Source organism: Diospyros lotus, chromosome 11, assembly GCF_014633365.1.
Source record: "Diospyros lotus cultivar Yz01 chromosome 11, ASM1463336v1, whole genome shotgun sequence".
In the NCBI taxonomy this organism is placed as follows: Eukaryota; Viridiplantae; Streptophyta; class Magnoliopsida; order Ericales; family Ebenaceae; genus Diospyros; species Diospyros lotus.
Genome location: NC_068348.1, coordinates 11,237,232 through 11,309,320, shown reverse-complemented (window position 1 = coordinate 11,309,320; position 72,089 = coordinate 11,237,232). Strand labels below are relative to the sequence as shown.

Sequence of the window (72,089 nt, the reverse complement as noted above, 5' to 3'; positions counted from 1 at the left end):
AAAATGATACCTACTCCACTACTGTTCTCTGATTATTTTGGCAAAGTAACAGTATGCAATTGATCATGTCCATACAATGGTTTTTTTACCGCTATTTATAGAGTGGTGTGTTTACAATTTGAATGACTCTTAAATATGGAAGGACAAAATCATGGGGATAATATGTCCTTATCAATTCCACAATTGGAGTAGGACAGGACAATTTGAAGATTAGATTAGGACAGGTGAATTACAATTGGACTAGAAGTCCGAATTGGACGAGGACTTGGGTGCATATAATTTTAAATTATGAGGATAGTATTAAATGGGATTTAGATTATGTGGAATTTTAGATTTTATGAAATAATAAATGGGAAGATAATTAGAAAAAAATAAGAGGATTTAAAGATAAATCTGTGCGAGAGGATATTAAGAGTTTGAAAAATTGAAATTGATAAAGGATTAGGAGTTTGAAATTGATAAAGGATTAGGAGTTTGAAAGTGTAAAAGGATTAGGACTTGTGAAGTTGTTAAAGGATTAGGAGTTGAAAGGGTAAAAGGATTAGGACTTGTGAAGTTGTAGCACCGTATGTTGAACTGAGCGAGCTCGATGGCCCACTTGAGTAGATGGCCAGAAGAATCGGGCTTTTGTAAGACCTGCTTCAGCGGGTATTTGGTCAACACATCGATCTGATGCGCTTGGAAATAGGGGCACAGCTTCCTCGATGCCACCACTAAGCAATAGGCGAGCTTTTCCATAGGGGTATATCTGGTTTTTGCATCCACTAGTCTATGGCTCACATAATACATCGGGTATTGCGCCATGTTTTCTTCTCACACCTGTATCGCACTGATGGCATATTGATACACCCCCAAGTAGACGATCAACTCCTCTCCTTCCTTCGGTTTTGACATAAGTGGGGCACGTCCCATATACAATTTTAGCTGTTGAAAGGCGACTTCACATTCTTCTATCCACTGGAAGCCTTTTGCCTGCTTCAACACATTAAAGAATGGAATACATTTATCAAAGGCTTTGGAGACAAACCTGCTGAGGGCAGCGATCTGGCCATTCAAGCTTTGCACCTCCTTATTTTCGTTAGCGATCTCATCTCAAGCAGGGGATCTTTTCGGGGTTGGCCTCAATCCCCCTTTCATTCACCATGAAGCCCAAGAATTTTTGAGAAGCTACACCGAACGTGTACGTTAGTGGAGTTAACCTCATTTGATATTTCCTCAAGATCTGGAACATCTCGTCCAGGTCGCAAACATGGTCATCAACCTATTTAGATTTCACCAACATATCATCGATGTATACCTCCATGATTTTCCAGATCAGATCTTCGAACATCATATTAACCAGACGTTGGTAGGTCGCTCCTACGTTCTTCAGCCTGAAAGGCATCACTTTGTAGCAGTATAACCCTCAATCTGTGACAAACGAGGTATGCTCCTCGTCTTTGGGTTTCATAGGGATCTGATTGTAGCCCAAATAAGCATCCATGAAACTAAGGAGATGGTGACCAGCTGTTGCGTCCACGAGCTGGTCTATTTTAGGCAGAAGGAAGCTATCTTTTGGGCATGCCTTATTCAAGTTCATAAAATCAACGCATGTCCTCCACTTCCCATTTTTCTTCTTTACGAGGACTGGATTAGCTACCCAAACCGAATAGTGAGCTTCTCTGATAAACTTGTTCGCCAGAAGCTTATCCACTTCTTCTTTTAGGGTTGCGTAATGCTCTACAGTCACAAGCCTCCTCTTCTGGCGAACTGGCCTGTGATTGGAGTCTATGTTGAGCCAGTGTAGCATCACATTCAGATCTATTCTCACCATATCCTCATGATTCCAGGCATACATATCTAGATTTGCCTTCCGAAATTCAGCCAATTGGGTTTTTACCTCAAGAGCGAGGTCCTTACCCAGCTTAAGACACCTCTCAGCATCTGCGTTGCTGACCATAACGTTTCCAACTCACCAACTGGGCCGGTGGCTCGGTCACAGTCTATCTCGCATGTGTAATACCCGGGAAATTATTAAGAGTATAAATGATATTTAATGAAGGGTATAACTGGAATTATCGAAAGAATAAGGCTATATGACACACTAACGCAGTCTTAGATGATTAAATCAGTCGGAGGGAGTAACCCGGACCTTAGATAGCTAAATAAAATTGTACAGTATCGACAAGTGATTCGAATTATGATTTTTAGTGATGAAAGAAGTGGGATCGGGAACAGTTTTCGGTATAGCTGTCGACCGGGCTGAGAAAACCGAATCGATGTAGGAAACGTCCAGAAGATCAACGGAGCGCTTCAAGGACTAGTATTTAATGTGTAGAACAACCCTTAAGCGATTTTGGGTTGAATCAAATGGATTTAAGGTCAATTTGACCAATCAGGCCTAAGTGCAGTTTTCTAATTTTGCCCGAGGGAGGTCAAAACGGTAATCTTTCAGGAGTCTTGAGGGTCAAATGAGATGTACTAAACTTGTGCGACTTAGAGGTATATTTGGATTTATCAGGGGAGTTGTAAAAAGGGCAGAATTGTCATTTGAAGAAAACGGGGGTCAAAATGCAAAAAATGGAAAATGGCATAGTGTGAACGCGAAGGGATTTCGGTCGCCGCACTGCCACCGCACGTGGAGGCCGTTTCCGGCGATGGGACGGCCGAGGCTTGCTTGGGGAAGGTTGTATACGGCCAGGAGAACACTTGGGGACCAAGCTTGGCCGTTGATTGGCCGGAAAAAGATCGAATTTTTAGTATAAATTGAGGCCGAGGGTTTCGACTTTTGGAGCTCAAATCGAATGCGTTTTCGGAAGTATTTTGGAAAGTGATTAAGGGGTTTATGATCCTTGCAACAAGGAGAAGAAAATGGGAGTGTTTTGAAGTATTTTGGGGTAGTGTAGAGGCCGATCAAAGCTCGGCCGAGGATGGGAGGCGGACTGCCTTCCGCCACCTACAACTGGCCGTTAGGGGCATTTTCCGGTTGCCTTTCAGCCTAAAAATGGTGCCAATGGGATCGACTCATCGAAGGCTTGAAGGGGGTATGCTCAGATCGGCCATCGGAGGGGTCGTCGCCGGCCGGTCTTGAGGAAGAAGACGACGCGCGTGGCTGCACGCGCCAGCTTTCACGCGCAGCCACGCGCTAAGCGCGTGAGAGCGCGTGAGAAGGGATATTTTGGTCATTTTAATTCCAGTATTTTTAATTAATTATTTTAGGATTTATTGTGTTGAAATATTTCGGAAAATAGTTGAAGAAATAATTATTTTGGAATTATCGAGGAGAAAATTGGGAGAAAATAGAGAAAATTATGGAAAATTGAGGAAAATGGATTTTAATGCTTCCTTAATTAAATATGGTGTTTAGGAAGTATTGTGGCTCGAGGTTGAGTATAAGTTCAAGCATTTGGGATTTGGCACGCAAACCGAGGCGTTGCACGAGGATTGAGGCGATCTGAATACATTCTAGGTGAGTGGTTTGATTCCAACTTTTCCTTGTCTTGGAAGTGTTTTTAGGTGCTTGTGGTGAGTTCTAGTGAGCGGTTATACCCTCCTAGACATAAATTGTTTTACAAGGCTTTTGCTTATGATCATTGTGTCGATATTTGCTATATTGCATTAACTGTTTTATTTTAAAATGTTGGTGCATGGCGTGTAAATTTTCATATCATTTGGGGTCAAGTTTAATTGCATCGTTGGGTCCGTATCGGGCGGGATGGGGTCTACTTGAGATTGGGACAATGTTAATCCAGGTGAACGGGTGTCACACTGGGGCACTCGAGGGAATAATGTTAAACCAGGTGAACGAGTGTCACGACGGTGCACTCGAGGGATTAACGTTGGACCAGGTGAACGTGTGCCACAGTGGGGCATTCGAGGGATTAAGTATGTCAAGGTGATATCTCGAGTTAGACGTGTCTTGCATATTTACGTTTGTCTGAGTATGCCATGCTCGTGTGTCTCTCATGCATTGTATGAACTGTTTTATGCCGTCACTTAGATGTTTATCATCTAACTTGGGCTATGCCCCTGGAACGTTTAATGTTCCAGCCAGGAACTGTTGCGAGGGCAAGGATGTGGCCGGTTGAGGGCCAATGGTGCTTAGTTTGTTAAGTCGTTGTAACGTTTGGAGGATTTAACATGCATTTCAGGTTGTAAATGAACAGTTGTATATAGCAATTTTATCATTTGATCTATATTACGTATTTTGCTATGGAAATACAATGTAAGAACTATGGTGTTTTGGTATTAGTGTATCCGCTGCGTTGTATTAAAACTCGTTTAGTTTAAGATTATTGATCTTGATAGTTAAACGGGCAAGACTGGGGTTCGCGGGGTTTTGTTTCTGCATGTGAAGATTGTTCTTGAAATATCGCGCGTGTTGAATTTAAAGAAAAAAAAAAAAGAAATCCCGGGAATACCCTTATAGTGACACGCCTGGCGAGACGGGGTGTTACAGCATGGGTCCAAGTCGTGATTGATTCCTTTCTCACTTACACCTCATGAGCCACCTCCTGAGACAACATTAACTTTCTTTCCTTTCAGCCCCATTCTTACCTCATCTTCATAGCAACGTCTTGATGAATATTGCTCACCTCTTATGCATCCAATCCCATTCGGAGTTGCGAATTTGATTGCCAAAGCTCTAGTCGAGGCCACCATATTTAGATCGCAAGACGACGTTATACACCAAGGGGCAATCGATGATCAAGAAATCCGTCATCACGGTGGACTGCCGATTTGAGTCCCCAACAGTAAGTGGGAGTCTAATGCGCCCCTTAGGATCATCGCGTCCCTAATAAAACCATAAACTGGCTCTGGGGATGCCATCAGCTTATCTAGCCCCAGGCCCATTTGGTCGAAACATCCCCTGTACATTACATTTACCGAGATGCCCGAGTCTACCATAATTCTTCGTACTTTAGTGTTTCCAATTCGAGCTCAGACCATAAGAGCGTTGTTATAAGGCCAATGCACGTCTATGTTGTCTTCTTTAGTGAAGGCAATGTCGTCGGGGGCCGATTTGGCCTTCTTGGATGGTCCCTCTTGTTCCCTGTATCCGATGAGTAGTAGGTGACCAGCCTCCCACACATAACGTCCATGCGACCTGTTAGATATTCCTACGATATGAGGCCTACCATGAATAGTGCAGATAGTTCTTATCGCAGGCGCCCGGTCCTACTCGGGAGCTTGACGAGGCTCTAGTTGAGCCGGCTGTTGGGACTGCTGATCTCCTGGCCGCATCACATAATCACTCAAGCGACCTCTCCTTGTCAATTCTTTAATGGCGTCCTTCAATGCCCAACACTCGGAGATATTGTGCCCCACCTCATTGTGGTGGACACAAAACTTATCCTTATTCCTGAATTTGTTAGGAGTCCTTATGGGATTTAGGCCTCCCAAAATCCTCCATATTCTTCTCAACAGCAAAGATCATATCTTGTGTGTTAGACAGGATACTGTAGTTCTCATAGCGACCACGGCGTGGAGGTCGCTCGCCTCATTGCACGTTCCTTGCTTTCTTAGCGACCTAATCATTAGGATTTTGGCCCTGGCCTCCTTTATCATTATCGCCATTCCCCTGCTTCTTGTTCTAGTTAATGCTTTCACCTCCATCCTTTTGGTTTCGCAGCTTGCTCATAGAACTCACCCAGGTCCCTTACAGGGGACTTATTGATGCTCTCATAGAGCTTCCCATCTTTTCGAAGCCCCGCAGATATCGCAATCAGAATACTCTCGTCTGATGGGTTCTCGACATTATTGACCTCGTGCCTGAACCTCTCTATGTAATCCTTCAATGATTCATTGGATCGCTGGAAAATCATAGCGAGGTGACATGTTGGAGAGAGCTGCCTCCAAAGCGATCTGTACTGGTTGATGAACCTCCTCTGACACTCCTCCCAGGTACAAATACTGCGAGGACGAAGACTTCTTAACCATGTCCGAGGTATGTCTCCTAGGGTCACGAGGAATACTCGGCATTTCACCAACGAGCTAGAGGTCTACAGGTTAATTTGGACGTTAAAAGCATCCAGATGGTCGTACGGGTCGCCATCTCCATTGTACTGAGGGATGTTGGGGACCTTGAATCTACGAGGGAGAGGCTCCAATTCGTTTTCCCTAGAGAACGGGGTCCTCTCATCACAGTCTCCCCTCTGATCATGTGCTCCATGCCATGCCTCCAATTGCCGAACCCTTTGAAGTAACTCTTCTATAGTTGGGTTTTGATCCACAGATCATCCGGTGGAGATGGCCGGCTATCGAACCACTCCAGAATTAGAGATCTATGTTTGCATCTCTTCTCTAGTTTGCAGCAAAGTGCACCCTAGGTCATCTCTCACAAGGAGCCTCACTTTCTTCTACCAACAAAGGAGAACCAACATAACCAACGGTTTGTTTAGGGGGGGTTTTTGACAGAAAACTAATTGGCAAAACAGAAAGATAAACATGGATGAAAAATCAGTAAAAGATATGCAACCGGCTGTGTATTTGTCTCCTATGTGAAATCTTCCTCGTCCAACCTATATACCTTGGCTTGCTAGATGTTTTGATGTCCGGATAACAAACTCAAAGCATCCCCAACAACCGTCCAAGGATTAGACTGATTGGAACAACAAAATGAATACAGAAATCTCTTGTAAACAAAATGCAGCCATTCACTCTCTATTCAACCTATCCGAACCTATGCAAGAACAACCGTTCAAGCACATAATATTCATTTCCTAGATGTTATACCAACCGGCTATAACATTCTGCTCTCTTAAGCATTTAACAGAAAATGAAACCATGCAAATTCACACAAACCTGCCATGAACTCCATGCATTCATAAATCTGCCCAAACTAAACCAAATAGAAATGAATAAGAAACAAACAACAAACCAGATTCTTGTAGCTCATCCGGGACTCAAATTCCACATGGATTCAAGACACACAACCGGTTACAAATGCTCTAGCCTATCATTATAGCAAGGAAAACAAAATGGAACAAAAGATGTAGAAAACAGAAAAATGCTACAACAACAAAAACGGGCAGAATCCTCTCTATTTTCTCCTCTCTTTCTATCTCATGATGATATTCTGAAAATTAATGCTAAGAGGCCTTAAATACATGGCCAAGAAAGGAAAGGCTAGGGAGGCTAGGGTTGGGCCTAGCCCAACAGAAAACAAGTGAGCCCAAAACAGCACAATGAGTAGCCCAAGTCTGCTCCTTGAAAGTAGGCCCAAGCTCCTTTAGTAGAGCCACTTCTCTAGCCCATCCAATATTCCCTAAAGCCTGGATCCATAGAGTAGAGGTAAGATAGAAAATAGTGCAAGGACAATTTGAAGCATAATAAAATAGAAACAATGAAATATCAGCAAAAATTGCTTCAAATGGCCTAATAAGAATGAGGTGAAATGCCAAAATATGGTATAAATATGCATGCTATCAGGAGACCGCCTCTCCCATTTTCTACGTCACTCTAACAAATAGCAATTTTGCGGCATATGTCATCTCCTATTCCCAAGATCTGGCGAGTTGAGGTATGTGGCGCGACCTAGGCTAATCCTAGCCGAGCTCTCCCCTAGACGCGGATCCCCACGTCGTCGAATCCCTTCATGAATCTCTTCACGACAATCTCCATAACGATTTCCTAGCCCTCAAATTTGTGGGATGCCCCTCTAATTCTTTCCTCGAGATCATCCCTCCTCTGATCTCCCGGATCGTGAGTTCAAGGAATGCATAGATCCAACCCGTCGTGATGTTCCGCTACTTTCCCAATCCTCTGGAGTGTGTCTTTCATCCCGAGGCTGTAGGACACCTTCGGGTGGTGCGACTTCCACCTATTTTTGGACGACTTGACCTGTGTTTAGGCCAATGCCCTAACTGCATCTGCAAGTTGCATGACTATGTTCTCCAATGCCTCCTGACGTTGTTCCCAGTCTTGAATCGCCTCTATCCCTGGGACAAGGGTCACAAATTGACAGGGAGCCCATGAGGGGATACTTGAGGCGACTCCAACCAATCGGGGAACAGAAATGGTTGCAGCGGTCATGATTGTGCCCCCGACAACAGAACTTTCGGCAATTGGCTAACATGGTCTTTAGGTTGGTTGACCACCACTTCAGAACTCCTCATGTTTCTTTCTCTTACCATTACTATTGATCAGGGCGGCCCTTTCCTCTAGCGCCAAAATGTCGATGTTTAGAATTGGTAGACCATGATTCATTGGCCTGCACTAATAAAATAAACACGAATGCAAAGTGAAAAAATAAATAAAATAAATAGCAAATGATATGCAAGAGAGTTTTTTACGTGGTTCTATCATAATGATGCCTACTCCATGACTGTTCTCTGATGATTTTCACAAAGTAACAGTATATAATTGATCATGCCCATACAATGGTTTTTTTTACCCCTATTTATAGAGTGGGGTTTACAATTTGAATGACTCCTAAATATGGAAGGATAATATCATGGGGATAATATGTCCTTATGAGTTCCACAAAATCAGGAATAGATTCTTCATTATTAGGGATTTGGTTTGCTTTAGATAAGGCAGGCGGATATTGCCTCCGATTATTACGTGGCCTTTTTGTCCTACAAGCTGATCGGATTGGCTAGCTAGCTAAAAGCCTTGCCGGGAGCCCGTTTACTCTCATTGTTTGAGCTCGAGTTTCAGCAATGTTGTGACCTTGTTGAGATGCCCTCATCCTTAAGCCCATTGGGCTTCAAGAGGTTGGGTCAACCTGCTTGGTTGAGTTCAGTCTATAAGAGGTGGTTCAAAAATTACCCATAACATCTCTCATGCTTATGCCATTAATCAAGAGTCCTAATAATTATATAATCCAATAGTTTGATGAAGGTTATATCTTCTACCTAGCATTGTTATGTGGCATGCAATATATTATGTGCATACATCCTGGTATGATATTATGTGAGCATGGAGCACAACTTTATGTGGAGCACTTCATATTGTGTGCGAGCATGTCTATGTGCATTGCATTGTATGAGGCGGCTTAGTCTGCGGGGCGCAAGGCCTACAGTTTAGTTTCAGATTCAATTTCAATTTCAATTTTGCTTGCTTAGTGTCGGCCAGGGGGTTAGGGGCGCAAGGCCCACAATACAGTTATAGTTCAATTTCAGTTTCAGATTATGTGGGCCTATGGCCCAAAGTTGCTTACTTGCGTTATATAGATTATGTGAATTGATCCTTATCATATATGTGCAACTATACAGTTGATGAATAATCCCTCAGTACAAGATCAGTTAATACTTCATGAGTATCGATGTTCCTTGATTCAGCTACAATTTTATTTCATATTGATGTACCCGGAAAGACGAGGCGGGTAAAGCGAAACCAGGGAAAGAAAAAAGACCCTCTTGGCCCAGCCAAGGGAAAACCACTCGGCATAGCCGAGTGGCCTGCCCCACCCGGCATAGCCGAGTGGCAAGGACCACTCGGCCTGACCGAGTGGCCAAGACCACTCGGCCATGCTGAGTGGCCCACATCTCACTCGGCCTAGCCGAGTGGGGTCCACTCGGCTAGGCCGAATGACCCCCACTCGGGTGGAGACCGAGTGAGGGGTCACCCGATACCCTACCGGGTGACCTATTGTGACGATCCAGCCCATGGCCGCCCTCTTGACTAAGCAAATGGGCCTTGAAAATTTTGAAACGAGCCCCGAGATTCCCGCCGAGAATATCGCGAGATCTCTCTCTCTCCTCCACTATAAATATAAGACCCGACTTTCATCACGAGGTACGCTTTTTTGAGCAATAAAAGTATAATTTCCTCATTTTCTCTCGCGATTCTAACTTAAGCATCTGAGGGTTTGCGCGGGGACCCCACCCGCGTCCTAACGGTGCTCTCGTTTTGTAGGCCACTCGGTCATCAAGGTCACTCGGTCACGGCCACTCGTCGCCCTCAGATCACTCGTTCATCCGAGACCACTCGTCATCCTCAGGTCACTCGGTCAAGGCCACTCGTCACCCTCAGGTCACTCGGTCACCAAGGCCACTCGTCATCCTCAGGTCACTTGGTCAAGGCCACTCGTTACCCTCAGGTCACTCGATCACCAAGGCCACTCGGTCATTTTAGGTCACCGATCATTTTAGGTCACCTGATCATTTTGGGCCACCAGATCATCAGCCCTATCAGACTATCAAATCTGGATCTTTATCAGATCCAATTGCTTGTCCAGATTCTCATCAGCAAAGATACGACTCCCAAGACTCTTGCGTCTCTCCTCAATTAAAAATAGATTGTTGTATTTTGGCAACAACAATTGGCGCCGTCTGTGGGAAACGCAAGACAAAAAGTTAACTTAAGAATGGTAAACACTCGGGGACACCGACGAACTCTCTCTCAAGGCGTAGAGACACGCCTGCCACCGCGAAACTCTCAGCAATAAGGAGCGCCTCCCACTATTCACAATTCTCAGCAACATCATCCTCCCCCTCATAATGCTCAAACGCAAGGAGGTGATCGCTCCATTTCTCCAAACCGACAGATGGGGGATCAATCAATCCCACCTCCACTTAACATGGGCTCAGGATCACTCCCTACTGATCAAGCTGAGACCTCACGACAGCCACCACGTACGGTCCCGTGGGAAGAGTATGAAGCATTGAGATAACAACACGTTGAAGGTATGCAAGCACTACGAGACATGGCTGGTGTACTCCAAAGTATGATACCCGGAGGGACGCTGCCAGATACTCTAAAAAAGTTTATGCCACCTCTTGAACCTCAACCCGAGGCAGGGGCTGATTCCTATCAAGAGGCTACTCCCGATTCACATTCACGATCTACGCCTCCACGCGAGGGTAGACCCAGGTCACCACCTCCAAGAAGGATCCCTCATTCCGTGCCTCAAAAAATGAAAACCCAAGAATGGAAAACAGGACCAGAAGCCCTCAAAGGCGGAGGTATCACGAAACAATGGCCAGTACACCAACAAGACATGACAACCAGACGACAGCTAGTATGCGTGATGACATGAAAAGAGTAATAGAAGAGGTGCTTGAGAAGAAAAAAATAATCCTCGCAACAGAAGAACACCAGCGTAGAAAATATCCTTTTACTGCAGATATATTGGAAAGACCTCTGCCCCGAAAATTCAAGATGCCTCAAATCACCCTCTATTCAGGAAAGGATGACCCATATGATCATGTTCAGAATTACGAGTTGCTGATGATATTGCACGAATGGGACGACGAGGTGATGTGTCGAGCATTTTCCTTGACGTTATCAAGACATGCTCGAACATGGTTCAACAGCCTTCCAGAAGCCTCTATTTCATCATTTGGGCAGCTTAGAACAGAATTTACCAAGGCTTTCGTGATTAACAGTAGAAGAAAAAAGGATGCCACATATTTGCTCAGCATACGACAAGGGAATAAGGAATCCTTACGTTAATTTGTGGATAGATTTCGCAATGCTACTCTTGAAATCCTAGACTTGCCGACTCCAGTGGCAGTATCTGCTATGCTCCAAGGGACATGCCTCTCCTCTCTTCAAGAATCACTTTCTTTAGACCCTCCAACATCCCTGGCCGATTTATTTGTCAGAGCAAACCGATATATCCTTCACACTAAGATTATGAGGAATGTGACGGGGAAAGAAGACAAAGAAAGGAAGAGAAAGGAACGTGAAGGGGAAGAAGAGCCTATTCGACGACAGGAAAGGAATAGAAGACCAGATGTACCAAAACCTCATTTTAATCATTATACTCGGCTCTTACAACCCCGATCAACTATATTAGCTGCAGTAGAGGGAGAAGGACTTCTTAAACTACCCCACAGAGTTGACCGCCCCATGGGAAAAAATTAGGGAGAGTATTGCAGATACCATCGAACCAGAGGGCATTCCACTGACCACTGTAGAGAATTGAAAAATCAGATTGAGATGCTCATTCGTGAGGGACACTTGCAAAGATATGTGAGACACGAAGAAGAAGAAAATAGGGAACCCCAGCAAAGGGGAGATAGGCGTGATGGGCATGAAAGTCCAAATCCGAGACAACAAGAGAGAAGAGGAGATCGTCGACAAGATACTCATGTAGACAATGAACCAACTCAGCAGGCCATTCACGTTATTTCAAATGGGGAAACCCTAGGTGGGGACACATCAGCCTCCCGAAAAGCATACGCCCGTCAAGCCTACCAAGTTAACTCAGTAATGGAGGTAAGAGATGATGAAGAGCCAATCACCTTCGCCCTAACCGATCGGGGTGATGTAATACTCCCACGTGATGATCCCATGGTTATTTCAGCAGTCGTAACCAAGCACCCCATCAGTAGAATTCTGGTAGATAGTGGCAGTTCTGTCAACCTGATCTATTGGAACTGTTTTGAACAAATGCATTTATCTCATGACCGGCTGAAGAAAGTATCCTCACCTCTATATAGCTTCACTGGAGAAGTAGTTCTAGTTGCAGGATCAATTCAGCTGCCTATCACATTAGGTGAGGACCCCAAACTCGTAACTCGACAAGCAAATTTCATGGTGGTTAAAACCTCCTCGGCAGCATATAATATGATCTTGGGACGCCCGTTACTCAATGATCTAAGGGCCGTGGTATCCTCGTGCTATTTATTGATGAAATTCCCCACACCCACCGGAGTAGGACAAGTTCGAGGAGATCAAAAGAAAGCCTGAACTTGCTATGTGTCGTCCACAAAAGGGAAAAAAGCTGAAGAAACCTTATCCATAGCCGAGAAAGCCATACATAAATCCTTGGAGGAAAGAGCCGCACGTAAACCTCAACCTGTTGAGGAATTGGAAACAGTACATCTAAGTGAATCAGATTCAGAGAAAATAGCGTATGTGGGATCCCAGCTTCCAGAGCATACGAAAGAAGAAATTGCAAGATGCCTGCGAGAAAATTCAGACGTATTTGCTTGGAAACCCGAAGATATGCCAGGAATCAGTCCAGAAGTAATATGTCACCACTTGAATGTGGACCCCCAATTCAAGCCGATCCGACAAAAGAAGCGAAACATTGCCCCTGATAGACTACATGCATTAGAAGAAGAAGTTGACAAATTGCTAAAAGCGGGCTTCATTCGAGAGGTATTATATCCAGACTGGTTGGCCAATGTTGTTATGGTCCCAAAACCTAATGGAAAATGGCGTGTCTGTGTGGATTTCACCAATCTAAATAAGGCATGCCCCAAAGACTCATACCCGCTACCACGAATCGACCGTCTTGTGGACGAAACGTCTGGATACCAGTTCCTGAGCTTTCTGGATGCTTTCTTAGGGTACCACCAAATAATGATGTACCCCCCAGACCAGGAGAAGACGTCATTCATCACTGAAAATGGGACATATTGCTACCAAGTCATGCCTTTTGGACTCAAGAACGCCGGAGCCACTTATCAACGCATGGTGAACAAAGTCTTTAAAAAACTGTTGGGCGACACAATGGAAGCATATGTTGACGACATGATTGTGAAAAGTCGAAAGGACGAATCCCATGTAGAAAAACTAGCGCAAGTGTTGGGAGTCTTTAGACAATACAAGATGCGGTTGAATCCAACAAAGTGTGCCTTTGGTGTACAATCTGGAAAATTCTTGGGATACATGATCACGCAAAGAGGAATCGAAGCAAACCCTGAGAAAATACAGGCAATATTGGACATGGAACCACCAGCATCAACTAAGGAAGTTCAGCGATTGACAGGGCGAATGGCAGCTCTTGGACGTTTTCTCTCCAAGTCAGCCGAAAGAGAGTTACCCTTCTTACAAACATTAAGAGCAGGAAAAAAGTTTGACTGGACGGAGCAATACCAAAAGTCGTTTGAAGCGTTAAAGGAGTATTTGAAAGAAGTTCCCCTATTAACACGACCAGAAACTGGAGAGACATTGTACTTATACTTGGGGATAAGTGATGAAGCCATAAGTGCAGTATTAATCAAGAAAGAAGGACAGGTGAATCAACCAATATATTATGTCAGTAAGGTATTGCAAGGCCCCGAGACACGTTATCCAGTGGCATAAAAAATGGCATTAGCACTGGTAAACGCATCCAGAAAGTTGAGGCCATACTTCCAAGCTCATTCGATCATCGTACTTACAGATCAGCCCTTGCGAAGTATTTTACAAAAGCCCGAATGTTCCGGTCGCCTTACCAAATGGTCCATCGAGTTAAGTGAATATGATATCCAGTATCAACCTCGACAAGCTATAAAAGGACAAGCGCTGGCTGACTTTATTGTAGAATGCACACACTCCGGTAAGGCAATAGAAAATAGGCAGGAAGAATGGTTGTTGTTTGTTGATGGGGCATCTGGTTCACAAGGGAGTGGCGCTGGGATAGTACTCGTATCCCCCGAGGGAGAAATGTTTGAGTATTCCCTACGGTTTTCTTTTTCGAGTACCAACAACGTAGCTGAATATGAAGCATTAATCGCTGGAATGAGGATAGCAAGAAAATTGGAAGTAGCACGATTGGTTGCTCATAGTGATTCTCAGTTGATTGTGCAGCAGTTCCAGGGACAATATGTGTAATACCCTAAAACTTGTAATCTATTTCTATTTAATAAATTAAACGATTTCCCGATTTTCTTTAGGTTCTCAAAGACTTGGGAATTTGTGAGATTCAAGGATCTTTAGGGGACTCAAGGGTAATGGACTTCAAAGTTCATTTAAACCTAACTTTGGATTCCAAAACGATATCAAAAGTGGCTGTGGATTTCAAACCCGAATTAAATTCAATTAATGGACACATGTCACCATATGGATGGAGACACATGGGTAGAAATGATTACATGGACACGTGGCGTAATTTGGATGGAAAATTAAAAGTAATAATTAAACACCAATCTCGAGGGACACGTGGCACCGTAGGATGGAAGCAATGATGAAGGCTCACATCTTGAGGGACACATGTCGTAGTAGGAAGAAAGTAATAATGAAAGCTCATATCTCGAGGACACGTGGCGCCGTAGGATGAAAGCAATCATTACGGCTCAAATCTCCATAACATGTGGCGAAAATTCATTCGTTAAAGGGTTAAAAATGTCATGATAAGGCTCATATCTCAAGAGCCACTTGTCACCATGGGAAGAAAGCAATAATTAGGGTGTAAATCTCAAGTGCCAAGCGTCACCATCTTAGAAAGCCAAGTGTCACAATCCTATGGATTTAAGGGCACTATATAAGAATGCCTTGGGTTGGGTTTTTGGCCACCAAATTAAGGGGGGTAAGTTGCTTATAAAGGAGGGGAAACTCTGCTGTAAAGAAGGGAAGGAAACCCTGCCCGAGTAGGAGCCGAAAGCAAGCCGTTGGAAGGCACGAGCCCCTTGAAATCCGTGCAAAACAGTAACCAAAACTGCAAGGTAAGCTCATCTTCTTTCTGTAACCACGTAGAGGGTTGAAAGAAGAGTCCGTAGGTTCAAACGGCACTCGAATCGGAGTTAAAATGAGAGAGTTATGCCCGTTTTAATTTTCAGGGTCGGACGTCCGTCTGGCGCGTGAGCCGCACGCGCCCAACAGAGCTGCGCGTCCAGGCGCGTGGCCGACTTTGTGGGAGCGCGTGTGGGCGCGTTATAGGTCTTCTTGGCTTGAAATTTTTCATGAAAACTCCTAATTTTAGTAGATACTTATATATCTAAACTTATTTTAGGTTTGGATACAAAAAGGTCTCGGTTTTTATAGAACAGTCCACTTGGAGCGACGTTTGGCCGTGAATTTGTGCAACCAAGAAGTGGGAAGCTTCGGTGAGTGGTTTCTAAACTGTATTTCTTACATGTTGTGCATATTATTGAGCATGATGGCGGTGATTGCATGCGCATATCATGTTATTTCATTTGATACGCATGTTTCTTTCCATTTGTTCATGCATCACTACGTGTGGCTTGTGACTAGTTGTGAATATCATGGGTGAAGGGAGTCTTCACTTGGCCATGTTGTTAGGCTGTGTTACATGATAAGGTTGGCAGGGGTGATTGCAACACCCTGGCGTCACATCCACCTGGAGCATGCATCTCTGCATTTTGCATTTGCACGCATGAAGTTATTTTAACCCTCACTTAGATTTAACGATCTAACCCGGGTGTTCATACCCCTGGAATATTCAAATGTTCCAGATCTGTCAGGCTCGGGCTCAAAGGGAGAAGGCCTAGAGGCGGCGCGAGTGTAGTTATCTTGTTTAGGCGTCTCTTATGATGTTGTAGTATGTTACAAGATTTGTACTCTTAACTTTGACAATATTTTGTCTCGTGGAGAATGAAGTCTACTTTCCCTGCTATCTTGATAAATTGTGTGTGTGAATGTTTATTTTATGGAAGTCCCAACATTTCAGGTTACGATCCTTACTGTAGTATATGGGATTTCCTTAACGCCCGTGTAAATATTATAGTACCTTATATACTATCTTGGGGTTGGGGCGTTACAGTTGGTATCAGAGCCCTATAATTTTGATTTGGGTTTAATGAGACTAACTTTGGAGATGTTGCCCTATATCAGGAATGGATCCACGTCAGCAGGGCAGCTTGTTTATATGTACGAACGATAGTAGTAATGAATAAGGATATGTAAGTGTATTTGTTGTTAGATGAAATCTCGTGGCCTACCAATAAACGTGACGAAGAAGTTTAAGCGATTATTGGGGATCTAGATTTTGAAATATTTGGGGAATGAGGAATATGTTCAAATACAAATCCGAGATTTTAAGAATTAGGAATAATGGCTTTTGGAAAATCAGGCGGCCATTTTTGGGGATTTTCAAGGGATTGCAGGATCTAATTGAGGATGAAGGTATTGGATTTCCTTTAGGTATGACTCAATAAATCTTAAGATTAGTAGAATTGAAAGACACTAGAACGACCAGAATGGTTAGTGCCTAGGGAAACTTTTGGGATTAGGGACACCATATGAAACTGGGCAAAGGTTGGGTAGGCGCAACTTAAGTACTGATGATAGCATTTGGGAATTTTCCGGATACATGGTGGTATGCTTAGTTTACTCATTTGTTTTAGATAGATCGTTAGAAGCCACACGTTAACAATGCTAGTCTTACGATTTCTTGTGTGGATGTTTTCAGATGGTGAACACCCGTCGGACCCGGAACTGTAGGCAAGGAAATGAAGTTCGGGAGGAAAGGACAGAGGCACCCCAGGGTAGCCAACCGCATGAGAGGAATCAAGAATATGGAGATCGGATGATCCGAGTCGAGCGGATTCTTGAGAACATGGTTGTCGTCATGCAAGGGACACGACCTACACAGCCAACGGGGCATATCAATCCCCGAAGTCCAGATATCAGCGACCGATTTCAGCGACTGAATCCACCCATTTTTCGAGGGAAAGCAGGAGCCGATCCTTGCGAAAGCGAGTATTGGGTGGAACAAATCGAGAAAATCTTTGACTTCATTGGCTGTGATGAGGAGGATAAGGTTAGTTGTGCCACTTTCCAACTTCGAGACGAGGCAGATCAATGGTGGAAGACGATGCAGAGGGCCTTACGAAGTCCTGAAGGGCAAGGTGAGCCAAATGTTTCATGGGCGCGATTTAAGGAACTTTTCAATGCTAAGTACTTTCCTCTGTGCAAGAAGATGGAGAAAAGCCGAGAGTTCATGAACCTGCGACAGACCGAGGGCATGTCAGTTGCCCAGTATGAAGATAGGTTCACACGTCTCATTAAGTATATGCCTATCTATAATTTGGACGAGGAGGCCAAGGCTCAAAAATTCCTGGGAGGATTGAAAATGGAAATTCAACAAGCCTTGAGTTCTGTCGGGCCACGCACGTATGCAGAAGTAGTCTTTCAAGCCCAGACTGTGGAGAGTAATCATGAGAGGATGAACTCCTTGAGAAATGAATCCCAAAACCCAACAGACAGGAAGTTTGATAGAGGGTCTAACTTAGGACCTCGAGGGAAAAATTTCAAGAAAAAAGAGAATTGCCCTAAATGTCAGAAGTCACATTCAGGGAAGCCATGCAAGATAGAGACCCCAAAGTGCTATAATTGCGGAGCTAATGACCACATGATCCGTGAATGTACGAAGGGACGGGTGTGCTACAATTGTCAACGACCCGGCCATGTTTCCAAGGATTGTCCGCAAGGGAAGGGACCAGGTCAGCAGGGAGCAAATAAAGGGAGCCAAGGATTTCGCCAAGGTCGCGTATTCAACCTGTCAAAGGAAGATGTGACCTTAAATCCAGCAGTAATTCAAGGTACGATGATCTTTCTTAATACCTCGGTACAAGTACTGGTAGATCCTGGATCCACGCATTCATTCATATCTCATGCATTGACACGATGCTTAGAATTGGAGTTGGAAGAACTTAGTTACCCCATGGTGATAGCCACTCCTTTAAATAAAGAGATGGAAACCCGTTTGGGTTATAAGGATGGGAAGATTTCATTTGGAAATGGTGAGTGGGCAATTGAGCTTATATCCCTGGACATACAAGATTTTGATCTAATCTTAGGGATGGATTTCCTATCTAAATACAATGCCAAAGTGGATTGTCGTAGAAAGGTAGTAAGCTTACAAGACGAGTGTGGAACTTGGGTGAAATTTCGAGGTCAGGATAGTATTGGGGAAATCAAGCGAATAACTGTGCTTAAGGCCATTAAAATGATGGAAAATGGTGCTTATGGGTATCTAGCTTGTGTCGAAGGGGTTGAGAATAAGAAATGGGAATTAGGTGACATACCTGTGGTAAAGGAATTTCCTCAAGTTTTTCCAGAGGACCTACCAGGATTACCCCCTCATCGGGAAATTGAATTTGCTATAAAAGTTGTACCTGGGGTAAACCCGATATCTATACCACCTTATAGGATGGCCCCAGCAGAGCTAAAAGAGCTAAGAAGTCAGCTCCAAGACCTTTTAGACAAGGGTTTTATTCAGCCAAGTGTGTCACCTTGGGGAGCCCCAGTATTATTTGTAAAGAAGAAAGATGGGAGCTTAAGGATGTGTATAGATTACCGCCAATTAAACAAAGTTACCATCAAAAATAAGTATCCGTTGCCAAGGATTGATGAACTCTTTGATCAGCTACAAGGGGCGAGGGTGTTCTCTAAAATTGATTTGAGGTCGGGATATTATCAACTGAGAATTAGGGCAGAGGACATTCCAAAAACTGCTTTCAGATCACGGTATGGACACTACGAGTATTTGGTAATGCCATTTGGGCTAACCAATGCACCTGCTGCTTTTATGGATCTAATGAATAGGGTGTTTAAATCTTACCTGGATCAGTTTGTGATTGTATTTATTGATGATATCTTGATTTACTCAAAGAGTGAGGAAGAACATGAGCAACATTTAAGGATTGTTTTGGAGACTCTTCAGAAACATAAGCTTTATGCTAAATTTTCGAAATGCGAATTTTGGATGAGAAAGGTAGCTTTCTTGGGTCATGTCATATCGGAGGATGGAATAGCAGTGGACCCCACTAAAGTCGAGTCAATAAAAAGCTGGGGGTCACCTAAGACGGTGACTGAAATAAAAAGCTTTTTAGGGCTAGCGGGTTACTATAGGAAATTTGTGGAAGGATTTTCCCGTATAGCTATGCCCCTCACACGACTCACCCAAAAGGGAGTTAAATTCGAATGGAGTGAAGCTTGTGAGCAAAGTTTCAATGAGTTGAAAAGGAGGTTGATTTCTGCACCCATCTTGTCAATGCCCAATGGGTCAGGAGGATTCATGATATATACTGATGCATCAAAAAACGGATTGGGATGTGTCCTTATGCAATATGGGAAAGTGATAGCTTACGGATCTAGACAGTTAAAGCCACATGAACGAAATTATCCCACGCATGATTTAGAATTAGCTGCGGTGGTGTTTGCCTTGAAGCTCTGGCGGCACTATTTGTATGGTGAGAAATTTGAGGTCTTCACGGATCATAAAAGCTTGAAGTATCTGTTCTCTCAGAAAGACTTGAATATGAGGCAGCGGCGATGGATGGAATTTTTGAAGGATTACGACTGTACAATCCAGTACCATCCTGGGAAGGCAAACTTAGTGGCTGATGCACTAAGTAGGAAAGGGCCTATGTTGATGGCCAGTTTGATGTCTCAGGAATGGGAACTGGTGGAGGCTTTTAGCCAGTTGACAGTGAATGTGATGCCTAAAGAAATGTCTGTTTACGTCGCTAGCCTAACAATTCACTCTCATCTTCTAGAACAGATTCGGCAAGCTACTTCTGAGGATTCGAGGATAAAGTCTTGGGTGGATGACCAAGGGCGAGTTAAGAATCCTGATTTTGATTTCTCGAATGGAGTGCTTCGATTCCAAAATCGAGTCTACGTGCCCAGAGATAAGGATTTGAGGCAAGCAATTCTGGAAGAAGCACATCGGGCCATATGAAGTTTTAGAACGGGTTGGACCAGTCGCATATAGATTGGCCTTACCCCCAGCACTATCTAACATTCACAACGTTTTTCATGTATCTCAATTGAGGAAATTCGAGCCAGATCCATCTCAACAGACATCTGCAGAAGTAGTCGAGCTGCAAGACAATTTGTCATTTATAGAGGAACCTGTGGAAATTCTAGATCGAAAGGAGCAAGTGCTGAGGAATAAAGCAATACCGCTGGTAAAAGTGTTATGGAGACATCACAACCTTGAAGACATCACATGGGAAAGAGAACAAGAGATGCGCCAGAAATACCCTTATCTTTTTGATGTATTAGAGAATATGGAATAAATTTCGAGGACGAAATTTTCTTTTAAGGAGGGGTGAATGTAATACCCTAAAACTTGTAATCTATTTCTATTTAATAAATTAAACGATTTCCCGATTTTCTTTAGGTTCTCAAAGACTTGGGAATTTGTGAGATTCAAGGATCTTTAGGGGACTTAAGGGCAATGGACTTCAAAGTTCATTTAAACCTAACTTTGGATTCCAAAACGATATCAAAAGTGGCTGTGGATTTCAAACCCGAATTAAATTCAATTAATGGACACATGTCACCATATGGATGGAGACACATGGGTAGAAATGATTACATGGACACGTGGCGTAATTTGGATGGAAAATTAAAAGTAATAATTAAACACCAATCTCGAGGGACACGTGGCACCGTAGGATGGAAGCAATGATGAAGGCTCACATCTTGAGGGACACATGTCGTAGTAGGAAGAAAGTAATAATGAAAGCTCATATCTCGAGGACACGTGGCGCCGTAGGATGAAAGCAATCATTACGGCTCAAATCTCCATAACATGTGGCGAAAATTCATTCGTTAAAGGGTTAAAAATGTCATGATAAGGCTCATATCTCAAGAGCCACTTGTCACCATGGGAAGAAAGCAATAATTAGGGTGTAAATCTCAAGTGCCAAGCGTCACCATCTTAGAAAGCCAAGTGTCACAATCCTATGGATTTAAGGGCACTATATAAGAATGCCTTGGGTTGGGTTTTTGGCCACCAAATTAAGGGGGGTAAGTTGCTTATAAAGGAGGGGAAACTCTGCTGTAAAGAAGGGAAGGAAACCCTGCCCGAGTAGGAGCCGAAAGCAAGCCGTTGGAAGGCACGAGCCCCTTGAAATCCGTGCAAAACAGTAACCAAAACTGCAAGGTAAGCTCATCTTCTTTCTGTAACCACGTAGAGGGTTGAAAGAGGAGTCCGTAGGTTCAAACGGCACTCGAATCGGAGTTAAAATGAGAGAGTTATGCCCGTTTTAATTTTCAGGGTCGGACGTCCGTCTGGCGCGTGAGCCGCACGCGCCCAACAGAGCTGCGCGTCCAGGCGCGTGGCCGACTTTGTGGGAGCGCGTGTGGGCGCGTTATAGGTCTTCTTGGCTTGAAATTTTTCATGAAAACTCCTAATTTTAGTAGATACTTATATATCTAAACTTATTTTAGGTTTGGATACAAAAAGGTCTCGGTTTTTATAGAACAGTCCACTTGGAGCGACGTTTGGCCGTGAATTTGTGCAACCAAGAAGTGGGAAGCTTCGGTGAGTGGTTTCTAAACTGTATTTCTTACATGTTGTGCATATTATTGAGCATGATGGCGGTGATTGCATGCGCATATCATGTTATTTCATTTGATACGCATGTTTCTTTCCATTTGTTCATGCATCACTACGTGTGGCTTGTGACTAGTTGTGAATATCATGGGTGAAGGGAGTCTTCACTTGGCCATGTTGTTAGGCTGTGTTACATGATAAGGTTGGCAGGGGTGATTGCAACACCCTGGCGTCACATCCACCTGGAGCATGCATCTCTGCATTTTGCATTTGCACGCATGAAGTTATTTTAACCCTCACTTAGATTTAACGATCTAACCCGGGTGTTCATACCCCTGGAATATTCAAATGTTCCAGATCTGTCAGGCTCGGGCTCAAAGGGAGAAGGCCTAGAGGCGGCGCGAGTGTAGTTATCTTGTTTAGGCGTCTCTTATGATGTTGTAGTATGTTACAAGATTTGTACTCTTAACTTTGACAATATTTTGTCTCGTGGAGAATGAAGTCTACTTTCCCTGCTATCTTGATAAATTGTGTGTGTGAATGTTTATTTTATGGAAGTCCCAACATTTCAGGTTACGATCCTTACTGTAGTATATGGGATTTCCTTAACGCCCGTGTAAATATTATAGTACCTTATATACTATCTTGGGGTTGGGGCGTTACAGTTGGTATCAGAGCCCTATAATTTTGATTTGGGTTTAATGAGACTAACTTTGGAGATGTTGCCCTATATCAGGAATGGATCCACGTCAGCAGGGCAGCTTGTTTATATGTACGAACGATAGTAGTAATGAATAAGGATATGTAAGTGTATTTGTTGTTAGATGAAATCTCGTGGCCTACCAATAAACGTGACGAAGAAGTTTAAGCGATTATTGGGGATCTAGATTTTGAAATATTTGGGGAATGAGGAATATGTTCAAATACAAATCCGAGATTTTAAGAATTAGGAATAATGGCTTTTGGAAAATCAGGCGGCCATTTTTGGGGATTTTCAAGGGATTGCAGGATCTAATTGAGGATGAAGGTATTGGATTTCCTTTAGGTATGACTCAATAAATCTTAAGATTAGTAGAATTGAAAGACACTAGAACGACCAGAATGGTTAGTGCCTAGGGAAACTTTTGGGATTAGGGACACCATATGAAACTGGGCAAAGGTTGGGTAGGCGCAACTTAAGTACTGATGATAGCATTTGGGAATTTTCCGGATACATGGTGGTATGCTTAGTTTACTCATTTGTTTTAGATAGATCGTTAGAAGCCACACGTTAACAATGCTAGTCTTACGATTTCTTGTGTGGATGTTTTCAGATGGTGAACACCCGTCGGACCCGGAACTGTAGGCAAGGAAATGAAGATTTGAGCCGTCAGTCGAGAACAAGGCCACTCGATCATGACCGAGTGGCCACTCGTCACTCGCCATAGCCACTCGGTCATTGATTGATGCTAAAAAAATGCAATATTTGTTATGTTTTTATTACCTCCTAATCCATTTGATCGACTTAAAATCTCCAGAATTGCTTGTTGCAGCCCAAAAGAAGGAAAAGAGATGAAAGAATGACTCATACTCTCCAAAGGCATGATTGAAAGAGGAATAAAAAGTCAAGAAATAAAGGTGTTCTAATAAAAGTCAAAGCCATTCGAATGAGTCTTCAAAGGTATTCAAATATGGAGCAAAACAGAAGAAAGCTGCTCAAACATTCGAATAAATCATTCAGACATTCGAATATGCAAGATATCGGGTATGTATTCGGATAAGCTTGGCCTAATTCGAATAAGAAGTAACAAAAATCAAGATCTCCAGATAAGATTGTGCATATTCGAATAAAAGCCAAGTCATTCGAATGAGCCGAGCATGAGAAGAAATTCAAATGAGCACATCGTTTGGAAGCAGTGAAGACATATTCGAATAAAAGCCAAGTCATTCGAATGAGCCGAGCATGAGAAGAAATTCGGATGAGCACGTCGTTTGGAAGCAGTGAAGACATATTCGAATAAAAGCCAAGTCATTCGAATGAAGTTGAAGAAGAAAGGAAATCTATTCGAATGAAGGCTGAGTAATTCGAATAAGAAGCAACCCAAGGAATTCCATATTCGAATGCTTCCCAAGTCATCCGAATGCAATGAAGAAGTCAAGAGAAAAATTAGAAATTCATTCGAATAAAAGTACTGTTGCATTCGAATGACCGAGAAAATCGCCGTGTAAGGAACAGTAAAGCATGAAATTCATTCGAATAGGACTAAAATTCATTCGAATGACCCGATCAGCCAAAAGAAACTCAGTACGCATTCGAATATCTCTGCTAGTCATTCGAATGAGCAGCCGAACAAAAAATTCTGACATGCGCAAATACACGCGGTGGCTCTAAGGTAAATTCAACCAACTTTTTGAACAACTTTTCAACAAATGGTCCCCACTTCCATGCGCCATAAGCTTAAAAAGGGACCAACATTCTTTGGAATCAGAGGTTGGCGAGGGCAGAAGATACTAAGAAAAACAACACAAAAAAGAAGAAGATCATTGGAAAGTGGAGAGTTTTCTTTTTTTCTTTTTGTCTGTTTCTCTTACTTTTGTTCTTGTCTGTATTTCTTTCTTTGCGAATAGCACTTCAGTTACTCTAGTTGTTCTTGCTAATTCTGAGCTCTGTATTACAAGTCCATCTTAATTTCTGCTTCAAGTTGTAGTTCGTTTCAGTAATCAATACAGCAGTAGTTTACCAAGTTCTTATCTGTTGTCTCAATTTATTTTCTTTACGAATCTCGTATTCATCTGTAGAGATTAGTTTTAGTCGTGCACTTCCTATGAAGATGTGTGGCTAATTCGATTCTTGGGTTAAGGCAAAGATGGTGCCCAGAGCCACTGATGAATCAATATAACAGAACTCCATATGTCAAAGTAACAAAAGCAAAAGCAGTTTGGGAAATGTTATTAACGAAAACCTCAGGCTTGGATTGGTTCGTACGCCTAACTTAGAGTCTCCATGCCATGTATGGGGGCTGCTTGACCTGGAAACGTTCACATACCCAAGCCCCGAGCAATTATTTTGTCAAAACATTATTTATACACTAATTTATGATAGCTTCTTACCATAGAGTCTCCATGTCATGTATGGAGGTTGCTTGAACAAAGAGTTATCATCATCTCAGTAGTACATTTAATGGTTGAAAACCCAAGCTATCATAAGTAATCTCCCTGTGAGTCGACCCGGTCTTGCCCGAAAAAATTACATATAAATTTTCTGCTACAATCACACTCGTGCACTGGCTAGTCTAAACGCCTCATCCTATCTGTGAACATAATTAGTTGCTAAATCAGCTAAATTAGTGAAAGAAAAATATAAAAAGTGATAAATGCAGGGTGAGCGATGCAGCAGTCATGACCGAGTAGCCTCCAGTCGCACGCACGGCCACTCGGTCATGACCGAGTGGCCTCTCAATCTCACCCTTCGAATGATGAAAACGAGATGTGGCCCAGAAAATGCGCCGAGACCTGAGAGAATTTGAGTTTGAAAGTGACACGCTTGAGAATTGAATGAAGACTTGAACCCCTATTTATAGAGGCTCAAAAAGTGAAAAACACCGAAGCTTCCAAAAAGATACAGAAAACGAAGAATAAAAGCGCATAAATGGTCTGCCAAAGAAAAGCAAAGAAGGCAGAAAATCGCGTTACAATTTCCGGGAACCTTGTACTCTTTTACTCGACTAAAAGAGCAAGGAGCAATTGATGTACCCGGAAAGACGAGGCAGGTAAAGCGAAATCGGGGAAAGAAAAAAGACCCTCTTGGCCCAGCCGAGGGAAAACCACTCGACATAGCCGAGTGGCCTGCCCCACCCGGCATAGCCGAGTGGCCAAGACCACTCGGCGACCCCCATTCGGCACGGCCGAATGGGGGACCACTCGGCCCTGCCAAGTGAGGGCCACTCGGCCATGCCGAGTGGCCCACATCTCACTCGGCCTAACCGAGTGGGGTCCACTCGGCTAGGCCGAATAACCCCCACTCGGGTGAAGACCGTGTGAGGGGTCACCCGACACCCTGCCGGGTGACCTATTGTGACGATCCAGCCCATGGCCGCCCTCTTGACTAAGTAAATGGGCCCCAAAAATTCCGAAACGGGCCCCGAGATTCCCGCCGAGAATATCGCGAGATCTCTCTCTCTCCTCCACTATAAATATAAGACCCGACTTTCATCACGAGGTACGCTTTTTTGAGCAATAAAAGTATAATTTCCTCATTTTCTCTCGCGATTCTGACTTAAGCATCAGAGGGTTTGCGCGGGGACCCCACCCGCGTCCTAACGGTGCTCTTGTTTTGTAGGCCACTCAGTCATCAAGGTCACTCTGTCACGGCCACTCATCGCCCTCAGATCACTCGTTCATCCGAGACCACTCGTCATCCTCAGGTCACTCGATCAAGGCCACTCGTCACCCTCAGGTCACTCGGTCACCAAGGCCACTCGTCATCCTCAGGTCACTCGGTCAAGGCCACTCGTCACCCTCAGGTCACTCGGTCACCAAGGCCACTCGGTCATTTTAGGTCACCTGATCATTTTAGGTCACCTGATCATTTTGGGCCACCAGATCATCAGCCCTATCAGACTATCAAATCTGGATCTTTATCAGATCCAATTGCTTGTCCAGATTCTCATCAGCAAAGATACGACTCCCAAGACTCTTGCGTCTCTCCTCAATTAAAAATAGATTGTTGTATTTTGGCAACAACACATGTTATTACTTGTTGAACCTTATGGCGAACCTTATATTCTTCACCATTCCAGGTCCTAGCTGGCACTTCCAGATGTCGGGCCTATTAGTGTCAGGCAGTAGAGTGTGTACAGGGAGCCACTCAAGAACAAAAGATGTTTAGGAGATGTCTTGAGATTTTTAGAGTATTTTTATATGTTTTGATGAGAGATTTCCTTTTTAGCCAGTATTTATTGTTTCCGTTTATGACAATTTAGAGTTGTTACAGTACAATTGAGATGTTCTCAGTTAGGATGTGTTCAGTTAGTCAAATTTATTGATGATTCCAGATTTCAGATTTATTGTGAGTTTTATTTTATCTATTTTCCAGTAGCACCTCCTCCTCGGTAGTTCTAGGAGAGGGGGTGTTCAAGGAGTATGGGTCATACAGCATGGTGTGGAAGTGTGAATTCCACATATGTGGTTAGGGTGATTTCCCATGAGTGTGAACTAATTGGGAATGAGTTGATGATGGCTAGTGTAGTGCCTGATGGATGTTGTATTAGTTATGAGCCTAACAGTTTAGCTAAATCTAATTGGGTGGATTAGACGAAGGTTAAGGGAAAACTTAAGGTTTTGACAATGGGTATCGAGAGCTTGAATGAGAAATTCATGGAAATGTGATTGGGTGTCCATGATTGGGATTTGGGTGATAGCTAGATCACCAGATAACTATGAATGACATGATTAGGGTGATGATTAGATCGCCTGATAGTTGTGAGTAATACAGCTAAGAGGAATGCCCTAGTGTGTGGGACATCGTTAAGGGTTAAGCCCCATGTTAACGATTGTGAAAGAAAGCAGTAGTGGGATATGGTAGCATTAGAGCCAATGTGGCTACTAACCGAATAATGTGAATCCAATTGAGGTGAAGGGTATAGGAAGAATCGGAGGAACATCAGAGTTCCTTTAAGATTAGTCAGCTATTCTTTAAATAGCAAGGTTATGGGGAAATGGCTAATCCAGGATTGAGGTCGTAGTGTTGAAACGACCTATGAGACTAAATATATCACAACCCTAGAAAGAGAGTCGCCACGATTGTGGTAATAGTATTGTCGAGAAGGATAAAGATAACCATTATGCATGGTAGAGTCCATGGGTTGGGTGTCAATTGTAAGCTGAGTTGACATAAGATGGTCATGAAATCTCATGCCCATTTAGGGTGAGGCTATGGTTAAAAATCATGGAATTTGAAAATGTTCCAATGGAATTGTAGTCAGGCCGGTGAACTTGGTAAAGTGATTATTGCGAGGGTGGTGGAGTAACCACGATGGTTTACGATAGTGGAAGTGGGACCCGAAAGCCGGGAGTCATACTACGAGTGTGATGTAATTAGTGACAGACCTGAGCCATACTGCTAGGAGCTAGTGTTGGGCCCCGATGTGATTGTATGGGAGCAACACAGTTATGAGGACTGGGTGTTGGCTCGCCTAATGCACAGGGCAACACAACGATTGTGCAGGTGGTCAAGGGTCAAAGATTTGTGGCATGCACGATAGGGGTGACAAAGGTCGTGGTCAGTCCCGCAACAAAATAGTGAGTGATAAAAACTACTCACTTGTCGTTGGGTTTTGCATCCCAAGTAAAGCCTAGAGTGAGACATGATCAGGGGGGGATCTAAGGGGAGGGCTAGAGCTTTAATTTAAGGGTCAGTGGGTATATATATATATATATATTTATATAAATGTTTTGGGCAAGGCTAGCACGGGCTGAAGCCCATGCCAGCTCCTCCCTGGATCCGCCACTGGACATGATTTTGTGTAATGCTAAGAACTGGGTACAGTGTAAGAGAGAGTTTAAGAGGGGTTGTCTAGTAAGGGAAAGCAGATGTGGGCCAGTAACCCAGTTAATGGTTATTAAAGGCCAAACAAGAAAGAAAAATGGGGATTGAGTATCTCCATTGAGCATGGAAAGAATCCCTAGTTCAGAGAGTGTTATGGCATTGCGTAGTTAGACTCGATGTGTTGATTTGGGTAATGCATGAGTTTGGCTGAAGCATGAAATTGCTCCATGAGGTATGGGTATAAGCTTAAACCATAACGGTAGGTCAAGGTATGAGACCATGAGGAATGGTTGATTGTGTCAAGGGAGCTAGATGGTTTCTTCTCATACAGTACTAACATGGTTATAGTCGATCGCTAATGAGAGGTTGCCATGATAATCGATTTAAACCATGGATGTAGGTGATTTGATGACAGAATCCATAGCTGAGTAAGTGTCATCATATCTAATAGAAGTGACAATGTTGTGATTGATCAATGCTGAAATGTTGTCATGTTTGATCGGCATAAAAATCATGGTCATGTGTGATTGGCAGGGGAAACATTGCGTTGTGCAAACGGCGTAAAATCATTGTCAACAGATCAATGTTGAAATGTCGTTGTGAAGATGGATAGACATTGCCGTGTTTCAGGTTTGGTTTGGTTTGGTATGGAAAACGAAAAGTTATCTATGGAATGATGTTGAGAAGAAGATGGAAACCCATCAAGAGGAGAGACAACATGGGTTTAAATTGAAACCATGGGAGCCTCTTGATGTGGTAGTCGGGTGTTATGACCAACTAACAATTGTGGAATATGGTAGAAGGCCAAAGTGTTCTAGAGAATAAGTGTCCTTAGGAGTGAGAGGACAAGTAGCCTAAGCAGAGGCTCGAGTAATGGTAACTCGAGGAAATGGTGAGCAATGGCTAGGCTATGAAATTCCTAAGTGTTGGAATTAGGAATGGACTTGAGAAAGGGATAGTCTCAAGAAGAAAAGAATGAAAGATGAATTTCGAGGACGAAATTCTTACAAGGGGGGTGGGATATAACACCCTTGAGGAAGAGGTGGATATATGAGAATAATGGTGCCCTAGGAAAGGGGTATTTTGGTAAATTTAGATAGTGAAACCCAATAAAGGGTAATTGGGTGGCTTGGAAAATAATTCCTCTTGGAATTGGGAATAGTTGTGAATCACTCTCATTTGTGCATTTGTGTGGAGATAAATGGGATTGAGAATTCACTAAGGGCATTTTGGTAATTTGGAGTATATAATTCCATGAGGGAATTACATTATTGAAGAGGAAAAAATAATTATAATTCATTTAGGTGAAAAATTAATTTATGTTTTCCTAAAATGGTGAATAAGTGTGGTGGTGACACATGGATGGCTTGGATTGAAGATTGGGGGCCAAGTTAGTTTCTAAAAGTGACACTTGGCAAGCTCTTGTGCAAGAGAATTGAAGGATTTATTTAAATCCAAAAGAAAAGAGAAATAATCATTCTAGCATTTATGGGAGAAATGATTAGAGTGATTAAAGAAAATCCAATTGAAAATGAAAATTAGCCTCCTGAAAATGTGGAGATTTATTTAAATTGGAAAATGTTGAAAATGGTCTTTCAAAGGTTATTCTTGAAATTAGTCAAGAATTAATTAATTGAGAAATTGGATATTTTATGGGAAAGTGAGACTTGATCCAAGGGTGGAGATTAAGTCTTGAAATTGGAAAAGATCCAAGGGTGGAGATTTGAGTCTCCAAATGGGCATGGATTGCCAAATGGGTTTAGTAATCCAAGGGAAGAATGAGGTGGATGGTGGAGATTTAATCTCCAAACAAATCCATGGATGGGATTAAATCTTCTTTAAGCACATGGTTTGTGTTTTCTCCATGTGGTAGACATTGGGTCTTTCGAAAAGGAAAAAGTGATCCAAGGGTTGAGATTTAAGAAGATCAAATGGCATGGATTGTGCTAGTTTTAATGGTTGGGAATTTCTCTCCCAAAGAAAAAAAAAATCAAGGGCTAGAATTTGGTCTTGAGTTTTGAGATATCAAGACAAAGGAAATTTCAAGAGAGGAAATTGGAAGAAGTCTTCCAACAATAAGGAAAGAAAAGGGAAGAAGAAAGGAAAAGAGAATAATTGAAAGAAAAATGAAGAAAAATGGAGAAAGAAAAGGTAAGAATTTTTCCATGTTATGGTTTCTCTTTCTTTTAGTTTCTCTTTGAGTGGTGGATTAGCCACTTTATTTTTCTTAAGATTTCCTTTAAGTAAGAAAGTTGAAAGCAAGGGGATTGGAGACTAGAAGGACCGCTTCAAGTCCAAAGAGCTCCAAAAGGTAAGGGATGGCCCCATAGGTGGGTGGCCATGCAAGCTTTGTAAGTGTGTGATATGAGATTTCATATGTTTGCAATCATATATGCATTTGAGTACTAGTGGACCTTTGGCTATAAGGAGGACTAGAGTATGGGTAAAGAGGGTAGGTTATTGTCTCAACCAAGATGGGTGTGAGCGCAAGAAGACTAACCACATATGCATCATTTGCATTACATGAATATTTTTATACTCATTTTTACATTGCATTGCACTCTTACTGAGCATTGTAGCTCATGAGGTTTTTACCTCACCTTGTAGGTCTCTCATGTGTCAAAAGAAAGGGAATGTTGGAAGCTTGAAGCTTTGGAGGCTTTAGCATGAACTTGTGTTTTTATTTTTGATTTATGTTGTATAAGCATCAAGAGGGCTATGTAAGCTTTATTTTGTAAAAAAAATAGAGATTTTTTTATGTATATTTATTATGCATTAATTCTAGAAAAAATGGGCTTAAAAGCCCAAGGAAAAAAAAAAGAAAAAAATGTGAAGGAATGGCAGCAACGGACGCGCGGCATGCATGGCCAGTACACCCTGCCAGTGCACCGTTGGGCCCTGTGCGGGCCCCAGGCACACCAGTAGGCCCCCTAGCCAATTTTAAGATTCTGAAAATTTGAGGTTTTTGGGCCATTTAGGAATAAATTTTGGGCCCCAAAGGAATTGTCAAAATAATGGGATTTTTGGGCAATTTCAACGAAAAAATCTAATGTTTGGAAAAAAAAGATATGTGAGGAATTTCCCTTAGGCGTAGGAAAAATAACCCAATATTTTGGAAACTCGAGAGATTTTGGATATTTTCTGAATAGAAATTGAATAAATGGGTTTTCCTCGAAAAGCGTACAAGCTAAGGAATTTTGAGCAAATAAAATAAAAATTAAATTTCGCTCAAGAGTAAAAGCCGAACTAAGCAATACAACCTAAAATACAACCTAAAGAAGAGTAACTCTCACTTGAGGTTTCGGGTTCCTTCCGCTGTAATGCTTCGAAATCTCGAATCCGACTCTTCAAGTAGAGCGAAAGGAAGGACGAAGAATAGTGCCCACCTAAGGCTTTTCTTGTTGAAACATAGTCCAACCCTTCCGAATCTGGTTGATGGGTGAACAATCCAATTGATTATTCACTCGTAATACCGGTAAGTGGGAGCGAGACGTTACATCAAAGCCTATAAATACCCCTAGATTCGTGCCCTCAAGATCCAGATCTACCACCTGAAGAACCAGACCTAACTCTTCAGACCCTAAGAGGCTGTTCTCTTTGGCATTTTCAGCCCGTTTTCCATTTTCAATTTTTCAAAACACCCAACACGCGTTTACTTACTCATTTTCAAAAACGCATTTTGGAAAACACACAAAAAATTTACACAGAAAACTCAAAATGCCAAAAACACGTTTTGGCTGTTTTCAGCCAAAACCAGCCTCCATCCAAAACACGGAAAACAGCCACCGTTTTCATCTCTTTTCTTCAACCTCTCTTCTCTCTTCTTTTTCTATTCTTTTCTGTTCAAACTCGATCGCCTCCATCGTCCATGCCACCGCCATCACTGCAATCGCTCCCCACGACCATCACTGCCACACCCAAATCCGCCCGCCACTGCCTTCCATGCCAAGATCGGCCACCGCCACCGCCATCGCCATCGCCATCGCCCTCGCCTGTCACTGCCCTCCAAGCCTAGATCTGCCACAGTCACCGCCGGCCACTGCCTTCCACGCCCAGATCCGCCACCGCCACAGCCATCGCTCTCGCCCGCCACTGCCTTCCACGCCCAAGCCATCGCCACTGCCTGCCATGCCCAAATCCAGTCGCCCGCCACCGCCCTCTGCCATTTCTCCCTTCCGCGCCTCCACGCCCAATTAATATAGATTTTGTTATTTTATGCTTTATATATTTTTTAAATATTTATGTTGTGAATAATTTAAATCTCAAAATTAATATCAAATTTTAATTTATAGGTAAAAATAAATTTATTATGAAATTAATAGTTGAGTGAAATTAAAAATGACTTAGAATGTACTTTGTAATTTTAATATATTATATATGATTAAATTATATAAGTTGTATTATATTTGAAATTCTTTAAATGAAATTTATAATTTATTTTGAATCAAATTTCTTAAATAAATTATCATAAAATAACATTTTACAAAATTTCAAAGTAAACGCATTTTTCAATTTTCTGTTTTGAGAAACAATTTTTCAGAATAACAAAGAGAACGCGTTTTTAAAAATTTCAAAACAGACACTCAAAACACAAAACTTAAAATGAATTCAAAACTCAAAACTGAAACACAAAGAGAACACCACCTAACCCTTTCGAAGACATACACCCGAAGACTCACACACATAACACATCCTTATACATCTTCTGCATCATGACATTATCTAACTTTCACATCAGAAGGCCCGCCCAAGAGAGTTCCTCGCGTGCCTTCTAACTGTTCTTGCAGCACAGACATCCCAAAGACCCTAAAGACCCATCCGAAGACAGCAAGGCAATAGTACCTCCCGAAGACTCCTCAACTCTCCCGGAGCCAACCAAGCCGGAAGACCCCCAGTCTTCAAGGCCACACTCTCCCAAAGACCTTTCAAGTCATCAGACATCCAAAGACCAACTCTTTGGGGAATTTCCCAGGGCATTCACCTGCTCTCCTAAACAATGGATCGAGCCTAGCCCTACGAACTCTACTCTTCTAGACAACAAATTGAGCCATTCTCCAACCAGACGCTTGCTAATGTCAATCAGCTAGCATAGACCTTACTTCTTATTTTCTCACCAATCTCTATCGAGTTATTTTCTAAAACAAACAAATTTAATTGTTGTATCTCAACAACAACAATATATAAATGCATACATATTATACACTTGTATATGTATATGTATATCACCTATGTATGTTTACATATACATGCATATATAAATATATGTTGGGTAGATGCACATATATAAACATACGTGTACATGTATAAATATTGTACATATAGTTACATATATGTATGTGTATAATGTAGATATGCACATACACTATATTTATATGAATTACATAAATGTATGTATGTATGTGTAAATATTTTAACAAATATATGTAGATATGCATATGTATTTCTTATTAATGAATGAGAATAAAATATTTTAAGATTAATAAGTAGTTGAATATTTTAGTTTAAATGACACCCCGTTTGAGGTCATTTGAAATCGTTTATCTTCGAGTCCAAATTCTTATCCCAAATCCAAATTCTTTCTACAAAATGATAGTCAAACATTGAATTTTGAATTTCAAATCTCAAATCCCAAATAATAGAGAAAGAATGTCCATTATATTGTTAACTGTCAAGTGTGTCAATGAATAAAGTATTATACACAAAAAATGGGAGGTTTATACAACCCTTACCTATACCTACACAAGTTTTTGAAAATTTGTCCATGAATTTTGTTACCGTTTTGCCAAAGTCTCATGGGTATTGTGTTATCTTGGTGTTGATGAATTGTTTAACAACATTGTACTGCTGCAATAGTAGCTCAACAACACAAATGGTTGTCAAGGTCCATGGAATTCCTAAATCCATTGTTTCAGACAGGGATCCCTTATTTCTTAGTAGGTTCTGGCAATCCTTATTCAAGAAAAGTGGCTCTTTCTATCACCCTCAAATGAATGGCCAAACAGAAGTGGTCAATCGAACTCAGGAAGCAAGCCTATTTTGGGTAGTAAGCAAGTGTACGTACCATCAAACTCTCGTGCCTCAAGTGCTGGCTGGTACAATGAGAAGGTTTGGCGTTAGAGGACGCAACTTTGGAAAATGTAATGACACTTCGTAACCTCTATCCTGACTTGCCTCCTTGAGGACAAGGTCAATCCTGAACGTGAGGAGAGAGATGGTTGCTTCCGTAGTGCCCATCGATGCGAATGATGCTAGGGCCGACAGATCTCAGCGAGCTCCTTTCAGCTCGTCATTTGGATCGAAGGAGTCAGTCATGCAATTGGTTGAGTTAGTAATAACCAAAATACCACCAGCAAAAAGAAAAGAGTCCGAGCGAGGCAAAGGGCTGTATAAAACTAGCCTTCAAATTTTATTGGATATATTTGAACGAGGTGGATGACAAAAGTATATAAATAGAGAGGTAGGTGGCAACTATTTGACATATTCTTTAGTGTGATGCGATCCTTACAAGGGAGTGAAAGAATGGTTCCTAAAGTTAAGGCGGCTGTATGCATGCTTTTCGGGATGTTGCATTTTAATTTGCATAACCTTTATGTACTGCTGCTTCTTGTCAATATTCAGCATTCAGTGAATTAGAGTAATAGCACAGCTTTGATGCTGTCTGCTGTATGCTGTCTGGCTGGCTTCCCATTCCCATAGCTAAGCTCAAATCAGTCCGCAAGTTTTCTCCTCTCAGCGGATGCCCAAACTCCTGTTGCAATATTCATGTCAAACTTCTCAACTTTACAAAACATCAATAATGTCAAAAGGAAAAAATACAAGGCATACACACTGCACAAGGCTGCTGGCAACTTTGCGAGCATCAGGAGAGAATCAACAATGTCGAAATTAAACAAATAAATCATTCATTCGTGTGCGCACCTGCTCGTGCCGGATGCGGAACTAACTTCAGAGACTCCTCCATGGCACCAAACTGAGGCCTGCTTCTCAGAAAACCTGGGTGGTTTTTCTCTGACCAAAGCTTTTATCTACAGAAGGAACTTTGTGATGGTGAGAGAAATTTTGATCGCGTAGGAGGGAAACCTTAATAAAAATACATATTCAACAGCGATGAATAAATAAAGATTATAAAAACAAGCAATTTTTTACAGGAGGGTCCGATACTGACCTCATGCTCTTGTTGAAATGAACCAAGCCTATTTTCTTTTGAGCCCTTGTGCCAACATGTGAACAACCCATAAGATGCTAAAATTTTAAGGAAAGAACCCTAAGGACACGTGAACATTTTTTCTAAACTAACAAGGGATAAGTAGAACCTTAGGAGGTGTGGGGCTAGGCCGAAGTGATTTTAACTGAGATGCAGCATTTGTTTGGAGCTCAGTCAGAGAAAGCTGCCAATTAACCGAGGGGAGAGATGAGTCACGGAAAACAAAATTATTAAAGATAATGTTAGCAAGAATAAGTAATAATAGTGAGCAGATTAAATTCGATCTGCCAATTTACCTTGTTAAAGAGTTCAATTGGCGGATTATGCTCGCTCCTCTTTTCGGTGTGCAGATTAAATTCCTGTAAACAGTCAACATAATGAAATATTTAATTTGAATGCCAATTTGAAGCTACAAAACAGAAACCAGAAAACAGTACATAGAATACCATGGGTACTGTAGTTTCCTTCTTGCTGTTCCTGAAAACTCCCATATCCCCTTTACTTGAAAATATCTATGCTTAAAAGAGAAAACACATTATTTTTTGAATAGCTGGCAAACATTTCAAAAGATCTTGACCACATTATTCTACCTTCTTGTTCAAGGGGCGAGCTTTGAAGTTATGAACATGTTCCTGTCCCTCCTGTCTTGGAACATCAGTAAAATTCAATCTGATGGACAGAAGCACATACTAAGTAAAGAACTACAATGTCACATAGTAATTGGACTAAATCTACCAAAGAACATTACTAGATTGTAATTGCAGAGTGTCGCATAGTAACTGCACTAGAATTACTTTAAAATTTCGATCTTGAAAATAAATAACTATTATCATAATTCAGATCAAAGCATACATACAATTAAAATGAACTGGACATGTGAAGAGAATATTACTAGATACACCTATGAGGAGATTAAATGGGAAGGAAAGTTAGCACTAAAGCAAGTACAGAAAAACCGAAAAGCACTTTTAAAAGTTCTTAAACTTGACAGGGAATACAACATCCTTATGTAAGAAAGCGTTGTGTTTCAAATTCCAGTAAATAATTTTTCAATTTTGAACATATCTTGAAATAGTTTACAAATCCCATTAAGTTCAAATATCTTCATTCACATAACTTTTCAACTTCCAATAAGTAGACAACTGTCAGTAATATTATCCAGAAAGGCTATCTTCTAAGTTCTAAGATTATGGATGGGGATGATTTGCAAGTGAGAATACATGTAGTCAACCCTGCCTGGTGTGACAAAGGCTTGTTATTATTGTTGCTATGGTTGGCCAGAATATGCATTAAATGTTTAGAAAATATACATCAAACAATAAGGGAAAGCTTGTCTAAATGAATTTATAACACAAGTTCCATTTTTCCGTGTGCAAAACTACCCTTCAGGATTTGGGGAAGACACCTCTTCCAGAGAGAGACAGAGAGAATCAGAAACCAGAATAACAAATTGATAGAAAGCTCCACTTTTAATGGTACTTGGCTACCCATGTCAGCAGCAAAACCAACAATAGAAAAGAATAAGGAATGTGTCTATATAAGATAAGAAGTAAATGATGCTTCAACAGGATTTAATTGACCATCCTCTTTCACAGAAAGAAGCACAGTAAAGAAATAGAATTATGACCATTTTTAAGTATACACAGAAACTTCGAACTGGCAATTAAGGATCCACCAAATACTACCTTCTTGATTCTCCATTTGGGCATTCTGTAACTTGATCAGTGCAAGGTTTGTCCAACACCTGGTGTCCAACAAGATCAATAGCATAACTACATCAGAGAATAACAACATCTTTCAAGCTAGTAGGTCACCTCTTTCAATTTATATGTTCCTTAACCCCCCATGCACCATGCCCTTTTCTTCCTATTGGAGGTGGAGTTAACCCATATCTTCTAAGGCAATAATGGCACAACCATTGGCAAAATATTGACTAGTGTCTGAGTAGATTTATGATGCATCTAATTAATTCAATCACTTACCTTATCAGTATTGCTACCACAAACGGAGGATGATGAAACAGCAGAAGTATGATGCATGGCCCTCTGTGATGTCTTTAGATGGAATACCTGAGAAAGAAACATGATAAAGGGAATTTTAACAACCAAAAAACATTGTGGATCAAACTACCAGAAAAATCTACGGTTCACGGTAAGACATAAAACAGTGACATTAATATTGTAAAAATCAGTAGAAAATAGTTTGTGCACTTGCTTGAAACTCTGGCAGCCGAGGAATGCTTCTCTTTGGAAGCAATAATGAAGGAGCCTCAAGAATCTGCCAAAGACAGGTCATATGTCTCAGTGAAACATAACTAAAATTTGAAATTTTTATGGATGCCAACTGTCAACCATATGTACAAACTTTTCTGTTCAGTGGAAGAGCTTTGAATTTTCGGAAGGTTGATGCTAAACAATCAGGTTCTACTGTACTTTTTGGCCTGAAATTGAAACCAAATGCATATCCTCCAATCCGTTAGATAGAAATATACCTACTACAGGAAAACACAGTAACAGTAGAACTTATAAGTTATATGGTGAAGTGGTTTGCATAAGCCCAACCTTGTCCTTTGCGCCCTGTGTGCTGTTTCGAGGTCAGGCTCTCTAGGAATAGTAATCTTCAACTTACCAAATCCAGAGTTTTCATCATTAGCTCCATCCTGAAAAAACATCCAAAGCATTAAATTTGAAAACTCAACCATCTAACTCATCCTTGAATAAAAAGATTATCCCATGAACACCCATCCCCACCCAAAATAAAATAAAAAGAAAAAGAAAAGGCCAATTGCAGGCTATAGGATAGATCAAAAAGATACGGAGTCTGACAAACTTATTTTATAATCATTGACCAACTACAACCACTCATCCACCTTTGCTACCTCCCCCTGCCTCACTACTATCAACATTGTTGCGTCAGATGTGTTTGGAATTTATTATCTTACTAGACATGTAATCTCATAATTTTGTTAAAAACACAAGTACACTTGAATCTGAGCATTAAAATGCCTAAAAGTCTACTGAGCTTAGAAAATTATGAATTTTGCAGTCCCCTCCATAGTAGTCAAAGGCACGAGGTGCATTGAGGTACAAAAGAGTGCTTGGGCTTAGGCACAAGGTGAAGTGTGAGCCTCATGCACATGAGGCACACATTTATTCAAAATTATTATAAAAAACTTAATTCTTTTCAATATGTACCTATAAACAGTGAGGTGCAAACTCATAAAATCATAAATGACAAATAACCAACCATGTAATAACAACTAATAAAAAACAAATAGTTTCTTCTAACTGCAAAAGAAGGCAAAGGAAACAAAAAACAATTACAGAACACAAAGCCAAAAACAATTAGTTTCTTCTACTTTCTTTAGCAATTAGAAGAAAGAAAAAAAATTATATCAGAACACACAGCAAAAACAATTAATTTCTATAGCCCTGATTTCTTTTAAATTGCAAAAGAAATTAGAAGAGAAAAAAATCATTAAAGCACACACTGAAAAACAATTATAGAAAACAATTTGTTTCTTTAGCAATTAGTTTCTTCTGAATTGCAACAGAAATTAGAAGAAAAAGAAATTAGAGTAGAACATATAGCAAAAAAGCAACTACAGCAATGAATTAGTTTATTTTGTAATTTGTTTCTTCTAATTTGCAACAGAAATCAGACGAAAGAAAGAAAGAAAATGTAGTAGAACACAAAGGGAATCCACAATTTCGCAACCAACAACCACAATTTCATGCTGGCTAATAGAGAAAGGGTCACCGAGAGGGTGGTTGCCTGCCTCCGGCGACTCTGGAGGTGAAAACAGGCCACTGAAGGACAGGCCATGCATCCACACGTGCAACTAGTTCTCCAGCAAGTGAATATCACTGCCAAAGGATCCAACTAGTGGGAGATCCATCAAACCTCCAGGCTCCAACTTACACCACTAGGTTTGCCTCTCACCAGTACACAAGAAAATGCAATCAACTCAGCAAGAAATAAGATCGAAGATGACAAAATGGATAAGAAATAGGGCATTAATACTCTTAAATATACAAGGCTCATGAAGCGTGCCCTTGTGTCTCAGTGGTGACGAGGCGCACAAAGCTGCACCTCTGCCCCTCGAGCCTAGGTGCACTGAGGTTTGCCTTTGACAACTATGTTCTCCTCTCGTGCCTTGGCATGAGAACTGGATGAATCCAACATGCAATGCATGCTTGCGGCTGGCACCTATGTAGCTGTTTAACACAGGCCAAATATGTTTTGCTCTTTTCATTCTGTTACAAAAAACTAAAGCAGAAAAACAAGACGATTTAAAAAAAAAAAACTTCAAAAATGACAAAGTTAGAGCATTATACTTTAAGACACATTACATAACTTGTGATTAACCAATAAATAAGCTATTGATTAAGTTGCTTACATAACTTATGATTAAGTTTCTTTTAAGTTGTTAGCAAGGAGTCAACCAACATATATGAAGCCTTTTTTCTTTTCCAATATATATATCAAGCCTTATCCAACCACATGATTATATTAGAAAGAATAAATTAAGGTACCTACACACAACATAATGTTTTAGAATAAACATGAATATAAAATTTTCCCATAAGTTTAAACTATTAAAAGAAAGAGGTCTAATAAAGTATATTAAACTTTTTAGCATTCCCTAAATCCAGGCATATGATGGCATGTTAAACTGTTGAGAACTACTTATTTATTTATGGTGTGTGCATGCATGCATGGGTAGCAACACACAACAGAGTAAGATGGCATACTTAAAGAACAATATAACAAGACTTCATCCCAGACATCCTAGAATTTACCACTCATCACAAAAGCTAAAACTGTTAGGATCCCACAATATATGATCGTTTTAACGAGTTGATCATCAAATCTATCTTGCATATTCTATTACGCAAAACTATGAAAAAGAAAAGGTTGCTAAATGAAGATTGAAGAACTATAAACATAATGAACAGGCTGAAAGGTGCGAAGGATAGTTCCAAAAGTAGAGGGTGTACCTTTCTAGGTGTCTTGTGAAGCAGATTACTTTGTTGCTTCGCATCATCAACCTGTTACGAAAAACAAGTGGACATTCTTCAGGAAAATTTAGAAGAGATCAACTATTATTAATCTAATACAACTTGTTTTCTTTAAGTAATATATAAACATCTCTCGCAAAATACGAAATCAGGTATATTTTGCTGAATGACATGTCACCAACTAGTTTCAGTTACTTTGAATGAGCATACAGTTATTTGTTTGTGCAAGCATGTTATAGAAAATATAAAAGACCAAAAATCTAGTAGAAAGTGTTCCTCCTTAACTAACTGTCATCAACCAAGACGTATGATCCACATGTTGCACAATCATAAATAGATTCTAAAAAAAAAAATCACATAATTGCTAAAACTTAACAAATTTGGACCTTATGCACGAGACCTCCTTCTAGCTTTTGTCTCTTAGCTGCTTGACACTCGATTGCAAAAGGATTACTCAAATTTCTGTCATTGATTTCAACCAACAATACCAATCATCAAAAACTGATATTTCTATTACTAAATCAAATATAATACAACAAATATTTTAGCTGAAAAATGAAAACCATGCCAATTCCGATAGAAAAAGGTTTGATATTGAATATGATCATGGCTAACCATAGAGTAAGAGCATGGCTTCCTGAAACTCACCTGGAGTCACTAACTTTCCGAGGTTGATTTTGTTTGGCCAACTGACTTGCTGTTGGCTTCATCAAAGTCGAGGTCCTTGGAACAGATGGTTTCATAGTGGGCCTGACTTTAGGTTTTGAATTATCATTTGTCATGGGATTATAAAATGTCAAACCTGCAAGGAAGTTGTACAAACACAAATGAACTGTTGTCAGAGAAAACAAGAATCAAGCACAATAGATCTAATTACATTGCCTCAAGCACATGCAAGCCATTCCACATTAAAGATACAATTTTCTTAAAAAAAATTAATGATAAAATCTTTCAACCATATGTAAGATGCATGGCAAAAAATCAAGGGAAAAAACATGTTCAAGCATACAACATAGGCAAGGAATCAAGCACAGAAGCCCCTGCAAGCAAGTAGCACAGGCTTGTTAACTGTTCAAAGAGTCTAGAAAGGGAATCAATCTCAAGAAAATCAGAGTCTAACTTTAGTATCCTCATGGGATTGAATTGTTCACCTTTAGAGCAAGTAAACAACTGGTCCAGAAAAGCAATGTTTCTATTACTAAATATAATCTAGGAAGCAGCTTAAAAACCTGTGGTTAATTGTTGGAGTCGATTCTGAAATTTTTGCAGACTGCCACTTTGCAACTTCATTAAAATTCCTCCATTCATCACTTCGCAGTCTACCAGATAATGTAACAAAAAACATCAGCATCTTACTTTTTGCCATGTACATGCATCTAGAATCTAGATGCAGAAGCTGCCAGTATGGTTATGGTTCCAAAAACTGTTTTCTTGTTCTGGAATCAACAAATCTCAAGAATATATATTTGGTGAACTTGTTCCGGAAACTGTTTTTATAAAATTGATCATATGAAGCTGAGTTTTAGGAAACAATACAAAATATGTTTTTACTAGCTCCAAAAGTTTGCATCCTATAAAAATAAAACATCATGATAACACAGATGTAAAAAGCAACAAGGAGGAAACCACAACAAAATAGGCCCTATAAAATTTTGGAGAAATGAGAGCAAATTACCAGAACACTCCTAAACTTTGACTCATGTATCAATTATATAACAAATGTTAAAAGTTATCAAAAATATACCCAAGCTCTAAAATGTGTATCAATTTTATAAAACCAGTAGATAAAAACTAACAGCATTAATGTTCATTGACAGAACAGCTTCAAATTGGCTTTTTTTAATAGTGTTTTTTTGCATGTTCTCAATTATTAAATTTATTTTTCATATATATTTAGGCTCTGTATGATTTACTTTAATACACACATATATAGATATATACATAAAATATGTATTTATACAAATTTTAGCGTATGATATTTATTATTTTAGTCTCTCTCACGTTTTGTCTTTTATGATAACATTTAAAGAACGATAATGTTGATACAACTGACAAACAAAAAAGACATTGAATACTGAAAGTTCAATGATTAGGTAACTTATTTCAACATTTTACAAGTCTAAATAAGTTAAAGAGTTGCTAATCTACATTGCTTTGTGCTAGAAAATGATATTTTTATGCAATTTCCGTGCAAAACATGTCGTTAGAATAATGTAATGATGCCATTTCATAATTATATCCTACTTTAACTAGTAGGTTTCTTATATTATGCATGATTATCTACAAGTAATACAAGTCTACGAGAATTTTGTATAAAATTTTGTTTATATAAGAAAAATCATTTTAATAACTGAAAACATGCAAAAAACCAAAAGAAAAACAAGTAAAAAGCCCAATCTGAAGCTGTTTGGTTGTCCAAGAAAAACACTAGGTCTACCAAACATTGACACCTTTAGTTTTATCTAACACTGTTATAAAATTGATACACACTTGAAAGTTTATGTATATTTTTTATAATTTTTAAAGTTTGCTATATAATTGATATGGGACAAAGTTCAGGAATTTTTTGGTTATTTGCTCTAGAAATAATAAAATAGATATTGTAATGTCATTAGCACTAAAAGATATTGCAACTTGACCACAGAAAGCATATAAGGTCACTGAATGAAACAGTGACAATAAATGAAAGGAAATTTTAAGAAAGAAATAAGAGAAAGGGAAAAAGGCAAAAAGCAATAAATATAGGCTTATGAAGGTCTAAGAACAAATTCATCACCATGACAGAGGATTGCTGCAGCATGAGAGTACAAACAAAAGGGAAAATAATGTTGATCAAAAAAGGTAAAAAACACTTAAGTCATAAGGTCCAACTGCAACCGTATAACACAATACACGCCTTTATAGTTATTATGTAATCCATCATAAATTTATGGACTGAAAGAACATACAATTAATTCGTAAGGAAGAAACAAACAAAGAATGACAGCATGGTGGCTAACGACATGCTTTATAGAAAAGGTTGCCCTGAAAACATAACATACAACTGCCAATCAAAACACTATCCAATTTCACCACTTTAATTTCAGTGATGAAGAGGTTGAGCAACCTCTAGGACAACCATCTCATGTCAAATGGGGCATGAGTACTCAAGTCCATCGCTGAGAGGTTTAAATGATGATATTTTATACAAAAAAGAAGGTTTTTTTTTTTAAATAAAAGAGCAGTTGTGTAGAACTATGGAAAAAACTGTACAGGAATCAAGCTAGGGCATGCCCTGAGCTGACAACAAACAGCCAAGACAAGACAAAAACCAGGCAAACAAAACTGCCTAAGACCCAGCAACTGAGCCTCCAAAACCAACCAGCCCTGAAACAACAAAAAAGGCCAAGGCAACCAACCGCCAAAAAATATCCACAAGGCCAGACACAAAACTGTCAAAAACCGCCAACCACAATAAATGCAAACAAGATTATATAAATAGTAAAAACCATTTTGGAAGTTTGAAGTTTAATTGTCACACAAGAAGTTAATTGGTACCACAAAGTCATTCATTTGATACAAATGAACTTCTAATTGAAAGTGCCTTCCAAGGTTGCACTTTCAATTGGTTTCCGGATAATGGAAGATCTTTGATGTAATAACTTTCTAAGAGAATTTTTAACAGGTAGAAATGCATGTATGCCAGGATGATGGTGTGTTTCAACTTTTGGACCATTACAGCAATACCGTTATTTCTGTTCTTGGCCCTCATATTGGCAGAAAAAAGGTGAAATAATAGGAAAAGTTCCACATTATGTTTGAGTTTTTGAATGTGGGAGAAAGGATGATTACTAGATTGAAGGATTGATGCCATGGTTACCATTGAAGCACATCTTCTAAACTTGTCATATAGTTGCATAATAAGAAGGCTTACCCTTCTTGAACATTTTTTGCATCCTGTAGATAAGACAGAAGAATTACAGGGCATAGAGTCTATACACGTTCTTTAAAAGCTTTTTCCTCCTTTGGCATACATTTATCAGACAGTATTTTCTATAGAAAATGACACGACATTTTTGCAAACATAATCTTGGACTTAAACAATAAATATTTGGGGGTACAGTTCCAGAAAATAAGAGTTAAAGAAAAACAAATGGGTTATTCAAAAAATTAAACTGCACCTCTGCCATTCATCTCCATTATAGAACAACCTTGCCCCAAGCCAGTTTCAGCTTTAGCATGAGTCATAGTGGTATCCACCATTTCTTTAGACTTCGGGGAACTATTAACAGTTTCCTGCAGAATGTCCTCCCGCAGCATTAACTGTGTTACAAAAGCTGAAAAGAGGGCAGAAAAAGATCAGGCACAACAAAAACAGTTAAATGAGGCTTCCTGCTAACAGAGTTCAAAAAGATGGTTGGTTACAAGACGAAGGATTGTAAAAATAAGAAGCAAAGAATGAGATGAATTATTTTAGTAGTATAAACATTCATCCAAACATATCCCTTCTACAAATGTAGAACTGCTTTCAGCTCTGAAAGAAAAAGAAGAAATCCTATGGATAAAGAATCTTTTATGAAGCTTAGAAAATTTGTAATGTCGAACGACTTTAATAATCAGGAGACCTATTTACAGCTGAAACTTAATTTTTCTGAGTAAATTCTGCTACTGATATTTTCTATACAAGAAGCAGAACTAGATTGAATGTATGGAAGAAACTAGTACTAATTCCACCAACGACATGAATTTTGCCCGGTTTAAAGCTCTCCAGAAATCAATCAATATCACCACAAGGTCCACAACGCAACAGAACGCAGAAGAACGTAAACGAAACGGAAGCATAGGGAACAACGCCGAGTATAAACATCAGCAAACAACAACAGCGGCTCAAATCAATCGACCAATGTGGAGAGGTTCAAAATAGGGTTTAGCGATGAAGCACTCACGAGAAGGCGGGTAGCTTCCCGCATTTTCGAACCAGCGCTCGGCCTCGCGAGCCTCATCTACGGACTCTTCACGCGTGAAATCGAAGTACCGGTACGCGTCGAACTCGTAGTCAAGGTCAATTTCATAAACGGTGAAGGAGAGCTCCATCGAATCCTCCATTTCTTCGTCCATCTCAGTCTACACACACACATACACAAAGCGAAAGGCGACAGTTTTAGCAAAACGCCATTGGTATCCCAACCCCCCCTTCCTTTCTCTTTCTCTGTGTTCACTTCCTGTCTCTAGACAGAGACAGAGAGAAGAGAGAGCTTCGAACCCTAAAATGTAGTAAATCTGCGTGTTTATATTTGCACACACAGAGAGGTCGGGGGGGGGGGGGGGGGGGGGAGGATGGAAGAAGGATCCGAAATTTGAACGAAGATGGATGGTGGGTTAACGGGTCCTGAAACCGATAATTCTAATTGTTTAGATGTCGGATCTGCCCTTTGGGTTTGACCAGAATGGCAAGTGAAGGGTTTGAGCTGGAGTTTTGAAATTTGAAATTGGCGTCAGGGACAGAGTAGTAATTTCGCAAGCGGACGAGAATTGGTGTTTTGTCCCTGTCCTTATTGGGGTTTGAGCTGCATCGCATTGCATCGCATCGGGTATTGAAAACCTGTCGACAAAGAGAGAGAAACTGAAATTTCGGCGTGAGTTCAGCTTTTTACCCTAATTATTTGAGTTTATTTGCAACTTTGCCCATAACGGTTTTATCCGTTTATCAGCTTAAGTAGGCCCCCCCGCCCCGAGAAAAAAAATTCAAACTTCTGCCACTTGCAACTTGGAAGCAAATGTAAATTCCCACTTCTCGCCCTTCAAGTTCTGAGAAATTACGACTTATGCTAGTACTTATTTCCATATTTAAATAAGGTTAGTAAATAAATAGCTACACAATCTATCATGACGCCTCCAAAATGACATGAAATTAACGATTTGAAATTCAAATTAAATGGGATTAAGGTCAACAAGAAATAAATATATGTATTTGGATTCACAGTCTTAATATATAAAATTAATTCACTTAACCCCTTAACTTTTGAGATTACCCCTTACGCGGTTCTCTGCCACTCATATTTTCGATATCGGTAGAGAAGATAAATTATAAATGGAGATTTTTGTCTCACTACGGTAAGGAATCGAACCCATGACATATAAGTGTGAATCCTAACTTATCATATCACAACCGCTTAACATATACCCTAGGGACTAATCCCTTAACTCTTAATCTTTATAATATATGTTCAAAATATAAAATAAGTAATTTGACTTAACACTTTTGTTGTTACTTATATACAACAATAAATTTATTACTATAAGAGATTATATGTCTCGAGTTTTTAATTTTCAAAAGACCTGCAAAACAAAAAACAATTAGAGGTGCAGGATGTCTCCTCATAGACCCTCAAATACTTAAGTCAATTTATGGGAGAGTATACAAAAGTGATAAAAAAAATATAGTATAAATGGAGTTCCAATTATATCTTGATCAAATAAATCACTCCATATTCATAGAGGTTAAATCTGTCAAGCAAAAAGGCATTTGAGTCTTTTATGATCATTTATAATGATCTTTAGGCAAAAATCTCAAAGACTAATTAACGTATTATTGGACTTAAAAAAAACTCCTGGAAGAATCTCCTAGAAGCACCCAAGAAAGGCCTTCGAGAAGGCTTCCTAAGGTACCCAAAAGAGGTCCCTGTACGGGTTTCTCGAGAGTACCCAAAAGTGGCTTCCATAAGAGTTTATCGAGGACTATAAATATCTCGCATTTTCCTATTTTGGATTCTTTTAATGTTTTACATTCTTGTGATTAATTTTGATGATAAAAAACAACATTTGATTTTGTTGGTTTTAATTCCCAAGTCATGAGTCGAGTTTATGGTTTTTAATAAAAATCAATTTCAAGTACCTATGTGAAAATGAAAACCGAATGATTTATATTTTTTTCTAAGTTTGAAAGATTAGTACATTATAAAGAGACATATATGAAAATATTTTTATTTTGAAAAACTATCTTCATGTATTTTGATATCTAATATTCATTGTTGATAAAATAATTTTTAATGATTTTTTTCAAGAAATAGAAGGTATGTATTTTGGCAGTGATGAAATTGTTAAATCTTGAATTTGTACTAGAACCAAAATTCTACTTTCTTATTGGTTTGATTTTTGATTTTTTAGATATTTTTATTTAATCCAAATGGGGGTACTTTCTTATTTACATTTATGTATTAAAGTAAATGGAAGGTAAAATATAAATAAAAGAAAATGTGGACATTTACTTAAACTAAAAAAATGTAAATAAGTTGTTATGTATACATGTTGTGGATTGTATCATTAAGCAAAGTTAATTTTATAGCATCTGAATTTTAGTGATTTTTTTATCTTGACAAACTGTTGACAGTTTGTTTCAAGATGTCAATAGTTTATAAAACTGTCTACAATCTATGTTAAAATGTCGATAGTTTTAAATCTTACTCTCTGTATCTAAATGTCGATAACTCCTGCATCGAAAATGTCGACAGTTCTTCAATACTGTCGACAATTTCTCATCAAATGTCAACAACTTATGTCGCAGACAGTTTCCAACAGTTAGATTCTCCTCTATTCAAGTCTCCAACGGCTATATTTTTGAATGGGCTCGAGATGCACTATAAATAGAGATCAAATGGATGAATCTAAACACCCCAAGAGATTACATTATAAGCTTCCAAGTGCTTACTCTATTGTGTGCTTCATTGGTGATTTTATTTCTCTCTAAAAGGCTTTGTGCTTATCTTTATAAATTTATCTTCAAAGCATTGTTGTATTATTGAGAGAATTTGTAACTAAGAGTGATAATTCTTAGATCATCTCTTATCTTGTACTACTTTGTAAAATTCCTAACTTGTTGTGCAAGAGGACTTACTTATTAAAGCAAGGAGTTGAATTACCTAGCTTGGTGCTAGAAGGCTTGCTTGGTTAAGCAAGAGGTTGTAATTTCCTAACTTGTTACTAGAGGGCTTATCCAGAGAGATAGGAGGTTTTTAGTGAATTGATTGAAAAATCTTTAGTGATGAGCTAAAGTAATGGATTAGGGTTGGTTTAAGCCAAACCACTATATATCGTTGTGTCTCTTATTTACTTGTACTTTTTGTTTCATTTATTGTTACAAGCATTTCATTAATCCTTACTTTCACTAAAATCTCATTTTTCATCAAAAGGATTTTCAAGATCAATCAAATTTTTTAAAACAACCCAATTCACCCCTATTTTGATGTTGGTGCCATTGCTATTCATATCTAACATCTTTCTCTTTGCTTATCTTGGACTTGACCTCACTTATATAACAACTTTATTTTTTACAAAAAGATGATTAAGTAGCTCAATCAAATTGGGTAGTGTTATAATTTATTAAACAAATTAATCTTGGATTATGTACATATGTTTTGTTTGTTAAATAGATTATATTGTGTCAAGTTATAAAAATAATTGTTGTGGCATAGCCTCCGAGACAGTTCCCTTGAAGAAGTCATTAGGAAGTGTACCCATAGTCTTTGGAGAACATGTCCATAGTCCCCGAGAAACATGCCTATGGCCGAAAGTTTGTTCGTCAAGGTATCGCTTTTTGAAGCCAAGGGAAAATACCAACTATGTCAAAAACATCATATATATATAATAAAAAATGAGATAGAAAAAGGCAAGCCGACTGGCCTTATAAAAAAGGCTGGGCCCACCCATGAAAGAATCTTTTAGCCTCCAACAAACCAAACAGCCAAAGTCTCCCAAAAACCTTCCCAGGTCTCCTACAACTTTCGTTCTTACAGACCCATTTTAGGTCTCTTAGGCCCCCGAAACCTTATATTCCAACTAGCCTCTTGGGTCTCCGAGACCCCAATGCCTATTTCCAAAGAGACCTGTCCCAGGTATCTAGGGCCCCCGATGCCCATTTCCTCGGAGAGCCTCATAGGTCTCCAAAGCCTCCGATGCCATTTTCCCAAAGACCCTTCCGGGTTTCCAGGGCCTTTGGCCTCTCGAAGGCCCATCCAGTTTATGAGGCATCTTGACCTCCTGATAGCTCATTCGAACCTATGTCGCGCCTCGTTCTATATTACGAGCTTAATATTAAACAAGTATCTATGGATGTGGATGACTTTTCCGGCTAACCACACGCATATCTGGTCAAGCCTTTGCATCTCAAGGCTTGGGGCTCACTTAAAGTCTCTTGACCCCACGTCACTTGGTGGCTCCAAAAGCTCTTCGGACTCACTTGGAGGGTATTCATTGAGGCACTTTCACCCCAAAGATACCTCTAGACCCTCCGGCCTCATTGAGAGCCTACTCTCCTAAAGGCTTATATTGGATGCATCATACATACATTTGCATTCCATTTTTCAGATATCAATATTTGACTTAGGCATCAGAGGGCCCTGTGTAGGGAAGATCCACGCATGCCCCTTGACTGCCTTCTATTTTGCAAACCTCATAGCTTCGTGAGGCTCAACCCCTTAGTTCCCTTGGCCAGTTGGTCGAGCCCCCTATTGCCCGTCTACTTTAGTGGTGCCCAGCCTCCACCTTCTCATTTGAACTCTGTTTTACTTGATCTCAAAATAAACAAATGTAATTATTGTAGTCTAACAATAACAATAATAAATTGATCATATTTAAATTTAAATGTCTAACGCCTTTAATTACTTGTATCATGTTGAGTTAACATGATTATTTGTGTACAAATTAATCTAGGATTGTATACATATGTTTTATTTATGAAAATATTTTTTTATTAAATAATGAAAGAATTTTAATAGGAAAATATTCTTATACATCAAGGGGTACAGTTTGGACTACACAAATACACGTAAATGATTAAAATATTTCTCATGTTTCATTATGAAACAAGACAGTGAGGTGGCGCAGGGTAATGAGACGTATGATCAAAATATCTCTCATCTAAAATATGAGATAATGCAAAATGGTGAAATGAAGTGATAAGATGTGAGGAATATTTTAATTATTTATAAATATGTGTAAAGATGTAATCTTGATTTACAAATAACGTGATGTCACGCTTGATATGTGTTCAGCTGTTCTCTCACAGAGACTGCCAATCCAAGGCCACTGCAAGATGCCAAACAACGTGACACCGACATACCATTCCTTCCCCCATTGGATTCCAATTGAACAGAGGCCAAGGCTCACCCAGTCACACTCTCAGCAACCATGACCAATCTTTAGCTTTATTATGACTAGCAGTTTTCTTACAATTGAGGGTTTGTTTGTTTGTTCGTTTGGGTGAGAGTTTAGCAATGATGTGGAATAAAAAATAAATTGATAAATTATTAAAAAATATTAAATACTCGACGAGTTAAAAAATTTGCACCAAATTTTGAAGGGAAAAATTATACCTATTATTTTTGGAGTTTAGGATAAATTTAAAAATTAGTTTTGACGTTTCAAATAATAAAATAAGTACTTTTAAAATTTAATATTATGTTATAATTTATATAGTGTGATTAGTTAATTTTAATTAAATATTAAAAATTAACTAAAACACTCTTATATATAAAAACTTCTCACTTTTTTTTTTTTTTTCATTCTTTCTCCTTTCACTTTTACTTGTGCTCCCTCCACCACCTCTCATTTCTTGGGTGTAAAAGGTGAAATCCCTCACCTTAAAGGTCCCCCACACACATGGAAGGGGTTAATCACGATACACGACAACACACCAGATAAGAGGCACAATATATGGTGTCTACAAGGAGTCACCCCCACAGAAGAGTAAAACTCACACAATACGACTATCATGACTTAAACCTGCATCCTTGGATGCAATCTACTACCTAAAAACCAATCGTGCTATACTCATGAGGCCACCTCCCATTTCTTCGTAGACCTTTCTTCATACAACCAACCTCCATTCACCACCACAGCCTTCCACTATTTTGGTAAGTTTTTTTTTACTTGAATTTATTTTTACATTTTAGGTTCGATAAAACTCAAATTTATCTTAGTTCTTTCAAACTCAAATCCAGATTCAATTTATTTTCAAATACTATTTCGTGAAACCTCGTTAGAAACTCAATCATCCTCCTTTATATTTGAAATCAGATTTAAGGTCAAGATGAATCTAAAGAATGAACTCATTCGTCACACAATAGAATGAAACTTATTAAGTTCATTATTTTTTTATTTTTCTAAAATTAGAGGAGAGAGAATAAAGAATGAAAGGTAAAATAATTATTTTATCTTCTTATTTAGCAAGAAGAAAGATTATTGTTATTTTTTAAAATATGAAGAGTATTTTTTGTAATTATATCAAATCTCAAGGGTAGTTATTCAATTCTCACATTTTAAAATCAACAATTTTATATGTGAAGTTTTAATTTTGTATTAATTATATAATATCATGATAAATTAGCGTATGAAAGTAAACTATCACATCACTATAAAGAGCTCAATTCCATTACACGATTGATCACAACATTGTATAATTATACAAAATTGAAAATTGTTAATTTTTTTAAATTTGACATGTAATAGGTAAACTCTTCAAAATTTGATTTGATTTTTTATAATTTATCAGAAATGAATAGAATAAAAAGGAGCAAAATAGAATGGAGAAAAATAAGATGTAATATTTTTCTTGTCTAAGGAAGCATGAGATGGATTTAGTAATTATTGTGGAATACTTGATTAGTGGTTAATTTTATAAAAATTTTGTTATAATTACACCTTTTTTTTATCTTAAAAATGGCTTAAATTAGATATTAATATATATTTTATGGTTATATGCAAATTTAAATTGAAAAATGAACGAAATGAAGTTCTAAAGTAAAATTTAAAAATAATAATATATATATATATAAATATAATACATATACATCATTATATGCGTGCATGAACTATATATATAATATAATATAATATATATATATGTGTCATGTGTAATACATATATATATAATTTATAATTTATTAATAACATTAAATTATTCTTTTTTGTAGGCATGAAGAAAGTGGGCTTGGAGACTCATGAAGAATTAAAGTCCATGAAGAATTAAAACTCATGAATAATTAAAACCCATGAAGAATTAAAAGCCTATGAAGAATTAAGGTCCAACTTGAGCAACCCATGGAAGATATCATTTGGAGAAAGCCCAAGCATTATTTTTAATCCTAATGAAAATTAAAATCCAATTGTAGAAATTTATTTTTTTTATTTTTTTGTGAGTGCTTTATTATGTGTGTTTTTAGCTAAAATCTATTTAACTATTAGGTGTGTATTATAACTAAAATTCATTTAACTTTATGAGTGCTTTATTAGGTATGTATTTTAGCTAAAATTCATTTAATATGAGGTGTGTATTATAGCTAAAATCTATTTAACTTTAAGTGTGTGAGTGCCCATTAGATATAATTATATCTAGTTGAATAATTGAAATTGTGTAGTTTGTATTGCATCTTATGGGTTATAAATAACTCACTTGATTGTATTTGTAAGGGTGATTATTATTCTTGAATCAAAGTTTAGTTGTTTCCTTAGAATTCTCTCTTTGAGAATTGTTCTTGTTCTTTCTTCTTTTCTTTATTATTTTCTCTTGTGATCTTACTTCATTTCTTTCTTCTTTTAAATTCTTATGTTATTTATTGTTACTTTATTATCCACCGCCTAAATGGACGGTTAATTTATTCCTTTAAATTTCTGTAATTTTAATTATTGTCTTTTAATTATCCATCGCCTAAATGGTCGGTTAGTTTCTGCTATTTTAATTCATGCCATTTAAATTCTGTTATTTAAATTACGTCATTTAAATTTCTGTCAATTAACTTTCAAATGGAAATGAGTAGCTAAATCTAATTTTGGGTTAAGACAAGGACAATGTCCAACGCCAATGATTCCCAAAGAAAGCTGCGCTTAAAATGAGTGACATTAATTTAAATTTCAGTATGAGTGTATAGTAATTATTGAGAAATCACTAGGTTTGGATTGGAGCATAAGTCTAACTTAGAGCTTTCATGCCATGTATGGAAGTTACTAGAACTAGAAACGCTATCATACCCAAACCTGGATGATTGATTTAGTTGTTTTGTGTATTAATTGTAATTGGATTTATGGTAATTGCTTAAATTAGAATCCCGCATATCAAGTATGGGGATTGCTTAAACTAGAATTATCATTATCTCTAATTGCATTTAATAACAAACCCTCATATCTGAAATTAAATTAATGTTGCTAATCCTTTATAGTAAGTTTGGGAATCAACGAGTTGGTATTGAAATTGTCTTAACTCAAGTGCTGTTCAATTTTATATTCTCACGTTCAGTATTCATTTCAATTTCTGTCTTACTTTATTTCCTAGTTACGTTGTCTAAAAAAAAATCATAAAAAAACCTTGTTTCCAATTTGTCCAAATGCGTGTGTTTGTGTGTGACATTCTTTTTATTTTGCCATAAATAAATCTCTCAGTGGACGACCTAAACTCATCCAGAAAATATAAATTTAAATTTGGACTACAATTGCACTCGTACACTGATGAGTATAAATCTCTCACCAAAATAAAGGAAAAAAAATATAAAATTTTTATTGTGTTTTGTTTTGTGTTTTAATTGCAGGGTGAGAGTGATACAGTGCATATTTTCATATTATTTAGCCCTCATATTTAGTCTTTTTGCACGTTAGTTGTGTCATTTTATTCATCTTGATTTTGTTTTATTTTATTTTATAGGAATTGGGCTTCACACTATTTTTTCTTATTTTGAACAGATTAGAGCTTCCTGGGTCATGAGGAATTTTGATGGCAAGAAGGGAAACAAGGAGATTGGAGACAAAGAAGCAAAAGTGTGCTGACAAATTTGACCTTCTATGCTTCTTTCAAGTTTTTGGCCAAGTTACAGTCCCAGAACGTGAATGATGTCTTCAGAGATATTGTAGAGGACTTCTTGGTCTTTCTGTAATGGTATGGTTTGTCCAAATCCAAGTTTGTTTGGGCCTCCAAACATCGATTCAAAGTCGGGACCAAAAAGTTGGGTCAAATTAGGAAAGCTGCACAGATGCTGAATCTTTAAAAGGCCATAACTTGGGCGTCCGATATCCAAATCAAGTGATTTAAAAGCCCAAATTCATATAATCTTCCTGATATACAATTTTTATGAAGGGGACGAAGCCCAGAACACACTTTATCCTATTCGAAATCGGCTGTGAAGTTGCGGTAACCTAGGGTTTCCTCCCTAAGCTCTATTTAAGCACATTAAGTGGCCAATTTTGAGGGAATTCTCACGATTTCAACCAAGAAGATGGAAGGCTAATTCGTTTGTGATTTGCTACATTCTCGTACCCCTTGCCCGGGTTGAGTCTTGGTCATATTGTTGAATCCGGTTTGGAACTCCATTTTCATGTTTTAATTGATGATTCTGTTTATTTCCTTCTCTAAGTTTATGTATGTTTCTTTTATGAGATTGTGTGAATGCATGCATGATCTTTGGATGGTTTTAATTGACGTACTCAGTTGAGGCTTTGATTAGAAAGAAACAGTATATTTGTATGAGCGATTGCTCGATTGGATTTAATCTTTTACGGTTGTAAAAGAGTTTTTCAAATCAAAAGAAAATCAAACCAAAACAGATTGTTTTCATAAATGAGACGAGGATTATCGTGGTAAGGAGGTAGGGTTTGTAGCGGGTTACATTTTACTTCATCGTTGTTTCATTCTTAAACGTTTATATTTCAGTTTTCATCACAACCCCCCTCGTTTAGTCTTGTTTTGACAGATCCGTTTGAGATTCGTTGGGAGACGACTTTGGGTTGCACCCTTATTGCAAATCCAAATCTATATTTCATCTAATCTATCATTGTTCGACAACACCGATTAGAGAGTGCAGCTAAATTTTGGCGTCGTTGCCGGGGAGATTGAGGCAAAAAAAAAAAAAGAAAAAAAAAAAAGAATAAGCATCTCCGAATAAATTCGGTAACTCTGTTTCTTTTTACTTTATTTTTGTTTGTGCATAGTGTATGATACTTAGGCCAGGTAGAACTATAGAATATCAATCACTCATGTCTCAACACAATGAGAACATGCCACTTGCACACAACATGTCTGCACATGGTAGTGACCACGGTAACCCTGATCCCATTGATCAGGAAATGATCAGATCCCTTAGAGAGTATCTTCATCCTCCTAGGCAGACAACTCTCTCATGCATTATTCTTCCCATTAACCATCACAGGTTTAATTTCAAGCCTAGTACCATCTAACTATTGCCAACTTTCCATGGCATGGATTCTGAAAACCCATACACCCATATGAAAGAGTTTGAGAAAGTGTGTAGCACCTGTATGGATCATACAGTGAATGAAGATGTCATAAGATTGAAACTCTTCCCATTTTCACTCAAGGATAAAGCTAAAATGTGGTTGAGCACTCTTCCACCTAGGTCCATAGGAACCTGGAGGGAAATGCAAATAACATTTTTGAAAAAATATTTCCCAGCCAATAGGACTGCCACCCTTCAGAGGTAGATCATGAATTTTGTGTGCAAACGCAATGAGAACTTTGCTCAAACTTGGGAGAGGTTTAAGGACCTTCTCCATGCTTGCCCACACCATGCTTTTAAACAATGGAGAATGGTCAGTTTCTTTCATGACGCTCTCAGTCCTCAATTGAAAATGCTAGTGTCTGCCATGTGTAATGGTGAGTTTTATGATAAGACTCCAGATGAAGCATTCCAGTTCTTTAATACCCTAGCAGAAAACACTAGAAACTGAGAGGTTGGACCAATATCTTCTAATGACTCAAGAGAAAATCCACAGTCTAGAGGTAGGTACCAACTGAGTGAGAGTGATGATCTGAGTGCTAGGATAACTGCCTTGACAAGAAAGATTGAAAGTCTGGAAACTAAGAAAACATAATCTATTAATCAAGTGGAAGTAAAATGTGCAGTTTGTAACACAATAGAGCACAAGACTGAGGAATGTCCTACATTACCTACTTTCAAAGAGGTATTGTATGGATAAACAAATAATGCACATCCACACAATTTTGAGGGTAGGCACAACCAAAATCAAGGGGAAAACTATTACGGGCAAAACCAAAATTACAACTCATATCATCCCAATAATAGAAACCACCCAAATTTTTCTTGGAGAAATGATTCTACAAATCATACTCAGCCACCCTTCCTTACTCAACAATCTTTCCAACCAAATCAAGGTTCCTCATCCAACGCCTACCAGCCATCTCATAGGAGACCTTTAGAGGACACTCTGCATTAATTCATCCAAAGCCAAACAGGAATCAATAATCAAGTTGCCAAAACTCAAGAGCAAACAAACAGAGCCATAGAAGACATTAAGAGCCAGTTAACCAAGATAACACAAACATTGAGTGTGAGAGAACTCGGAAGGTTTCCATCCCAAACTAATCCCAACCCAATTAGGCAAACCAACCAGGTAGAAGCTTCAAATAGTGAAACCAACACTTATGAACAAGTGCAAGCAGTGACTGCCTTAAGAAGTGGAAGAATAATTGAAAAACTAACTAATCCTAGGATAAACCAACCTGCTACTGAAGAGGAAAAACCAAAAGATCATGAATCTACCGTGGAGAAAAATGAAAAAAATGAGAAAAATGAAAAACAAAAAGAAAATGGGAAACAAATTCAATATAGGCCCAAACCACATTTTCTATAAAGGTTGAATCATTTGAAAAAAGAGCAACAAAATGCAAATATATATGAAGTGTTTAAGCAAGTGAGAATCAACATCTCGCTGTTAGATGCAATCAAACAAACACCTTCATATGCAAAATTTTTGAAAGATCTGTGCACTGTCAAAAGAAAAACAAATGTGCATGAAAAGGCATTTCTGACCGAACAAGTCAGTGCCATTCTCCAATTGAAAAATCCTCCCAAATACAAAGACCCAAGCTGTCTAACCATTTCATGCATCATAGGAAGTCAAAAGGTCGATCAGGCACTCTTGGATTTAGGAGCTAATGTCAATTTGTTGCCATACAGTGTGTATCAACAGTTGGTATTAGGTGAGCTCAAACCCACTAGTGTAACGACCCGTTAGAGGGCCTAGTATTTATTTAGAATTAGTTAATTAATTATTGAAGCGATTAATTAAGAGGATTTGCCATTTAATTATTTAATGTGGCAATTTAGAGATTTAATTGAGAAAATAACATTTAATTATATTTAATTATTGTGAAAATTAAATGCAAGGACGTTTTGGTCATTTACGGATTGGATGTTAATATTCAATTAGTAAATAGAATTATTTTGATTAAGGGATTAATTAATCCCAGCCGTGAGGAGGATTCGGATTGAAAGACTCCTAGTTATATTAGGAGAAAGAGATGGCATTAGGGTTTCTCTTAAGCATATGTATATATATAATGGTCATTAGCCATGTTGTCTTCGCCGTGTGAAGAACAACAGAGGGAAGAAGAAGCTTCAACAGCGAATTAAAGGCTTTGCGTTGGAGGCTTCTGTTAGATCATTGGATCGATCAGAGAGTTTGAAAGGCAAGTTCTTCTCCGTGTAAACCTTTCTTACAGGATCGTATTTAGCATTCGATCATCAGTTTCAGCGACTCTTTGTTTAAGTTTCAGATTTATGTTACCGTCAGTGTATATATATATATAGGCACGAGCAGTGAGTTCAAGTCTTGCATAGGAGGCTCTCGTGAGATTATTAAGGCGATCAAGAAGATCATAAGGCAAGTATCCTTCCCCTGTAATCCTTTCTTACAGGTCTTGATTGAGTTGGATATCAGATTTCCATAATTGAATCAGTTCCAGTGCATGTATATTCATATATGTGCGTTACAGTGAGTTATATCAGTTTAGTGCATGTTTATTTATGTATTTTCATGCGTACAGTGAGTACCAGCCAGTTCATGTATATTCCTTGCAATGTTTATATGAGTTATGATCAGTAAATCATCCCTCAAGTTGTTAATATATCAATTGGGATTGTTCTCCCAAGATTTCTTTTGGAATGGTGTAGTGAAGTTAAGTTTTGATTCAAGATACGATCTCTGTTATCGTAAGTTTTATAGTTGATAAGATTCCAGTCATTCGGATAAGTCTTGTATCATTCGAATGAATTTCAAAGCATTCGAATAAGTTTCAGTGTTATCGTAAGCTTTTCCCTTATAATATTCCAGTCATTCGAATGAATTCTTGGTCATTCGAATGAGTCATGTGTTATCGTATCATTCGTATGAATTTTTGAGGTTTTTTGACTGTCATTCGAATGAGCCTTGTTGTCATTCGAATGAGCCCTTGAAGATGTGAGTAAGTTGTTGGTTTGTATAGTCTGTCATTCGAATGAGTCTTCTTGTCATTCGAATGATCTTCAAATTGATTCGAATAAGGTTACTGTTGCATTCGAATGAGTCGCATTTTGCCAGTTCAAAAGTTGAAATTTTCCAAAATTCATTCGAATGAATTTGAGAGTCATTCGAATGAGTCCCAGATCAGATCCGAATAGCCTTTGAAAATCATCAGTCATTCGAATGAGCCTTCTGTCATTCGAATGAGTCTCTGTCATTCGAATGAGTTTTCTGCCATTCGAATGAGCTTGCTGAAATCCATTTTTTTCATTCGAATGAGCTGTTTTTCATTCAAATTGCTTCCTTAGACTTTCTCAATCATCCAAATAGTATCAAATGGCATCCAAATAGCTTCCAATAAATTCTTGATTCAAGTATTAAATTTAATATAAATATTCAATTATTCAGATATTGAATTTTTATGCCAAGATATGACAAAATCCAATATGCCATGCCTATACTCAGAAATTTCAGAATATTTGAATCTCAACATTTCTAGTAAAAATCATATACCATGTTTAGCAGTTCATTATGACATGGTCAACATTATTTTGTGAGATTATGTGCATACACATTGTATGAGCATTGAGCATGACTTATGTGGAGCACTACATATCGTGTGCTAGCATTTATATGAGCATTGCATTATGCGCGCCAGGCGGCTTGTCCGCGGGGATCCCACTAGTATCAGTACAATTATATCTCAGTTATGAGTTGCTCGCCTGATGTCGACCAGGGAGCTAGGGGCATATTGCCCAAAGTATGTGCTTACAGTTTTTATGTTTGCAGGACTCAGATCAGTCAGGTATGTGTTACAGTTATGTGGGCCTACGTGCCAAAGTTGCATACCTGCATTTAGTTTACAGTTTATGTGCATTACATCTTATAATGCCATCCAGTGATTATTATATCTCTCAGTACAAGTTCAGTAAGTATTTTTATCAGTATCGATATTCTTCGATTCAGCTTCAGTTATTCTTTCTAGTTTATTACTTGCTGAGCTTTGTAGCTCACCTTGTACTCTTCACCATTCCAGGTCCTAGTGGGGGAGTACCAGACGTGGGGCCTAGCAGCAGTGTCCAGTAGTGTGTGTACGTGGAGCCGCTCAAGACCAAAGATGTCTGGGAGTTATTAGTTATTAGTTATTAGTTGTTAGTTAGTGTTTGATCAGTTTAGATTCATTTTAATTTCCAGTTTAGGGTATTTCCCTTAGATGCAATTATGATTTCAGTTTTTGTTGACTCAGAGTCTTATTACAGTTAATCGATATATATACAGTATTGGTATCAGAATTCAGTTATCAGTTAGTTTGTTTTATTATCCCCAGTAACACCTCTTCTCGGGCAGTTCTAGGAGAGGGGGTGTTACAGTATTGGTATCAGAGCAGTGTTTTGAGGAGTCTCCAGTACACACATAGGATGTTGGGTAGAGTTAGGACTTGTGTCCGTCAGTTAGATACGTTAACCCAATTTACAGTATTCTAACCCTAAGTGGTGATACAGGAAGATGAGTAATCAAAGAGGACGACCCCGTACTCGCAGCCAGGCTACTTCTACGCCAGGCGAGGTTCCAGTTCCCACACCAGGCTCACCAGGGGATTCTGGCAGTGACTTACGACAGGGTATGGCCGAGATGCGAGGCATGTTGGCAGGCTTGATGAGGGTAGTTGATACCCTAGTGACGAATCAGGTGAGGCAGCCGCAAGTACACCAAGAAGCAGGAGGCAGTGGAGGTGAACCGCTAGTTGCCCCAACAACTCCAGTTGTAGCGGCAGACACTGGGAGTAAATTATTGAAGGACTTCATGGCGTTTCGACCACCAGCATTTCATGGAGGTACAGATGCAGCAACAGCGGAGAATTGGATGCTATCAATAGAGAAGCATCTCCGATCTATTGGTTGTGCGGACGATCGACGAGTTCGACTTAGCACGTTCATGTTCAGAGCTGATGCCGAGAGATGGTGGGAGACTGCCCGCCAGAGGTTTGGTGATCGAGAACCCACATGGGTTGAGTTTCAACAAGTGTTCAACGACGCTTATTGCCCAGCGTGGGTCAAGGAGCAGAAAGTTTATGAGTTCGTGGAGTTGGTACAAGGTACTAATACGGTGGCTCAGTACGAGGCGGAGTTTACAGCATTGTCACGATACGCTCCAGAGTTGGTGTCCAGTGAAGCAAAGAAGGCCGCCAAATTTCAGAGAGGATTGCGTGCGGATATCCGACATGCTTTTGGAGGAGCTCTAAGCGTGGATTATGCCACGGTGGTCCAGCGAGCATATGCTATCGAGCGAGATCGTAATGAATGGAGAGCAACACAAGCAGCCAAGAAGGGCACAGGTACATCTCAGGCTTCGTCCAATAATAATAAGAAGAGGAAGTGGACAGCCGGACAGGGAAATAAGGCAGAGAATAATCCACAGTGTGGTCAATGTGGAAGGCAGCACGGAGGACCGTGCCTAGCTGGGAAGAACGTTTGTTTCAAGTGTGGACAAGAGGGGCATAGAAAGAAAGATTGCCCGAGGAATCAAGCAGCACTTCCCGCGCCAGAGGTCACTTGTTTCAGGTGCGGACAAAGAGGACACACAGCCAATCGGTGTACTCAACCACCCCAAAATAGAGGTCAGCAGGCTAATCAGAGGCCACCAGCAGCTAGAGGGCCAGGAGCGGCACCTATACCAGCACTACCAGTAGCTCAGCATCCACCGCCCGCAGATAGACAGGTGCAGGGTAGAGTTTATGCCCTTACCACAGCTGAGGCAGAGCAGGGCGACGGGACTATCCAAGGTATTCTATCCCTATATGGTCATGATGTGCGTGCATTATTTGATACTGGTTCTACACATTCTTTTATTGCACTGCGCACAGTATGTTATGTTCCCCATTCCCGGATTTCCTTGCCGTACCACTTGATTGTGTCTACGCCGGGAGATAAGATTATGATAGCTAGAGAAATGTTTGAAAATTGTGAGATCGAGGTCCATGATAAGAAGCTATTGGGAGATTTGGTAATTCTCGATGTTAAGGATTTTGATTTGATCCTTGGCATGGATTGGCTATCACGACATTATGCAAGAGTCGATTGCCGGCGAAAGATTATTGATTTTGAACTACCTCAACAGCCGATTCTTATTTATAGAGGAGTCAAGCCTATGTCTACGATTCCTATGATCTCAGTGATGAAAGTTGAAAAGCTGATGCGTGATGGATGCGAGGCTTATCTAGCCTTTGTAACCACTGACGAAGGAAGCAAGAAGAATTTACCCGAGGTACCAGTAGTACGAGATTTCCAAGAAGTTTTCCCAGATGAGCTACCAGGATTACCTCCTCGGAGAGGATCGGAGTTTACTATTGAATTATTGCCTGGTACGCAGCCTATCTCTAAGGCTCCATATCGGATGGCACCTAATGAGCTAAAGGAGTTAAAGGCCCAGTTAGAAGAGTTAATAGAAAAGGGTTTTATCCGACCCAGTTCATCCCCGTGGGGTGCACCAGTATTGTTCGTGAGGAAGAAAGATGGATCTTTGAGATTATGTATTGACTATCGTCAATTGAACCAGGTGACAGTGAAGAATAAATACCCCTTACCTCGAGTGGATGACTTGTTAGATCAATTGCGAGGAGCTAAGGTATTCTCGAAGATAGATTTGAGATCGGGATACCATCAGGTGCGAGTTAGAGATGATGATATTCAGAAGACTGCTTTCAGGACTCGCTATGGACACTACGAGTTTGTGGTGATGCCATTTGGGTTGACGAATGCCCCAGCTGTTTTCATGGATTTGATGAATCGAGTTCTACGTGAGTACCTAGATCGATTCATTATTGTCTTCATCGACGATATCCTAGTCTACTCATCTAATGTGGAGGAGCATACAGAGCATCTTACTCTAGTATTACAGAGACTTAAAGAAGAGCAACTGTACGCCAAGTTCAGCAAGTGTGAGTTCTGGCTCACTCAAATTGGATTTCTAGGTCATGTGGTGTCTGGAGATGGTATTTCAGTGGATCCAGACAAGACCAAAGCAGTTATGGATTGGCCGAGACCTACGACAGTGACAGAGATACGTAGTTTTCTGGGTCTTGCAGGCTATTATAGACGATTCATTGAAGGGTTTGCTCGTTTATCTTCCCCTATGACTAAGCTAACAAGAAAAGGAGAAAAGTTTGAATGGAATGACGCGTGTGCACGTGCCTTCCAAGAATTGAAGCGAAAGTTAACTACTGCACCAGTTTTAGCCATTCCAAGGAGTGGAGAGAAATATTCCATTTACAGCGATGCATCCCATTCAGGTTTGGGTTGCGTATTGATGCAAGAAGGTCGAGTTAATGCTTATGCATCCAGACAATTGAAGAAACACGAAGTGAACTACCCTACTCATGATTTGGAGTTGGCAGCGGTAGTATTTGCTTTGAAGATATGGCGACACTATCTATATGGTGAGAAAGTTGAAATTTATACAGATCATAAGAGTTTACACTATCTTTTATCCCAGAAAGAATTAAACATGAGGCAGAGACGTTGGGTCGAGTTATTTAAAGACTTCGACTGTGAGATTCTATATCACCCAGGAAAGGCTAATGTAGTAGCCGATGCTTTGAGTCGGCGAGGAGCTTCTATAGCTACGATGATGGTTCAAGAATGGAGGTTATTAGAACAGTTGAGTGTCTTATCTATTTCAACCCCAGAAGATAAACCAGTTGTGAGTTGTGCTTATATGAGAATACAACCCGAGTTATTTGAATTGCTCAAGACACAGCAATCGAAAGATGTGAAGTTAGCACAAATTTTAGCAGATATCGAGAAATTTTCTCCTTTGGGATATACTCTACGGAGTGATGGTATACTTTTATTTCAGGGACGTATTTGTATACCCGATGGTGGAAATCTTAAGCAAGAGATTTTGAATGAAGCACACAAGAGTCGTTACACTATTCATCCAGGTGTTACGAAGATGTACCACGACCTTAAGCGACAGTATTGGTGGAGTGGTATGAAGAAAGATGTAGCCAGATATATTTCACAATGTTCAGTATGCCAACAAGTTAAAGCAGAACATCAGAAACCCGCAGGTTTAATACTTCCATTACCCATTCCGGAGTGGAAATGGGATAATATTGCTATGGACTTTGTGATAGGTTTACCCAGGACTACTAAAGGCTACGATGCTATATGGGTGATTGTTGATCGCTTAACTAAATCAGCCCATTTTCTTCCTATTAAGAAGACTTATCCATTAAACAGGTTTGCCAAAATTTACATTGAGGAGATCGTGAAGTTACACGGTGTCCCATCCAGCATTGTATCAGATCGAGATCCTCGTTTTACTTCTCATTTTTGGGGAGCTTTGCATGAGGCATTGGGATCTCAGTTGAAGTTCAGCACGGCATTTCATCCGCAGACAGATGGCCAGTCAGAGAGGACGATCAGAACTCTCGAGGATATGTTGAGAGCGTGTGTTCTAGATTTTCAAGGTAGTTGGGATGAGCATTTACCTTTGGTGGAATTTGCTTACAACAACAGTTTCCATTCAAGTATTGGAATGTCACCATATGAGGCTTTGTATGGGCGACCATGTCGATCGCCCATATGTTGGGAAGAGATTGGAGATAGGACTTTATTGGGTCCTGAAATCGTGGAGCAGACGACAGAAAAGATCCGGGTGATCAAAGGAAGAATGAAGACAGCACAAGACAGACAGAAGAGCTATGCAGACAAGCGACGGCGAGACCTCAAGTTTGAGGTAGGCGACCATGTTTGGTTGAGAGTCATGCCTATTAAAGGTGTGCGAAGATTTGGCGTAACAGGAAAGCTTAGTCCCCGTTACGTTGGTCCTTTTGAGATCTTGAGACGGATAGGGACCTTGGCATATGAGTTAGCTTTGCCACCTCAGTTGTCCCATGTCCACAATGTGTTCCATGTTTCCATGTTGAGGAAGTATGTGCCAGATCCTCAACATGTGATCGATTTTCAGACTCTTGAAGTGAGAGAAGATGTGTCTTATGAAGAGACGCCTACCAGTATTTTAGAGCGTAAAGAGAAGACTTTGAGGAATCGATCAATTCCTCTTGTGAAAGTACAATGGCAGCGTCACTCGGCAGAAGAGGCGACGTGGGAGCTAGAAGAAGAGATGAAACGTCTTTACCCCTCATTATTCGAGTAACCAGTTACGAATTTGGAGGACCAAATTCTTTTAAGGAGGGGAGAAATTGTAACGACCCGTTAGAGGGCCTAGTATTTATTTAGAATTAGTTAATTAATTATTGAAGCGATTAATTAAGAGGATTTGCCATTTAATTATTTAATGTGGCAATTTAGAGATTTAATTGAGAAAATAACATTTAATTATATTTAATTATTGTGAAAATTAAATGCAAGGACGTTTTGGTCATTTACGGATTGGATGTTAATATTCAATTAGTAAATAGAATTATTTTGATTAAGGGATTAATTAATCCCAGCCGTGAGGAGGATTCGGATTGAAAGACTCCTAGTTATATTAGGAGAAAGAGATGGCATTAGGGTTTCTCTTAAGCATATGTATATATATAATGGTCATTAGCCATGTTGTCTTCGCCGTGTGAAGAACAACAGAGGGAAGAAGAAGCTTCAACAGCGAATTAAAGGCTTTGCGTTGGAGGCTTCTGTTAGATCATTGGATCGATCAGAGAGTTTGAAAGGCAAGTTCTTCTCCGTGTAAACCTTTCTTACAGGATCGTATTTAGCATTCGATCATCAGTTTCAGCGACTCTTTGTTTAAGTTTCAGATTTATGTTACCGTCAGTGTATATATATATATAGGCACGAGCAGTGAGTTCAAGTCTTGCATAGGAGGCTCTCGTGAGATTATTAAGGCGATCAAGAAGATCATAAGGCAAGTATCCTTCCCCTGTAATCCTTTCTTACAGGTCTTGATTGAGTTGGATATCAGATTTCCATAATTGAATCAGTTCCAGTGCATGTATATTCATATATGTGCGTTACAGTGAGTTATATCAGTTTAGTGCATGTTTATTTATGTATTTTCATGCGTACAGTGAGTACCAGCCAGTTCATGTATATTCCTTGCAATGTTTATATGAGTTATGATCAGTAAATCATCCCTCAAGTTGTTAATATATCAATTGGGATTGTTCTCCCAAGATTTCTTTTGGAATGGTGTAGTGAAGTTAAGTTTTGATTCAAGATACGATCTCTGTTATCGTAAGTTTTATAGTTGATAAGATTCCAGTCATTCGGATAAGTCTTGTATCATTCGAATGAATTTCAAAGCATTCGAATAAGTTTCAGTGTTATCGTAAGCTTTTCCCTTATAATATTCCAGTCATTCGAATGAATTCTTGGTCATTCGAATGAGTCATGTGTTATCGTATCATTCGTATGAATTTTTGAGGTTTTTTGACTGTCATTCGAATGAGCCTTGTTGTCATTCGAATGAGCCCTTGAAGATGTGAGTAAGTTGTTGGTTTGTATAGTCTGTCATTCGAATGAGTCTTCTTGTCATTCGAATGATCTTCAAATTGATTCGAATAAGGTTACTGTTGCATTCGAATGAGTCGCATTTTGCCAGTTCAAAAGTTGAAATTTTCCAAAATTCATTCGAATGAATTTGAGAGTCATTCGAATGAGTCCCAGATCAGATCCGAATAGCCTTTGAAAATCATCAGTCATTCGAATGAGCCTTCTGTCATTCGAATGAGTCTCTGTCATTCGAATGAGTTTTCTGCCATTCGAATGAGCTTGCTGAAATCCATTTTTTTCATTCGAATGAGCTGTTTTTCATTCAAATTGCTTCCTTAGACTTTCTCAATCATCCAAATAGTATCAAATGGCATCCAAATAGCTTCCAATAAATTCTTGATTCAAGTATTAAATTTAATATAAATATTCAATTATTCAGATATTGAATTTTTATGCCAAGATATGACAAAATCCAATATGCCATGCCTATACTCAGAAATTTCAGAATATTTGAATCTCAACATTTCTAGTAAAAATCATATACCATGTTTAGCAGTTCATTATGACATGGTCAACATTATTTTGTGAGATTATGTGCATACACATTGTATGAGCATTGAGCATGACTTATGTGGAGCACTACATATCGTGTGCTAGCATTTATATGAGCATTGCATTATGCGCGCCAGGCGGCTTGTCCGCGGGGATCCCACTAGTATCAGTACAATTATATCTCAGTTATGAGTTGCTCGCCTGATGTCGACCATGGAGCTAGGGGCATATTGCCCAAAGTATGTGCTTACAGTTTTTATGTTTGCAGGACTCAGATCAGTCAGGTATGTGTTACAGTTATGTGGGCCTACGTGCCAAAGTTGCATACCTGCATTTAGTTTACAGTTTATGTGCATTACATCTTATAATGCCATCCAGTGATTATTATATCTCTCAGTACAAGTTCAGTAAGTATTTTTATCAGTATCGATATTCTTCGATTCAGCTTCAGTTATTCTTTCTAGTTTATTACTTGCTGAGCTTTGTAGCTCACCTTGTACTCTTCACCATTCCAGGTCCTAGTGGGGGAGTACCAGACGTGGGGCCTAGCAGCAGTGTCCAGTAGTGTGTGTACGTGGAGCCGCTCAAGACCAAATATGTCTGGGAGTTATTAGTTATTAGTTGTTAGTTAGTGTTTGATCAGTTTAGATTCATTTTAATTTCCAGTTTAGGGAATTTCCCTTAGATGCAATTATGATTTCAGTTTTTGTTGACTCAGAGTTTTATTCAGTTAATTGATATATACAGTATTGGTATCAGAATTCAGTTATCAGTTAGTTTGTTTTATTATCCCCAGTAACACCTCTTCTCGGGCAGTTCTAGGAGAGGGGGTGTTACAACTAGAGTGACCCTTCAGCTGGCTGATCGATGAGTCAAAGTTCCACGAGGAATTGTGGAAAATGTTCTAGTATAAATCGATAAGTTCTACTTTCCAGTGGACTTCATCGTTTTAGACACGCAGCCGCATCAGGGGCCTCAACCTCCTGTGCCAGTCATCTTAGGTCGACCATTCCTTGCCACATCAAATGCCATTATCAACTGTAGGAATGGAATCTTGAAATTGTCATTTGGAAATATGACCTTGGAAACAAACAGTTTTAGGGTTTTCAAACAACCTGATATGGAAAATGAGACTGAAGAAGCTGATCTGATATAGACATTGAGTGAGGAGTACATTAACTGTGAATTTGCTCAGGAAAATTTTGAGTTGGAGGAATTTTTAGAGCAGCAAGATTACTCTCGAGAGAAAACTGAATCTGTCTTAAGCTGCACACCCGCACCTGAAAGGAAACCATTGCCAAACAACCTTAAGTATGTATTCCTAGGTGAAGGAGAATCTTTGCCGGTGGTGATCTCATTAAGTCTGAATCCTCAACAAGAGGAACAATTGCTGAATCTGTTAAAGGTACACAAGAAAGTTTTAGGTTGGACTATAGAAGACCTACATAGCATTAGTCCCTTAATTTGTACCCACAGAATTTTCTTGGAAGAAGATGCAAAGCTGGTGAGACAGATGCAGAGAAGGTTAAACCCAAACATGAAGGAAATGGTTAAGGGGGAGGTGTTGAAGCTCTTAGATGCTGGCATCATCTACCCTATATCTGATTCCAAATGAGTTAGCCCAACTCAAGTCGTACCTAAGAAGTCAGGAGTCACTGTGATAGCAAACGAAAACAATGAGCTCATTCCTACACGCATCCAGACTGGATGGCGGATGTGCATAGATTATAGGAAGCTCAACTCTGTGACTAGGAAGAATAATTTTTCCCTCCCATTTTTGGATCAGGTGTTAGAGAGAATAGCGGGACATGCCTTCTACTACTTCTTAGATGGGTATTCTGGGTACAATCAGATTGAAATTGCCTTAGAGGATCAGGAGAAAATCACGTTCACATGTCCATTCAGGACATTTGCTTATAGACGAATGCCATTTGGTCTGTGCAATGCCCCTACAACCTTTCAAAGATGCATGATGAGTATTTTCAGTGAATTGGTTGAGAATGTGGTAGAAGTCTTTATGGATGACTTCTCAGTGGACGAAGACAGTTTTGAGAGTTGTCTAAAAAATTTGGAGAAAATTTTGGTTCGGTGCAAAGAAATGAATTTAGTGCTAAATTGGGAGAAGTGTCATTTCATGGTTACTCAAGGAAGTGTCTTGGGACATATTGTTTCTTCCAGGGGTATTGAGGTTGATTAGTCCAAGGTTGAGTCAATTCAAAAATTACTCGCCCCAAGGAATGTGAGAGAGGTTAGGTATTTTCTTGGCTATACTGGTTTTTATAGGCGATTTATTGCTTCATTCAGTGCCATAGCTAGACCTTTATGTCGCCTCTTAGCTTTTGACATACCTTTTGAGTGGAACGGTGAGTGTGAAGTTGCTTTTGAGAAGTTGAAGAAATCACTTGTTTCTGCACCTATCATTCAGTCCCCTGATTGGTCCCTCCCATTTGAACTTATGTGCGATGCTAGTGATTACGCGGTAGGAGCTGTGTTAGGGCAAAGGAAGGATAAGAAACCTCATGCGATATACTATACTAGCAAAACTCTTAATGAGGCACAAAAAAATTATACAACTACAGAGAAAGAGTTACTAGCAGTTGTCTTTGCCCTGGACAAGTTCCGATCTTATCTCGTAGGGTTACTAGTGATCATTTTTACTGATCATGCTGCTCTGAAGTATTTGTTCACAAAGCAAGATGCAAAACCCCGTCTCCTCCAATGGATTTTACTCCTGCAAGAGTTCAACATTGAAATCAAAGACAAGAAGGGAGTAGAGAATGTGGTGACTGATCATTTGTCAAGGATTTCAGGTCAAGATCTCACACAATTTGATGAACTAATCCATGACAATTTCCCTGATGAGCAACTATTTGAAGTGAATGTTATTCCTGCATCATCTGTTGTCCCTTGGTATGCTGACATTGCGAACTACCTGGCAACTGGTCTGATCCCAGACCATTGGAGTAAGCTAGATAGGCATAAATTCTTCAAAAAAGTCAGAACCTTCTTTTGGGATGAGCCCTACCTCTTCAAGTATTGTCCTGACCAAATCATCCGTAGATGCATACCCAATCATGAGCAAAAGAGTGTCATTAATTTTTGTCATACTCTTGCATGTGGAGACCATTTTTCTGTTAAGAAAACAATTACAAAAAATTTTCAGAGTGGATTTTATCTGCCGACACTGTTCAAGGATGTGTACAAGTTCTGTTCAAGTTGCGATCGATGTCAAAGGTTAGGAAGTCTGTCAAGGAGAAACATGATGCCGTTACATCCGATCCAAGTGTTAGAAGTTTTTGACTATTGGGGTATGGATTTTATGGGCCCATTTGTCAATTCATTTGGTCATGAATACATCTTATTTGCTGTCGACTATGTGTCCAAATGGGTCGAAGCAATCCCGGCTAGAACAAATGACCATAAGACTGTTGTGAAATTTTTGAAAGAAAACATATTCAGTCGATTTGGGATGCCACGAGCAATCATCAGTGATGGGGGTTCCCATTTTTGTAATAAAGTTGTGGTAGGATTAATGAAGAAATATGGTGTACTAAACAAGGTTGCAACACCATACCATCCCTAAACCAATGGTCAAGCCGAGTTAGCCAATAGGGAGATTAAGCGCATATTGGAAAAAACTGTTGTTACTAATCGTAAGGATTGGTCCTTAAGACTAGTAGACGCTCTTTGGGCGTACAGGACAGCTTACAAAATAATTTTAGGAATATCTCCCTATAGGCTAGTATACGGTAAATCTTGTCATCTGTCGGTGGAAATTGAGCATAGAGCATATTGGACAATTCAAAAGATTAACAATAGTCTAATTGAAGCAGGCCTATCTAGGAAGCTCCAATTGAATGAGCTTGAGGAAATTCGGAATGAGGCATTTGAAAATGCACGATTGGCCAAGGTTCGTATGAAAGAGTTATATGATCGGCACATCATTCGAAAAAGCTTTCAGGTAGGGCAACAAGTACTCTTGTATGATTCTCGATTACATCTATTTCCAGGAAAATTGAAGTCTCGATGGGTCGGCCCCTTTGTAATCAATTCCATCTCAGAATATGGGGCCTTTGAGATAGAAAATCCGGAGTCAAGACAACTTCTTACAGTCAATGGTCATAGGTTGAAACCATACCAGGGTAGTGTTGAGGAGAATGAAGGCGTTATGGATTTGGATGATCCATCACCATCTGATGAGTAAGGGAAGTTTCCTATCATCTGGGAATCTGATGTTAAAAGACCACTTTTCCATTTAGGTTAAATGGATGTCTCTAGATTTGGGACATTAAAAAAAAAGAAAAAAAAAAAACAAAAAAAAGGGGGGAAGTATATAAATATATATTTATATATATAAATTATTTCTTTTTTGCATTATTCAAATAGTGTTTCTCTATGTGCAGTCTAAATAAAATTTTTCCATACGAGTTTATGCATTGAAGACCGCTAGGTATGCCTATCTTCTATCCTTTTATTGCCGATTGAGGACAATGCGCAATTTAAGTTGGGGGGTAAGGTGTACTTAAGAATTGATTTATTAGTGTTTGAAATTGATCCATTGTGAAAATAATTTTGGTTGACTTGATAATATTGTCTTGTGTGGTATATATGATTTTATTGGGCCCCTAAAAAAAAAAAATTATCCAAAAAAAAAAAAAAAATAATTTGAATTGAGAGAGACAGAATTGACGTTGGTGGTAGCCATTTTTCTCGGGTAGTGCAATCACACTGCCCTATAAAGAAAGAGGCACACTGCCAAATGTTGAAAAATGAGGCACCAAGCGTTGAAAAAAGAGACGTCAGACGTCACCCTACAATTATGGCATGCCTCGAACTGAGTGTAGAATAGTGATGGTCATTGCTCTATAAGAGACTCCATATCTGTATGAGGCAAGCCACCCTTCTTGAGCTCAGTCTTCTCTCCTTTGTGTTATTCTCCGATCAGGTACTCTCATCCATTTTGTAAAGTTTATAGTTCTTTACTTTCTTCTTATAGTTTTCTTTAAAAAGAAAAAAAAAAAAGATGGATCTTTATCTCTCAAAAATTCACAAGTACTATCCATCTCTCCTGCAGAATGATTTGAAAAAAATTTATGCTGCTAGGTGTGAAAGACTTTGACTGTTGGTGCGTAATAACATCCCTAAAGATATTCGTTGG

At 39.4% G+C, this 72,089-nt stretch overlaps 1 protein-coding gene and 1 long non-coding RNA gene across 8 annotated transcripts; one reads left to right on the top strand and one right to left on the bottom strand.

Moving 5' to 3' along the window:
• Window positions 1-15,175: 15,175 nt before the first annotated feature.
• On the top strand, window positions 15,176-22,749 carry LOC127813365 (uncharacterized). Of its 3 annotated transcripts, none has more exons than XR_008026105.1 (3): window positions 15,176-15,305; window positions 15,593-15,686; window positions 22,250-22,749. It is a non-coding gene; the product is annotated as an uncharacterized LOC127813365 (long non-coding RNA). The 3 variants fall into 3 exon arrangements; XR_008026104.1 differs by lacking the exon at window positions 22,250-22,749 and adding an exon at window positions 16,056-16,478; XR_008026106.1 differs by lacking the exons at window positions 15,176-15,305; window positions 15,593-15,686 and adding exons at window positions 21,370-21,499; window positions 21,787-21,880.
• A 12,027-nt stretch (window positions 22,750-34,776) lies between these two features.
• On the bottom strand, window positions 34,777-45,931 carry LOC127812491 (protein TPX2). 5 transcript variants are annotated; one of them, XM_052352891.1, is made up of 18 exons: window positions 45,569-45,931; window positions 44,804-44,959; window positions 41,873-41,962; window positions 41,292-41,445; window positions 41,030-41,105; window positions 40,623-40,673; window positions 38,184-38,281; window positions 37,987-38,062; window positions 37,837-37,899; window positions 37,605-37,691; window positions 37,308-37,366; window positions 36,213-36,291; window positions 36,069-36,134; window positions 35,919-35,981; window positions 35,732-35,806; window positions 35,584-35,628; window positions 35,337-35,443; window positions 34,777-35,166 (listed from the first exon to the last, which is right to left on the bottom strand). In XM_052352891.1, exons 1-18 carry the CDS (start codon window positions 45,738-45,740, stop codon window positions 35,148-35,150), a joined length of 1,536 nt encoding a protein of 511 aa, XP_052208851.1. In that variant the 5' UTR covers window positions 45,741-45,931; the 3' UTR covers window positions 34,777-35,147. The 5 variants fall into 5 exon arrangements, 2 of the variants coding, with proteins under 2 accessions (XP_052208851.1, XP_052208852.1); XR_008025929.1 differs by having other exon boundaries at window positions 35,126-35,166; window positions 35,584-35,618; XM_052352892.1 differs by lacking the exon at window positions 41,873-41,962.
• Between the last annotated feature and the right edge of the window lie 26,158 nt (window positions 45,932-72,089).

Bases quoted from the DNA above. Each gene is read 5' to 3' on its own strand.
- LOC127812491 (XM_052352891.1), bottom strand. From the start codon at position 45,740: ATGGACGAAGAAATGGAGGATTCGATGGAGCTCTCCTTCACCGTTTAT. The intron at 44,960-45,568 runs GTGAGTGCTTCA...CCCTCTTTTCAG, and splicing joins GGGAAGCTACCCGCCTTCTC to CTTTTGTAACACAGTTAATG. The intron at 41,106-41,291 runs GTGAGTTTCAGG...AATCAATGACAG, and splicing joins CGGAAAGTTAGTGACTCCAG to AAATTTGAGTAATCCTTTTG.